A 72,089-nucleotide genomic window follows, 5' to 3' on the forward strand; every position below is an offset into this window, starting at 1 on the left:
CTAAAATCATGCTTTAAAAACTCAATTTTAATTATAATAGTGAAATCTTGTTTTTCATTTTACAATTTTAATTAAAGTTATGTTTTGAAAACACGATGTCAAAAAGTGTGCAAAAAGTGTACAATAACGAGGTATAATAATAAGATTTTCATTGTGATCATACTAGTAAATATTTCAAGGACTAGAATGCTAGCATACATAATGTAAGTTACGCAATATGTAAAAAAAGTTTTTTTTTTTTTTTTTTTTGGCTTTTCCCAATGAAAATGTTGACAGTTCTAAGATTCACCAATTAAGATGCACCAATTAGCCAACATGGCATTATCATAAAGGCAGGTAATTGTGCGTGAATATGTGTGTGTGAGTGCAAGGAGCTATAATAAGCAAAAAGATAATTGTGGAAGTCAACTCCTATGAAGTATCTCATTGCCAAACACATGCGGAATGTGACTCTCTTCCTCGTCTTCTTCCTCATCTTGGGACGGTCTTGAAAGCTGCAAAGGCTCTAAGCTGTGTGGGGATGGTGCAGTCTCTGCTACAATGTCGAAATTTGAGGTGAAGGCACTCATGCTGATGAGGTTATTGGAAGCAGAAGAGTTGTTGGAATACGCTGGTTGCAGCACTGCAATGTTTTGCCGCTGTTGTTGTTGTTGCGAGTTCTGAAGGGAATTTGCGAATGCAAACCTACTGTTTATAAAGTGGTCCTCTTCGTCTTCTTCTTCTTTTTTGTTTTTTTTTTTTTTTTTGTTTTTTTTGTTTTTTTGTTTTTGGTTTTTTTATTTATTTTTTATTTTTTTAACATTAGTTTATTAGCTTATTTGTGTGTGTATAATTTTTTGAAGGCTTAAATTTTTTAGGTACATTTGTGCTTAATCAATTTTCAGAAAAATAGCAATAAAATTTTCAATTAAAATTAATCTAAAGGCAAAGAGGGGTAGGATTGGATTAAGCTCAAATCTTATTAGAAGGCAAAAAAGTTGAACTTCTCTTTGTATAAATATGTACATGGGTACATATATTTTATGAAAACAATGGTTTACAATGATCTGTGATTTTAGAAAGTTAACAGAACTATCTAATTATAATTAAATATGATGAAATTTTGAAGATTGATAGTTTCGCTTTGACAAGAGCTTTTTCTTTTAGTTGTTTAACTTATTTGTTTAATTGCAATTTTTTAAAACTTTTTTTTCCTTGAGAGTAATCATGCTCTGACCAACTTCAGCCAATAAGCAAATAAACTTTCAACAAAAAAATTACTTCTAAACACACTGAAAAGTGAAGGTTCTGTTTGCATTTATGAAGATGATCCCTGCATTAAATTTTGCAGTTTGAAGGTTTAGCAATGAAGTTCAAAATTAGAAAAGAACCATTTGTGGCTGTCAATTCATGCAATCAGTACCCAAATTTGGGTGAAAATCTATTACATGGTTAATTTACCCAAAAAAGGGGCACAAAGAAAGGTTATTAATTAATTAATTCTTCTACATATAGAAAGAGAAAAGAAATTCATTGAATAGAGAATATATAAATAAATCTTTCCAAGAAATTAAATATGAATCACCTTTAAATTAATTAATGAGCTTAGCAAGTAGGAGTATATTTCATGGAAGCAATGAAAGAAAGAAAAATCCAACCTGCTGTTGTAAAGCAAGAACAGTGGACACACAACCATAAACTGGGTCGGACAACCTGGCCTGAGCTTCATATGATATTGTAACCACAGCATCGTGTCTTTGGTGCACTGGTATATGCAACAAAAGCTTTGATACGTTACTTGCACCAAATACCTTGTGCACAGCTGCAAACCGAGCTGCTCCTTGGTCCGAGCCAAAGTGGGGAGCAAAGATACACCCATTAATGCACTTCCTCCTCAAAAACTTGCATGCCCCACATGGAGCCATTGCTGCGACCACTGGCTCCGCCTCTACCGTTGCCATAGTACGCTTTCCCATGCCCTTACGTCGATTTCGAGATGTGCTATCACCACCTCGTGTCTCGGCCATTGGAATAAGGGTGTTGAATTACAGTGAACAAAAGACTAGTGTGGTGGGATTGGTGATTATATGAAAATTAGAGGAGTGCACGTTAGTCTCGTGAAAGGGTTGCAAGGTGAATGTGGTAACTGGCAAGCTTTTATTTTTTTAAAGAGAGACGTTATGGTTGGTAAAGAAGGAGAATGAGTGAAATGGGAAGTGTGTGTGTTTTGTGTTTGTGTGATGCCCGTGCAAAAGGAGTGATAGAAAAGGTTTAATGATTAAATATTGGTGTTAGTTTAGTTCAATGTATATAATGGTAATTTCAAGTGTGCAATAGACTGTACTAGTATTTTCCAAAATTATTATTCTATAAAACTTGAAGAAGATTGTCTTCTGGGGAGGGCACAAGATTTGTGCAGCACTTGGCGTGTGTGGGATGATTTATGAACAAGACGTGCATGGATTTCGTACCATGAGAAGATGCAAACTTTTTTCAACCTCCTACTTTTATCCTATTCCAACCAACAACCAAAAAAAAAAAATTGTATTGGGGGTAGCAGGATCAGGCTCTTCAAAATAACTTTTCAACAACAATTTGACTGAACTTGCCCAAAACTACCTTGCATCACGTTGTTCATCATTTTAGGATTTGTTTGGCACTATTGTTTAAACAACAGTTTTTGTAATTTAAACATCACAACACGTATTTTCACAACACTTTTTCATCCACATGTATTTTTATAACACTTAAACAGCGTTCATAGAAATTTCTTACCAAATGGGTCCTTAGTTTTCACAAATTACTAATGAATAGTACCTTAATAACTTTAAGTACAAAATTAGTTGCAACCTAAGGTTACAATTTCATTTTAAAAAATTAATATTACTACATATTTTGAAAATCCAACCGTTGAATTGCATGTTCTTTATGCTCTTAGTAGACATATCAAGTTTTGTGTAGATTGGATATTATTTACTATATAATCTATAAACTTATAATTTATGAATAATTTTAAACTACAAAAAACTTTGTAATTTAAACTATTTATTGATAACATAACTATTGATCTTTAATTTTCTAGAAATTTTGCAAGCATGGAGGATATAGGAAAAAAAATGTAATCCGATAATAAATTTGTCAAAATTCAGTTCCAATAAAAAGATATTAATTAAAATTGTAGTTTTAAATTACAACCAATTTTGTAACTAAATTTTATCTTAACTTTAATGAGATGTTCATCAATAAATCCTTAAGAAACAACTTTAGTTGTGAATTTTTCTGGGTTGCTAAGTTGTTCCTCGTTGCTACCTTACATTCTTATGTCGTAGACATTCCATCATGATAGGCGAGACCTCACCCGCCACCATATATGTGACCTTACCAGAGATCCATTTTTTGAGTAGATGCAGATTTAACCTAGGTTGGTTATGGGTTTTTTTTTTTTTTTTTTTTGGTTGATGTTGGTTCAATATGTGTTGGATGTGGATTTTTCTTGGTTGTTATGAATTGTGAACATTTTGTTTTTTAGTTTATGTAGGTTCGATCTAGGTTGTCCATTTTGGGTGCTTGATGTGGTTGTGTTTGATTTGGAAATGTTGAATTTAGGGCTATCCACCACCCATCCAAACTGACCAAATCTACTCGATCCGAGTAGTGTGTTGATCGACAGCAAGTCACTAGTGGTGGAAACTATGGAAACTAACAAGATCGGTTCGGTTTTTGGTTTGGCAGTTTGAGAAATTGAAGAACCCTACTCGCTCGATGATCCCAACTTCCTCTATTCCAATCTCCTCTCCACCATCAATGATGACCCTAACTTTCTTAGATCCATGTGTTACTTGGAATCAAACTTAAATATCTGGGGTGATCTCAGCCAATCCAATAAGAACTCCTCCAAATTTGAGGAGATCTCAGCCGATCCAGTGAGATCTCCTCTAGATCTTAGAAGATCTCTACTAACTCGATTGGTGGCCAACTCGACTCTATCTAACCCATTCATCCTCTTGGTCGACAATGGGTCCTCCAATTTGCCACATAACTTGGTTAGGTTGAGCCCAAAACCGACCCGGACCAACCCATGGAAAACCCTAGTTGAATTACAAAAGGAGGGTGAAAAATAATTATATTTAGGGAGATAAAAATTAATATTTAAATGAAATAAAAATAAAGTAATAAGGCTTATGTTGTTATTTGTGAATAGTAGATTAGTTAAAATAACAAAAGTGGGGTATTTAAATCAAATTTGACCCAAAAAAAAAAAAAAATACTTTGAGACTAATGTGAATGTTCTTAAGATAACAAGCATTTCAATACAATACCCTTATACATACATACACACACATATATATAAGTTAGATTTTATGCAAAAATTTAAACCTCACCAATATAAGGATGCATATAATGCCGATACATCATTTTGGTCAAAGCATAGGATAATGATGTGTCAAAACTTTTCTATTCCTTCTCATAGTACAAATCCTGTAAAATACTTTTTGTACTTCATTTTATACTTTACCAAACACAACTTGCTATGTGTGCTTATTACTTTCCTTAATAAATGACATATCACAATTAGTAGAGCATAAAGTTTCACAACAAGTGGTATTAGAGATTTGTACACTTCCTTCTCATTGTCATTACTCATTAGAACTACTAATATGTAACCCGTGCTTATACATGAAAATGGTCAATTATAGTAATACTATTGATGTTAAGCTTGGGTTATTAAACAATTTTCATGATATTTTTTTTTTGTCAAGGTTCTCCTTATTATAAACATATTTCCGTACATACTGAAATATTTTATAGTAGATTTTGTATAAAAGTTATAATACATCTTCACATTAATGGCTAGGGAACTTCCATTATCTTTTTGGTTATGTGGTAAAGAAAGTATGGAAAAGAGTGCTGGGATGTACAGTGTATGGAAAAACTACCAACCAATACAATAAGTATTATATATATTTAAAAAAACATATGTATGCATGTTAGACTTTGACACCAAGGTTGCTAGGGGTCTTGCTTCTAGCGACACCTTTATATGTACAACATATAAATATTTGAATTCCTGGAGCCAACAAGCTTCGAATGTCTTCCATTACAATTGTTATTTGTCAAGGCATAATCCTCTTTCTTATAAATATATCCTCCACCAGTCTATTGCTAAATGAGAAAATAATTTAACAGAAGCCTTGCTTTCTTGCTTTCTGCATAACCTCCCCCAAATCAGTGCATTGATATTCCTATATAGATCCATAAATTTCCTTCTTCTTCTTTTTTTTTCCTTTTTTTTTTTTTTTTTAAGCCACGGTCTCATATAAGGAGCCACGGTCTCATATAAGGAGTAGGCAAAACCAGCAAGCAGAATCCTAAATTGTTGATTTACATAACATTAACCACTAATAATGAAGAGTCCTTTGAGAGATTATATAACATATATAGAGCAAGTAGAATGACTAATTTGTCAGGTTTTTGGACTATGAAACGCAAGTATAGGCCTCGTATATAAAAAAAAAAAAATTGTGAAACAGAGAATGTGTACTACGAGCATGGAACCAATCAATAGTCCTTCACAATTGGTTAACCTGTCAAATTTTAGAAAGCAAGAAATACCATGAAGGAAAATTTTGAGTTACCAAATTTGACGTAGCGGATTAACTAAGGAGATCTACATTCCCACTGAAATCTTTATCTAAATAAGGCCATATCAACTTATATGTGACCAAAAATTTAGGGTGAGGTATATATGTCTTGATGTTGATGTACACTAAAGATAAATTTATTGAAGATGAGGCAACATCCATTAGCTACAATGTTGACTACTCAATATCATTCCTCTAATTGTTACAATCCCAGCTTGATTCATGAATCCAAAATTTTGTGATAAAAATAAAGAAAATATCAATAGGGACTTCTTGTAATCATTGTGGTTAATGGCAATCACTTAGTGAATATTGCTTTATATAAAAAAAAAATATAAAAATTAAGAACCTAAATCAGACTTATTGTAAGATAGCACCTAACATAAATGAGGTCCCCCACTGCAAGAATAGAGAGAAAGAGGGGGAGGCTATCTAGAGCTTTTTGAGGAAAAAAAATTATGATAAAAAGATAATAAATGAAAAAATAAACATTTTATTGAAAAATAATGAGTAAGCTTGCCCTATGCTTAGGCGCAGTTTGCTACCTTATCAAATTGGAAGCCTCAAGAAAGATAGGATTTCCTGCACATAAGATATAAAAGAGAGGTATGAAAACTCTACTTACATCAAAATATTAAAAAATGAAGAAGAAGAGAGGTATTGAACCTTTCTTTACATGTTGAGAAATTCAATAGCAATATACAGTTTGGCATATTGTAATTTTCACCATTTAGTGTTCACTAATAGATCACAACTGTGATGAATAGAGAAGTGCATTTCCAATTCAAGATTTTAAAAATCACCCAGTAGCAAAGAGCTTCAATAGTACATCAAATTAATGGCAAACATATTAATAATTCAGAACAGAAAAAATTACCACGTCTTGCATCTAGTATTCTCAAAAGAAACTCAGCAAATATCTTGCAAAAAGGGATTCTGCACACAAAGAAGAAACAATTAATAAAAAATTCAGCATCATGAGCCAGTAATAAATTACTTGAATATTGAATACAAATCTTATTAAAAATGAACTTTACAAATGTCAGTTGCTAACAATAGTTAACTTGCATCATCTTGGCAGAAATGGCAGTTTAAAAACTTTTCAGCATAACTTTTAACTAAGGAAATATCAACTTATAATAACCGAGAAGTTTTCTAGCTTGGTCCAAAAATCGGTCATTGTATTTAATTAGGCCATTAATATATATATATATATATATACAGGGGTGGAGTCAGAAATTTTGATTTGGGAGGGTCAAGTTGTGATGTTAATATATTAGTTAAGACAAATCTTTATACACACACATATAAAAATTAATTTACTAAGAGAATTTATCATCTTCTAAATTTTATTGAGCATATAAAAGTTATGTATTTCTTCTATTAGACATGTACAAAAATTTATCATTTTTTACATAGTTTAATTTGTTAATCCTCTTAAATTATATGATTTTAATATAATTTCTCTTTCTTTTAAGAGCACAATTGAAATGAGTCAAAATTTGGGGGGGTCAACTTCAATTTTTACATGTTACATTTTTAAAAATGTAAATAATATAAATACTATAAAATAATTTTTTAAAATTTTGGGGGGGCAAGACTGTATATATATATATGTGTGTGTGTGTGTGTGTGTGTGTGAAATTTCTTTATGTTTCTTAATTTAGAGGAATTTCGTAATAATGTAATTTTTGGTTAGGGCCATATTTGTGGCCATGGATTTTATTTTATTAGTAGGTGATTTTAGCTTCATTAATGGCACTCCCATCCAAAGGATGATTTCTATCAAACAAATTTTGGGAAAATGATACTTTATGAACTTTGGTGAATATGTGGCCAAAGAACATGCATACACCAATATTGCAAAATTGCTTGGGTTTCTAATTGCTTTTATCATATATTAAAGTAGGTTAAAATAATAATTGCATCAATAAACATATTAAAAGGGAGCAATAATCCAGTATTTTTAATTCAAGAGTGTCAAGTGTCCATATCCAAAATTTGAAATAGTAGACCCTTAATCCTAATCATAGATATACGAAGTTATGAAACTTAAATGAATTAATTAATAACAAATAAGGTGTGTTTTTTTGGAGAAGCCTCAAATAAGGTGTGTTGGAAACCCATCTTGGCTTGCAACCACATACATAACATACTTTATTAGTAGAAGCTCCATAATCCTTCTTTAGTGGATTGAAATAAGGGCCTAACAAGAAGTTAATTTAAGAGATTTTCTTACAAACAGAAAAATAAAGTTAGAAAAACTTCCAAGGTGTCTTCGACTTCTTGTTTGTTTGAAAGTTGTATGTGTCTAAATTTGTATTTGTTTGAAATTTCATGTTTAATGTTCATAGAGTTTCAAACCCTAGCTTTTTGATATGTTTTATGTTGTGTTTTCAAATTAAAATGTGTTTTTCTAACATCAAATAGTGAAGTGGGTTACGGAAACTTAACGGAATAGAACTCATATGGGTAAAGTGTTAAATTTTAAATCTTAACTAGGTAATTTAAATTTCAACCAAATCACAAATGAGTAAGTTATAGTTAACCCAAAAACACATAAATGGATTATGAGTCACCACTAGTGACGGATCTATTTAGGGTGGGGGACTCCCCACATTTCTAAAAAATCTCTTATATAATTGTATATGAGATCTTTAATGGTGAAATATATAAAGGATTAATAAAGAATAGATAATTATCGTTCTTTGCTAAATAAAAATAAAAATAAAGAATAGATAATTTATTAAATATGTTATTTGATTAGGACAAAAACTCAAATACAATATCTTAGGTGTAGTTCTTTAAATTTTCTAATTAATTTCTAGGTCCAATTAATGTATGCCCTTAGGGTATACATTAATAATCTATTTTAAGAAAATTTTTATCAAAAATTGAAAAAATTGTCAAACTTTTTAGATTGCTTTTTTAATTCCGATAAAATTTTTTGTAAAATAGATTACTAACATATGCCCTAAGGACATATGTTAATAAATTTTTATGATCCACTTGGATTGAGGAGTAAAATAGAGTAATGTAGATTTGACTCAAAATTAGCCTATTTTCAGCTAATTTTACTCTATTCCCTTTCACTCCCTTCCATCCAAACAGGCCTTTAAATTATTACACATGACTAATCTATCCACATAAGCACCATTTTAACATGGTTAGATTACAAGAGGGAAAAAAAAAATAACCACTAACCACCTCAACCCAAAGGCATTGGCAGAACCGAGAGAGAGAGAGAGAACGCTAATGTAGTTTTTTTTTTTTTTAGAGAGTTTTAATCTATAACATCCGCTTTTAATAATAAATCTATCATCAAACTAATGTACTAAAAATTTTATCAATTGAGTTAATTAGAACCTTATTGTGGATTAAATGTTAATATGAAATTATTTAATTGGAGTAGAACCCTATTGTGGATTAAATGTTAATATGAAATGATTTGATTGGAGAAATTGAGAAACTTTACCTAAGACTAAGTTAGGGTATATATGTTTTTTCCCATTTTATTATACTTTAATAGGTTTATTTTATCAATAACTGCGAAGGGGGAATTTTTTTTCCCCTCCAAAAAAAAAAAAAAAAGAAAGAAAGAAAAAGAAATGAGTAAGAAAAATACAAAAATATTAAAATATTAAAATTATAAAAAAAACATTAAAAAAAAAAAAAGGAAAAAGAAGAAGATATTATTTTATTTAGAGAAAGAAAGTAGATATTGAACTAAAGTCTTACTCTTACAACAAGGCCTCTAGTTCGTTTTCTTCATCCATTTGAATTCCCAAATCCAAATGCATAACTGAAACTAAAAGTAAAAAACAACAAGCTCTCCTTCAATTTTTTGTTTGACTGTTGTTTTGATAAATGGGAACTCTGACTACGAGCTGTAGTTTTAGTCTTTCGGCCCCCGTATGGAATAGGACGACGAGGAATTCATGTTTGTTGTGCACAGTCAGACAAACATCGTGTTCATTTAGCTTCAAGTCCAAGAGGAAGAGGACTACAAGAGTGAATTATTTCAATTTTTATAGGTTTAAGTGTTTTAGCAGCGTTCACAATGACAGTAATGACGATGAAGAAGAGAGTAGTGCTGAACCTTCGACTTCCACGGCAACCACCGCCGCACCGCCTGAAGAACCAACGGCCGCCGACAAAAAGACGCCGCCTTCTTCAAGGGTATTATTTATTTATTTATTTATTTATTTTTCTTAATAATCCTATTAGAATTTTTTTTTTTTTTTATCAAAATTAAAAAATCTAAAAAAAAAAAAGAAGTTGAACTTGTTTTGAATTTCTTTCTTTAAATTTTACTTAAAGATAGAACAAGTTTTTTTTTTTTTTTTTTTTAATAGTAAAGAGTGAATTTAATCATTTAACTATTATTTTGAAAGTATATCTTAAGCTTTGAAAAACTCATTTAGATTAGTGAGTCGAGTGGTGGCATGGCTTTCACTTGGGATTGATTGTCTTTCAATACCTCAATTCTAATGTTGGTATCAATGTTGATCATTACCACTGTCAACTTCAATGCTTTTTCGGAAACTACTTATTTTTAGTCCTTTTAGAGGCCATTAGTTTCAGTTGAGCCCCCACTGCTCGAACTCGAAGCTTGTTGGTATCAATGTCTTACAAGGTATTGTAGTGTCCAGTGATTCATATGGTGTGGGTGCTCACTTGTTCTGTGTGAATCTGTGTGTATATATATCATATAATGTGATGGGTAGTGATAAATAAAAATTTAAAAGGCACAAAATCACACCTATGCATGTATGTCTAATATATAAGATAGGACCGTGCTGATTCAAGTATGTCCATGTTTCAGCCTCCAACTATACCACCGGTTGGACCGGCATACAACAGTTTCCAAGTTGATTCTTTTAAACTGATGGATTTCCTTGGGCCTGAGAAGGTCGATCCTGCTGATGTAAAGTTGATTAAGGATAAGCTTTTTGGCTATTCTACTTTCTGGGTTACTAAAGAAGAGCCATTTGGAGACCTTGGTGAGGGCATTCTTTTCCTTGGGAATTTAAGGGGAAAGAGAGAAGAGGTGTTTGCCAAACTTCAGAGTCAGTTGGTTGAGGTCACTGGAAATAAGTACAACCTTTTTATGGTTGAGGAACCCAATTCAGAAGGACCAGACCCACGTGGTGGTCCACGTGTTAGCTTTGGTTTGCTGCGAAAGGAGGTTTCAGAACCAGGGACTACGACACTTTGGCAGTATGTGATTGCTCTCTTGTTATTCCTTCTAACCATTGGTTCCTCTGTGGAGTTAGGAATTGCATCTCAGGTATAAATGAAAACACAAGTTCACATCATAGTATTTATCTGTATATGTTAGTACACAATCCTTTTCTTATATGTTTTAGGACATCGTAATGGTTCATCAACTATCGATTTGTTTGTCATTTTGGGAATTTACCATTCATTATTACATTTTTTTTTTTTTAAATGAATCAGATCAATCGGCTTCCACCAGAGGTAGTGAAATACTTCACAGATCCAAATGCCATTGAACCACCAGATATGGAACTGCTATTTCCTTTTGTGGAGTCTGCTTTGCCCCTGGCATATGGTGTCTTGGGAGTTCTACTATTTCACGTAAACAATCATCTCTTGCTGCCTGTCTACTTTGGTTGTATAAATGCATTTCAATGGGAAAAGTTTCTATTGGTGTTATAATACATTGTGCTACATTTACATGCAGATCATAATCTACATTTTTGTTTCTAATTCTATTTTTTGAATATAGAATTCTGGAGCTTAAAAATTATCTACCACAAACTATCCTATATATAGCCACTGCCATTTTGTGAGTTAATTTGTATTAAGTGCACTCTAAAATCTATTACTTATCTGCTCTTTGCATTTGAAGATATTAACCATTTGATCATTTTTTCCAGGGGTAGGTCCAATTCTTAGGTTAAAAACTTACCAATTTTGAAAAATAAAAAGAATACCACTTGATATTATTTGTTGTTTGCCTCAACCCAACTATGCAGGTTGATAATCCTGATCTTATTAAGGTATCTTGCAAAGTCAATCCATTCCTCCTATTGGAATAATATGATTTTAGATTTTGTTAAAGCTATCCAAGTACAGCTTATGTACATTGTCTTGAAGTACTAAAATTTCCTGTCTTGCAAAGACAATCCCTTCCTCCTATTGGAACAATATGATTTTAAATTTGGTTAAAGCTATCCAAGTATGAGTTTTGTACATTGTCTTGGAATATTAAAATTCCCTAGGTCCCAAGCCAAAACCACAACCTTCGCAAACAACAGACACTGGGAAATTATTCACCCATTCAATGTGAAAGATCCATCTCAAAGCCATTTTACTTGAGTTGAGTAATTGCTAAAGAGATGACATAATACATCTTTGCTACCTCTTAACCTTGTGTTTATTGGTTCCTTAACTTCTTTTGACCTATTTCTTGATTTATATTTTTCCTCAACTGATGTTGATATTACTAAATGTCATTAAACGGTCTTCTAAATAAATGTTATCTTTTGATATATTTCTAGTGATGGGGCTAATTACATGCAGGAAGTTGGGCACTTTCTGGCTGCTTTCCCAAAGAAAGTAAAGCTAAGCATACCTTATTTTATTCCCAACATTACCCTTGGCAGCTTTGGTGCAATTACTCAGGTGAGTATATTTAATCATTTTTGTATGTTATAATTCCTTTCCTGAAATCATTAAGTGGCAGAAACTTCTTTGTGGGGGTTATAAAATTTCCTCTTGTAAGACTGGTGCAATATAATTTTTATGGTTGGGTGCTAAGCTGTGTTACTCAAATGAAATGTAAGCTGGGGTTCAACTGATAGTCCAGTGGTAATGGCATCCTTTGTGGTGCCCTATATTTGTGGTTCAAATCCCACCTCCCCTCCCCTCCCCTCCCCTCCCCAGCCCTATATTTGTGGTTCAAATCCCACCTCCCCTCCCCTCCCCTCCCCTCCCCCACTATCTCATAAAAAAATAATAATAATAAAAAGAAAAGCAAGCTTGTTCAGTTTCTTCCTTTTCTTCAGATTTGAGTAATGCCAGTATCATATTTGAATGGATGGCTCATTGTGTCCCAGCAAAGTGACTGGGCATTGAATGGTTATTCCTCTGGTCAATATGAATTCCTATATCTCCTTAGACATACCCAGCATTGGAAGGTTGTTTAACATAGAGACCAATTCCCACATTCCCACAAACACATTTAGAAGGAAGCATTGAGTAACATGGTTGAGACAAATGCTCCAGAACATTATTTCAGTCTTATTACAAGTTGATCTGTTCCTGGTTTAGAAGTTAAATGTTGTTTTCCCCATACCTTATTCAAATGTATTTATTGTAAGATAAAAAAAGAAGGCCTTAACTCCTTGAAAGAGGTAAGTCTAAGTCCTACAGATCCCTCTTTTGCTTATACTGAGTGCTCTTGCCATTTTTGCATGGAGTTGGACTTATCCAACTGCCTCATTGATGTAGGGAACCAAGATTTTATGTTTTAATTTGCGATTAATTTTGTTTTTGAATTTAAATTTTGAATCTGATTATTAATGTTGTTTCTAGGGATTTAATTAGATGTTTTCCATATTAGTATAATCCCTAAAACCTATTTAACTGGCACTCATGTAATCGTGAAAGATAGTTGAATTTGAATGAGAATATTATTATGAGTTGAGAATGTCTCCTCCTTTGTTCTCTTTGTTTGGTGGTGATGCCAAAACCAAAAAAAAAAAAATCTGTCCATCCTTAGACAACCCTCTGCCACCTTGCCGCCCTCCACACAATCGCCAGGAGGAGTCAGATCTGCACTGCTGAAGCCGTTGTTTTGCCAACCGCTAGAGCTGTCCATCTTGCTCAGCACCACCGTCACACTTCTGCTATTGATTTACTGGGATTGAAGCTTTCTTGTGTGTTGTGGATAATATTTCACACGTGACCTGTATTTGGCTTTCTAGTCATTTTAAAAAAAGGAATGAGACCAGCAACAGGGACGTTCAGCCCATTCTGACTACTTGGGCTCTTTTTTTTTTGGTAGGGCTAGGTTTGCCAAGATGAAATTGATAAGTAGAGCTAGAGATTATTGGCAAGATGTTGAGGGTAAGCCTCCCATAACTAATGGGAAAGAAATGAAGGAAATACTCATTGAGAGATAGATTCCCCCATCCTATGAACAGAGGAGAGAGAGATATGTTTCCTCCATCCTATGAGAAAATAAGAGAGAAATATGTTCCCCACCTTATCAACAAAAGAGACAAATACGAGATAACAATCTCAATCAATGGGATAGACCTACAACTGGCCATGTATCTCAATTTGAAGATGAGATTTGTATGGTCCACGAATCAAAGCCCGCCCAAGATCATGGCCCATTTAAGTCAAACCTACTCAAATTATACCAGACACTACTAAAAGGCCCGAACCAACCATCAGCTATACTGGACAATGATGAAAGGCCTGAACAGGGCATAGTTCGAACCGATCACCACAAGATATTGTCGAAGGCATGATATAATGCCTTGGGGAAATCCGCCTGCCGAACACGAATTTGGAGGCTGGCGCAAGTTCCAATGGAGTCATTTCAAGAATATTGAGTGGGTCCCACCCATCCAGTATATACAGCAAAGAGGGGCCCACCTGCCTGGGGGAAGGGACACTTCATGATGGCTAACCCACTCAAGGCTGGGTATATAAGGGGAAGGAGACTTAGGAAGGGTTGGAAAAATTTGGGGAGAGAGATATGAGCATGGTGAGGAAAAAGCCTTCTCGGGAAGAAAGAGATCCAGTTCGGATTTTCTTGGGAAAGAGGGGATCATTCATATGGCAAGGATAAAAGAGTGTAACTCCAATCTATCCACCACAGTAGCAGCATTGCCAACTTTTGGGCCTACCATTGTTGGATACTCTTGATTCACGATACAAATAAATTAGGGGATAAAGCCTGGAAGCCTCCGTCTCTTGGGCTGAACCACCACAAGATGAATGTCAAACAATTTCTAGTCCTAAGCCTAATGTGACTTTTTGTTCAAATTCTAGTCCCAAGCCCAAGGTGAATTTTTGTTCAAAATTTGGTCTTAAGCCCAAGGTGAACTTTGGTTCAAATTCGAGTCCTAAGTTCACTCCAGTGCTATCTTCCGTTGAAGTAGAACACAAATTTACAGAAGTAGAACACAAATACACTGCAGTAGAACACAAACTTGAGAATCTCATGAAATTAGTTCAAGATTACTTTGCAATGCTCAATAAACCTGAAATTGGGTTTGATACTTTAGATGCTCACCACAAGCCCTTAGTGTCAACAGAGGTTGCTTTACCTGTGTGACAAAAAGTACCTTCCAAGGAGCCTAAACAACAAGGTGAAATATCTGAACCATGTGTAGCAGACTTAATTCAACCTATTGAAGTGTCAGATACATTGCCCATTGTTGAAAAGGATGATTCCATTATCCTTGATGAAGAGAAGGTTCCACAAGGAAGTGTAACATTAGAGGGTGCACATGATGTGATGGTGACGCCTAGGGTTTGCAAGCAGATTCTAGATGGTGAAGCCTAGGATATACTCTGTTATTACTTTTGTTTCCTTTTGATTTCCTATTTTCTACTGTGTTCTGTATCACTAGTCCCTCTATAACAGCGCCGAAAAAATCATCATTGCAACTAGGTGCTTTAATTCAGATCCAATTTTAACCTTTTCTGCAAGTAGGCTCTTCTATGCTCTGCCTTCATCACTTTCTCTGCTCTCAACTCAATCTAAGATTTATGAGAAAAAATACATGAGAAATTCGACTTAATTCTTCCAAAAGTAAAGTCAATCTTTTTCCATGTGAAATTAATAAAATGGACTGTTCTAAATTCATTTTTGGATGGTAAAGGTCATCGTTTCCCATATTGAGCTTCGATTTGATTAATGCAATGCTACTTGAGGACGCTTATCTTGAGTAAACAAATTAATATTCCTTTGTAGAAATAATATGAAAATCCATATATAATCTAGCAGTTATAGCTTTGTTCCTTATATGAGGATTTTGGAGACTTCATTAACTAGCCAAGTCTTTGCTAGGACAACATCATTTTTTTAGAGATAAACGTTACATACTTCTCATCTATTAATGAAGGCGTGTAATATTTCAGAAATATCTGGACTGGTCATACTTTATGATGTATGAATCCTTATGTGGGCAATTGAAATATTTGATTTTTCTGCTTGTTGACCTGATATATGGTTTGATATACTAGATACAACATTGTGATACTGGAAAAGCTTTTTTTTTTTTTTTTCTTTTAATTGGATTCTGGTTTTCTTAGTCAAATTTATTTTCTATTTCAAGTTTTGCATTATGCTTTAATGGACCAGGATTTTGTATTTTTTTTTTTTGTTGGGGATCTTTAGTTTATATATTATGTCTTCTTTGCCAATTACTGTGCTATATATTGGTAGTGGCAATCGCCTTTAGGCGCAATGGCCTCAACCCTAATGAGAAATGTTCATTAAGACAATGGGTGGAACTTTCTACAAGTACTATCTACACTATATCTATGTGGATATTTTCTGCTTATCAATTATTATTTTGTGTAGTTCAAATCTATTCTTCCCGATCGGAGTACAGAGGTTGACATATCAATTGCTGGTCCAGTTGCTGGTGCTGCCCTGTCTTTTTCAATGTTTGCTGTTGGACTATTGCTCTCATCAAATCCAGGTGCTGCAGGAGATTTGGTGCAGGTTCCGAGCATGTTGTTTCAGGGTTCTTTGCTTCTTGGACTCATCACTAGAGCTACACTTGGTTATGCGTATGTCCTCTGCTTCCATCGCCTTATTGAACTGAAAATTTTGTTGATATGCAACTTAAGAAAAAATTAAGCTTTTTCAATGGTTATGATGCTTCTTTGGAATGATCTAATAAATGCCAAGTAATGTTTCACTTGTTATTGATGTGGTAATTCGATCATTTCATTTCCCTTGTATCTCATCTTTGTCATGAAGCTTTTCAGTGACATGTTGATATTATCAATGTGCAGAGCAATGCATGCTGCAACAGTTTCGATTCATCCTCTTGTGATTGCAGGATGGTAACATACCATTCTTGGAATATCTTATTCTGTTTATCATAACATATGATAGTTTACCATGCAAGTAACTGTTGTAGGTGTGGTTTAACAACATCAGCTTTTAATATGCTTCCAGTGGGGTGCCTTGACGGTGGAAGAGCTGTGCAGGTGGCCTTCTACTTACTTTCTGATTGCTTTAATTCATTAATTGGGAAATCTACATTTTTAAGCTTGCTATTATTCTAAGAGTCAGTATAGAGCTTGCACACATGTAGGATTATATGTTGCACATTTGTGCAGTGGTGATTGGGAGAATTTTCTCAATGTACTGATGAGTTCACAACAGAATATATCATTTGTTTGTTTTTAATTGGTGCAAGAAAATACAGTTTCATCCATACATTATATATATTGGCATCCATACATTATATATATTGGCAGACAGCTTTAAACATGTTATGGGAAACAAATGCTTTTAAGATATGAGAATGAAAAAATATTTGCTAAATGTGGTCGTGAAAATTTATTGTATGTGTTAGAATTTTGAGTTTTAATGATTAAATTTACCATATCCCAATAGTTTAAGCTTTTAAAACAATTGGTAATTTAACATGGTATTAGAGTAAGAGATTCTAAGTTTGATTCTTGTCTCCTCCACTCTACCTCCTATTTAAAATCCCACATATTGGGCCTCACCTATTAAGAGGAGTCTAGGCCAAAACGTGAGGGGGAGTGTTAGAATTGTGCGGTTAAATGATTAAATTTATCATATCCTAATACCTTAGGCTTTTGGGACAATCGGTAATTTAACAGTATGATTAGGGATTTGCATTCTTGAAGCCTCCTTCTATCAAATCTTACATTTGTCCGATCAAATAGATGAGTTAATTTGATAAAGTCCTTTGAGAACTGCACTGCTATAGAGATATCCTTTGTATGCTTTGCAGGGTTTCCCTTCATTTGGATCAAATCTGTGTGTGTTTGTGTACGTGTCTTTTTTTTCCCTAATTTTTTCTCTATATGTGAGATTGAATTAAACCTAGAATGTACTTCCATGAGCAGAGGGGCTCACCCCAGTGGTTGTTTCTATTGCCAAAGATGTGTTGGACTTACATGATTTTTATTTTCCTGATACATTATAAGTGGGGGAGGGGGATTTTGAAGCTTGGACGTCTCTATTGAAAACATCAAGAGGTGCTAGTTGACCTAAAGGTCATTGCTATGATGTTGTAGATCCTGCTAGTTTTGCCAAATTTATTCTTAAATTCCTAAATCAACATATACCCGTTGATGGAATCCTGCCTCAATCTATACATACATGTGTCAATGGAGTTTTTGAACTAATTATCTTCAACTTAAATGGTGCAAAAGAAGTTACCTCTGGCTCCTATACTTGCTTCTAATAACTAAGAAGCTGTCTGATATTCCCACCTCTATCCCATTATAAAAAAGTACCTTATCCTTTTATTTTGGGGGGTGGGAATTGGATTTTATTGTGCTTCATTTGTTGAAGAATATAAAAGTTTTTCTGTTGTCAAATTTTCATGTAGAAGGATTGATGTTATTTTCCCTTGCTTGAGTGATTTGGTTGGTTGATAATTATTATTATTTTCATCCGAAATTAGCACATAATGATAATTTGATTATGTGTTTTTTACAGGGGGCTTTTGGAAAAAATGCGCTAATTGGATTTGGTTTGACAACTTACACATTGCTTGGATTGGGAGTGGTAAGGCTCATCTTTGCTTGGCAACTTCGTTGTCATTATCACCAAGAGTCTTGTAGCTCAACTAGCACCTAGGTTCAAATACCCCGTCCCTCATAAATTTTTTTTTTTTTATAAATTTACTTTCATTATTAATCCACTACTACTTTATTACAATGTGCTTACACCATATCATAGTTCATGCATCATTACCCGTTCCTTGGGACTTCTTGTGCGATTAAATTCATGGTAAGGTCTAACATAAATGTGAGAGAAGGGAGCACTACATTACTGTACTCTGGAATTACCTAGTAATTTTCCTAATTCATATTGACATCCTGTTTTTCTCAATATTTCAGCTTGGTGGACCTTTGTCACTTCCTTGGGGACTATATGTGTTAATATGTCAGGTATTTGAAAAATAAAAGAAAACAATTGAAAAGTATGTTTTTCAAATTCTTAATCCCCCCCTCCGCCCTCCCCTTCTCCAGTGTAATTTACTGTTGATGTTATATTTTCAGAGAACTCCTGAGAAGCCATGCTTGAATGATGTGACAGAGGTTGGAACATGGAGGAAAATACTTGTTTCAGCGTGTATTTTCCTTGTTGGTTTGACACTTCTTCCTGTATGGGATGAGCTTGCAGAGGAGCTAGGTATAGGTCTTGTAACTACATTTTGATGTGTACTACGCATAGAATAAGGCCAATTTTTAAAACTAAAATCAAATTAATTATCAAGCCATAGCTATAGTGAGTCAAGCACAATGTCAATATGTTTACAGCTTTATTATAATTATTCTTTTCCCTTTGAATAAAATTTTTGTTACCTTTTTCTATTTTTCTTTGCCTGCTACCAAGGACGTTTGTCCCATGTACAATGTCAACATGTCGTCTTGTCAGGAAGCCCGGATTATTGCAACTAGAATCGTCGTCGAAAAAAAAAAAAAAAAAAAAAAAAAAAAAAAAAAAAAAAAAAAAAAAAATTGGAAGAATCGTTTTTTGTTTTGGAGGACTTTGTTGTTTTTATAAAGGATCGGTGCAACTCTAATCATACATCTAGATGTTGACAACAAATAAAAAACGAAATTTTTAAATATTTGTGTTCTAATGTTAACATTAATTAGCACGTAACTCGTGTTTACACATAGGAATGATAAATTATAGTGGTGTTATTGATGTTAGTTTAGGTTATTAAATATATAGAACATTAGTTCAACCAAGACATTCGGAGGAACTAAAATGATTTTTCCTTGCAATTTTAATGATATTGATTATGTCAATTTCTCATTATAGTTATACATATAATTTTGAAAATTATTATTGGACACTACGTATACAATATCAATTTACTATCATTGTCTCTGAAATTCTCCTAAATATAATACAAATAAAAGAATAAATTGGTTCAATAGTATCTCCTAAATTAAATAGATATAGATGCATGGAATTGTTTAACTCAACTATGGTTTGTTACATTCAAGATCTTCACATAGAAAATATTTAAGTAAAAACACTATAAAAAATATACTCATTAGTTAAAAAAAAAAAAAAAGCAAAAATCTAAACAATTTAATTTGTATGAAAAGCTAACAAAGGCAAAATTTAATTTTGATTCTAATCAAATTTTCTCTAAGGTTTGGTTTTAAAAATATATATTACTTAGATTTATTTATATTGGACTCCTCGTTTTTTACAATGAATTAACTCACTTTACACAAAAATTCTAAATTTTTAGATTAGGTGGGACATGTGGTTCAAAATTAAACTCTAATTGAAATCTAACTTTTACACTAAATTAATTCATTTGGAACAAAAAATTAAAATTTTAGATTAGATGAGACATATAGCACAAAATTATACTCTAATTGAATTTCAATTTGAAATCTAATTGGATTTTCCTTCAACTTTGTCTATTAATTTATATATATATATATATATATTAAGAGAAATGATATGTCCACAACATTTTCACAACATTTTTACAACAAATCTTAAGTGGTAAGTTGTTATTAATTGTTATTGTTGGGGCAAAAAAGTAATCTTAGTGTTGGTTCAAATTTGAACCAATTACACCTAACCACTTATAATTTGTTGTAAAAATATTGTAGACGTAGCACCTCTCATACATTAATAGGTAAAGCTGAAAAAAAATCCAATTAAGTTTTAAATTAGATTCCAATTGTTAACTAATTTTGAACCATGTGACCTATTTAAGTTTTTTTAATTTTTGTTCTAAGTGAGTTAATGAAGTACAAAAGATAAATGATCTAATATAAGTAAATCATCAAAAAAGAAAAGAAAGAAATAGTAAACTCATGTGTATATCCAAAAGAAATTAAAATAAATAAAATAAAATAAAAAAGAGAGAGAGAGAGTATAATTTGAATCCATATATATGTGTAATTGTAATTTTTTTTTTCCCATTGTACTGTGCATATGCATGGGTTATACACTAGTGTGTGTGTGTGTGTGTATATATATATATAGGCAAAGTTTAGAGAAAATCCAATTAGATTCTATAATTAAAGTTCAATTTTGCGCTATGTGAACTAAATTATTTATTTTTAAAAAGAGTTTTATTTATTAATTTTTGAGTTAAATGTAGAACCACATTATAAATATCTATTCAAGTGAGTCATTACATAAAAAAATCAAAGAGTATAGAATTAATAAACATAATTTTTTTTTAAATGGAAAATTTACATTTTCTACATAATAATATTCTTATAGGACTTTTTAAAGAGTTAAAAAAAAAAATATAATAATGACTATTAATAACATTTAAATTATATATGTAAGAATTATACAGTGTATATCTTTTAAGTATATCTATGCATATACATGGGGTTACAAGCTAGTATATATAAATAGCCTAAGCTTAGAAAAAATCCAATTAGATTTTAATTGAATTCTCAATTTTGTGCCATGTGTCCTATTTAATTTTTAATTTTATGCTAAGTGAATTATTGAGTGTAAAAATCAAAGAGTCCAATTCCAATTAGATTCTAAATTGGATTTCAATTGGAGTCTAATTTTCTGCCATATGTCCATTTGTTTTTTTAATTTTTGTAACAAATGAATTATTGGATGAAAAAATCGAAGAGTCTAAATTCAATTTAATTCTATATTATATATATAAATAATGAGAAACTCTTACATATTTTTTTAGAACTGTATGGTTTTAAAAAAGTGTAAGCTAATACTATGTATAATTTGAATCTCTTCTAAAAAAAATATATTGTGATTGTTTTTAATTGTACCCGTACATATGCATGAGACTACACACTAATTTATATATATAGACTAGGTCTTATGAGAGGTTCTGATGGGACAAGTATCAAAATTCACCATTTGGCGTGCACGTGGAAGATAGAGAGAAAGAGAAAAAGGAGTATAAAAGAAAAGGGAAGGAGCAAAAAAAGGGGATTGGAAGAAAATCTAAAGAAAAACTCTGTTATATTCAGGAACAAAACTTGTATACGAATTAGAAGATAATAAAAGAGAACAGTACACCTCAGAACTTGCCGAAGACCATTTTTCTTCAGTATAATCCTATTTTGTTTCATTCTCTAATCGTTTGATTGATTCCACTATCTGTTTGATCAATTAAAGCTCAGTTCTCCAACACATTCTCTACAAATTCATTGCTTTTGGGCTTTTTTGGGGCTGAAGCCATTTCATATAGTGGACCACAAGCTCAAAATTGGTCCTTACAACAATCATTAGGACCTGAATCTATAAGTTAAAAACTATCTCTAAAAAAAAAAAAAAACTTAATCATATCAAAGGTTAAATCTTGATTTAGCCTTAAATTTTGATCTAGTGGTCCAATTAGAACTCTTGACACATCGCTTTCATCTTTAAGACTTCAATATATGTTTTACATGGAAATTTTAGAATTATGATTTCACCATTGAGATATGAAAAAATAATTTTGCCATAAATTGAGGATAATTATGGATTGTAAAATGGGGTGTCTATAGAGTGTTGTATTGGATCATGATAAATACTTATCGTACTACTCAATATGGTACAAGATTCCCAACTTTAGTTTGTTCTTTCTACAAAGTTTTCATGAACATAATGGATGATCTCATTATAATAAAGAAGATAAGGAAATCATATTTTTCTTACTTTTTTTTTTTTTTTTAACAAATAAGGGTATTCAAATCTCTTCGACTATCTAATTATTCCCTTAGGTGTATATAGTCCCTCGTCCTGCACACACCATTATAAGGAGGGACCCCTTAGAGGTGACCCTATGATGCTAGCAAAAAGTTTTGAAGTTTCCTACTATTTTGAAGGTTCCTAATAGTTGTTAGAATAGCAAGAAAGATGCCAAACTTTATCTTGTAAGAGCATTGACATCAAGTGTGCCAAATGCTATATTTTTAGCATTTGGCACACCAAATACCAAAAACTAACTCTCAAGAGATGTGCCAAATGTCAAATCAATTTGGCATTTGCTACAATACTGTTCCAATAATATAATGGTATAGGAGATGTGTTATAACTTTTTTATTCAACTTTATTTCTCTTACCTCCACGTGTTGTCTCTCTCTCTCTCTCTCTCCCTCTCTCCCTCACTCTTCTTCAGATCACATTTGCAACACATCCCTCATCCTTAACATCAAATAGTTCCCTCTCTCTGCACCTTAGATCAAACTCAAATAAATTTCTTTCTTCACTCTTTTAGAGCGGCAGCGTTGTGGTCGGCATCAAGTGTGTTTTTTAGGTTGTGGGTCGAGGTTAATTACAGCAACGTTGTGGGTCGAGGTTTTGGGTTGGCGGCATTGTGGGTTGTGGGTAGAGGTCGGTTACGGTGATGTTATGGGTTTTGAGCTGGTGGTTGGTTGAGTTTGGTAGTCAATGGGTTGGGGTTTTGGGTCGGTTAGTTGAGGAAGTCGATGGGTCGGTTGGGTTAGGGTTTTGGGTTGGTTGTTGGTTGAGTTTAGGCTAGTGGTTGTTGAGAAGGCAACCCATAATGACGACCAATGACCCACGACACTCCTCTCTCCCTTTTAATCTTTCTTTTGTTAGAGGATGTGAGTTTTCCTTTTATTTGCAGTTTTTTGGCTTTTTAATTTGTTGGAGGATGTGGTGATTGTTTTGTTGGTGGCCGCTGGTTGTGGCTGTGGTTTGTTTGTTGCATGGTGGCCTTGCATTAAGCTGAGTTTTTTTTTAAAAAAAAAAAATATTATTTTAATGTGTTATTATTGTTGTATATATTATTTGAATGTACCAAATTGAATAATAGAGGACCTGATGCAGGGTAAATTGTAAAATGATATTCTAAAATAATAAAATAGTTTTTTGGTATGCTAAAATGACACATTTTTACAATTCTTGATGCTTATGCTCTAATCTCCTAAATTTTTTCCTCGTAAAAAAGAAAAGAAAAGAAGAGGCCAAGCCCAATTTTTGGTGAAAAAAAAAGAAAAGAATAGAAAAACCCTATAATGGTCTTATCAGTTGACCTTGCATTAAGCCGGAGTTGGATTAAAAAGAGTCATCTCTATGTATTAAGAGGATTCAAAAAGTTAGTTATGACTTCAGAAAATGTCAAAAATACCCCTAATATACCCCTAATATAATTAGACAATTTTTATTTCTAAAAAATAAAAAATAAGGTTAAAATTGTAATTCAACAAAATAAAAAAATAAAAAATAAAAACCTACTAGAGAAACTTTTTTACTAAAAATTAGCATACTCTACTTAAATATATCTTGTTTAATATATTTTTTTCTAAAAATTAGCACACACTAAACCAATCTTAGCAGTTTACTCAATTTCAAATCCTAAATTTTAATTTTTAAAAAATTCTTTCATATATAATCCAACTAATAATAAATAAATTCAAATTAAAAAATTACATTAAACTTAAAATAAAAAATGTCTCATCTCAAGTGCGGAGCACTTGTCATGAGCCTAAAATGATTATATGAATACGATGAGCCTTAGCTGAAGGGTAAATTAGTAAATTAAACATAGGCTCGAGGGTTTTCCACGCAGTTCTGTTCTGTCTCAAAAATAATTTTTTTTTTTTAAAAATAATATATATAAAAAAAAAAAAAAAAGAAATTTTTTTTTTTAAAAATAATATATAAAAAAAAAAAAAAAAAAAAGCAGTGTTTCAGTTTTCTGTCTGGTTTGGTTTGGACTTCGGCCTGGTCAGCTCTTTCTGCTTCTTCCAACGGTAAGGACAGACCAAACCTAAACGAAACAAAATCCTGAACAAGTTTTTGATACTTTGTACGATGCTTTTCTAGGATTTCTCTTGCAATCTTTCTATATTTCGATCTCTGGTTTTGTTTCTTTTTTGGCTTATGAGCATTTTTTTCAATCTAAAAGTGGTTTCTGATCGAATAACTGATTAAGTGAACAGGGTTAGAGTTATATATTAATAAAATTTCATATGCTTCTATTTTTTTTTTTTTTTTGGGGTTTTAATTTACTACGTTTTGTCAGCAACTAGATGCTTGCGTGTTATATAATTGATTGGTTTTTGCATTGTTCTGGTTAGAGTAATTTCGTTGGATAATTGCATGATTTTGGGTTTGCTATATAATGGTGATGTAAAGCTTGTGGCTTTTCTAGCAATTCTGAGATTTTGGGTTTTCTATATCAAGAGTAGGTTGTAGTTGATTGGGTCCTTAATGGCTTTTATGCTCATTTCTGGTTTTAGATACATGTCAAGGTGTAAATTTTGGTTTAATGTTTATGATGTTCTTTTGCTGGTTTGCTGTTTTTTCTTCCTGTTATTATTGCTCCATGGTCTATTTGTTTCTTCTAGTGAATGCTTGGATTCTGACAAGTTAGAATTAGGCGTCTATGTCCATTTGAGCCTCGAGAGACTTAAATCACCGCTGTTTTCTGTTTTATAGTTTGGATCGATAGAGATGGGTTGGTTTAGAGCTGGGTCTGGGGTAGCAAAGCTTGCTATTAGGAGAACTCTATCTCAAGGTGGGTCAAATGCATCACGAACACGGATATTTCCCTCACAGAATCGGTATATTCACACCACTGTATTCAGATCAAAGGCACAAGCAGCACCAGTACCTCGTCCTGTGCCCTTGTCTAGGCTAACTGACAGCTTCCTAGATGGGACAAGCAGTGTCTACCTAGAGGAGCTTCAAAGGGCTTGGGAAGCTGACCCAAATAGTGTGGATGAGTCATGGGACAATTTCTTTAGGAATTTCGTGGGTCAGGCCGCCACGTCCCCTGGAATTTCAGGCCAAACAATTCAAGAGAGTATGCGGTTGCTATTGCTTGTGAGGGCTTACCAGGTTAATGGTCACATGAAAGCCAAGTTGGATCCCTTGGGTTTGGAAGAACGAGAAATCCCAGAAGAATTGGACCCTGCACTTTATGGTTTCACAGAAGCTGATCTTGATAGAGAATTCTTTTTGGGTGTGTGGAGGATGGCTGGGTTTTTGTCTGAGAACCGACCTGTGCAGACCCTTAGATCCATATTGACCCGGCTTGAGCAGGCTTACTGTGGGAGCATTGGGTATGAGTACATGCACATCTCAGATCGTAATAAATGTAATTGGTTAAGAGACAAGATTGAAACGCCCACATCGATGCAATACAACCGGCAGCGCCGTGAGGTAATTCTTGATAGGCTTATATGGAGTACACAGTTTGAGAACTTCTTGGCTACTAAGTGGACAACGGCAAAGAGGTTTGGGCTTGAAGGTGGGGAGACTCTGATTCCAGGCATGAAGGAGATGTTTGATAGGGCAGCCGATCTTGGTGTTGAGAGTATAGTTATTGGAATGCCTCATAGGGGAAGATTGAATGTATTGGGTAATGTGGTTAGGAAGCCACTGCGTCAGATATTTAGTGAGTTTAGTGGTGGTACAAAGCCTGTGGATGAAGTTGGGCTTTATACAGGAACTGGCGATGTCAAGTATCACCTAGGAACTTCTTACGATCGACCAACTAGAGGCGGAAAGAGAATTCATTTGTCTCTGGTTGCAAATCCAAGCCACTTGGAAGCTGTGGACCCGGTTGTTGTCGGAAAAACTAGAGCAAAGCAGTATTACTCAAATGATATGGACAGGACCAAGAATATGGGTATTCTTATTCATGGAGATGGTAGCTTTGCTGGACAAGGAGTAGTATATGAGACTCTACATCTTAGTGCTCTTCCAAACTATGCTACTGGTGGCACTATACACATAGTGGTGAACAACCAAGTTGCGTTCACTACTGATCCAAGGGCAGGGAGATCTTCACAGTATTGCACTGATGTTGCCAAAGCGTTGAGTGCCCCAATTTTCCATGTGAATGGTGATGATATGGAGGCAGTAGTTCATGTTTGTGAGCTTGCAGCTGAGTGGCGCCAGACATTCCATTCAGATGTTGTGGTTGATTTAGTGTGTTATCGTCGTTTTGGGCACAATGAGATTGATGAGCCGTCCTTCACACAGCCCAAAATGTACAAGGTTAGCCCTTTCTCTACAGCTCCTTGAAGTTTTTTGTTCCTGTTTGATTAGACTTACATTCTAACTGAATTTTTTTATCTTTTTTCTCCCTCCAAGATGATCCTCACTTGTTCTTACTGCTGATGTTTCACATAGATTGCTGATTGCTGCTTATGACTTTAGTCAACCAAACTGCTTAGATGTCTAACTTGATTTGGGCTAACAGGTTATCCGGAATCATCCATCAACTCTTGAGATCTATCAAAATAAACTTCTAGAATCCGGGCAGGTGACAAAGGAAGACATTGATAAGATGCTCAATAAGGTCAATACAATACTCAATGAAGAATTCTTGGCTAGCAAAGATTATGTTCCAAAAAGAAGGGACTGGCTTTCATCTCATTGGTCTGGGTTCAAATCGCCTGAACAGCTTTCACGAATCCGGAACACTGGGTATGTTTGTGTTTCTATTTTTTGTCAAGTTGTAGAGGGTGCCCTAAAATAACATAGTATTTTTTTAAAGTGCCTAAATAATATAGGTAGTAGTGAAGAAGGATATGCTATTTAGAGAGGTGGCATATGGTATGGGTTATATATAGGATAGAATCGAGAAAAAGAATATATGTGGCCGATTCCAATTAGTTGATGAGGATTGGTAGTGAACCACAATATAATTGGGATCATGGCTTAGTTTAAGGTGGAGTTGAGTTGTCAATTTTCACTTCTATTTTTATGTTTCTGACTATAAATATATTTATGTGTTTGTGTGTGTGTGTGTGTGTGTGTGTATAAATACAAATGCATATATATATAATAAAATTTCTTTGCTGATATACAGGGTAAAGCCAGACATTTTGAAGAATGTTGGCAAGGCAATCACAACTTTTCCAGATAATTTTAAGCCTCACAGAGCCGTAAAGAAGGTCTATGACCAACGTGCACAAATGATTGAAACAGGTGAAGGCATAGACTGGGCAGTTGGGGAAGCACTTGCTTTTGCCACATTGCTTGTAGAAGGTAACCATGTTCGATTGAGCGGTCAGGATGTTGAAAGGGGTACATTTAGTCATCGCCATGCAGTAGTTCATGATCAGGAAACGGGGGAGAAGTATTGCCCTCTAGACCATGTTATCATGAACCAAAATGAGGAGATGTTTACTGTTAGCAACAGGTAATCTGTGGTAACTTTCTTCTTGTGCAAGTAATTCAAAACAATATTCTCACGACCCAAACCCAAAACCCAGATTTAGATACACTTGTCTTATATATACTAAAGTTCAAATAATGGAATAGAGCATATATAAATATCCACAAATAAGAAATCAAACCATCAAGTCTTTCTTATAAAATCCATTAGACTAAAACTTTAATAATAAATTCCCCAAATACAATCTCAAATAGTTTCACAAATACTAAGCTCACTAGCCTAAGGAAACATAATAACATAGTCAATTAACTAACATAGCTCCCAACGAAGTGCTCAATCTATGACTCCAATGATCATCCACCAAAAGAGATTCCACTGTTCTAATCTAAAAGGGTGGAGAAAGCAGGTGAGCTAAAAGACAAATAAGAGACTATTTAACATAAGGATGTCTCTCAAAACAAAATAATAGTATCATTGACAAGATATAATCTTTACAAAACATTTACATATAGTTTTAACAGTAATAGAATATATTCTATAAAACTGTCAAAAAGTAAACATTTGACTATAACTTTGAAATCATGAAGTAAGTTAAATAAAATAGTAACCACTTAGTTGGTCAAAATACCCTAAATAGGTAGAAACAATATAATATAATTATAAACAATTTTTCCACTTATAAAGCCAACAACAACAAAACAGTAGTTCAATATGGAAAACATTAGCTAGATAAGACATATACTGTTAAACACTTAGTGGGTAATTCCCATGGGAAACAATACCAATAACCTCAGAGAGGCAACACTAGCTCTAAAGAGCAAACAATAACACTTGACTCCAAAGAGCAAACGATAACACTGCACTACACCACAATAACACTACTTTGGCCAAAGACCAACACAACCCTATGTTGGCAAAGGTTGCAAACTGTCCAATTGATCATTTAAAAACATTCTTCCTTTATTACAATATTGTCAATACAAATCATATATCATATAATGAACCATTTCTCAAAATATAGTTTTGAATCATTCTTAACATATACAACTTCAAACAAACATACAAACAAGAAATAATAAAATACAGGTATGTATAAAGCATTGACAATAATTTTAGATTTTGAAACTTCACTTTTACAAATATGTATATATATATATATATACACGTCTTGAGAAACAACATGTTCTGAAGTCCACTTACCTCTAGTTGCTAAACCAAAGTTTACTTCACTTGTCTGGGATGATGTCAACTAGAACCTAATTAGGGATCAAATAACTCAATAAGGGCAAATAGGTTTTCAAATAACCTCAAAAATCATCTTATAAAACTTTTCCTTAGTCACTGTGAAGATTTCACAATATTAAATCTGATTGTGAAGATTTCGCAATATTAAATCTGACATAGCCTTCTAATAGACATCATGTCTATACTAGATTCTATTTGAATTGTAGTGTTATCTCTAATACTACAATTTGCTATACATATATATAGACCATTCAAACACCACCTGTGGATGTCTATATAGGCTTAACTTATATAGAATGGTGATACTACTTCACATATATATTAAGATCTCTTAACTGACTTTCAAAATAAATAAAATAATGTATGTCTATATACATACTTCCATGATAACCTCTTTTCCTATGAAACTATCAGTATAAGTCTAAGACTTCCATGAGACTATGAGACGAAGGCTCCAAAGTGAAAGATGTTTTTAACAATTTTCAATAAAGCATGTGTAGATAGACGTTTACCTCAGCACTTACGACTTTTCTGGCTGCCTCTAGTAGTGCCACGGTCTGCTATTCTTTTCAATGTAGAGAAGCCCTAATTCTCTACTCTTAAGCTTAAATGTTAAGCACTGACTTTTTTTCTTTTCTTTTTGGCTTGGGCTATAAGCATATAGCCCCCTGAATCTTATTTACTTGGTCCCCAAGAAGCCCACCATACTTATAAACATTACGTTTAACTCCAAATAAATAATAATGATATCTCCGTAATCAATTTATAATTGGACCATGTCTTTCAAATTAACTATCCTGTGCATTAATATATCTCTTTTATTTATTTTCTCGGTAGTGGTCATAAAATAAAATAATAACACCTTCAAGACAAATGAAATAATTCACCAATTCCACTCTAGAAACATTTAAATTAAATTTAAGTGAGGTGGGTGTTACAAATATTACCCTTTGTTTCTAACAAAATTGTTGTTTTTGTTTCAAAATTTTTTTTACTACAAGTTCTGCTGTGCATGAGCTTTATGTGTTAGGTTTTTGCCTTACCAAAATAAAAAATAACATCAAAATTATGTGAGATTTATGTGTTATTGTCAACTTTAGCATTAAGCCGTTAATTAATTCGTAGCATGAAACATTATATTGCTGTGTTTGCTTTTGTTATTATGCCTCTTGATTTGGTATTTTCCTAATTGAAAGTGAGGATTTTTTTTGCCCCCTTTTATTTATATAGGACTTTTGAAGCTTTGGCATTTGTGGTCTTAATAAACCTTTAAAGGTCCATGTCATAATTATATAATGTTGTGCTGTTTCAGTCCTTATGAAACTGTATGTTATTTTTTGATTGATAATCTGAAGGATGGTATTGGTTCATTTCATCTACACACTAATGTCTTATTTGTTAAGAATATGATAAAATTAGATTATATTATTCCTTAGGACCTTAGATAGGGTGTTTTGAACTAAAAAATCCTCTATTTTTTCATGTGCACTGGTATGCTAATATAGATTAGGACAAAGTTTTCCACCAAACCGGTTTGGAGGAATCTCATTCAACCTGTTATGTGGAGATAAGATGATCATTGGCATGTGTTTTAATCGCATGTCTTATTAAGTAACTTATCAAAAAATGTCTTATTAAGTGATTTAAACAAGTCACATGCCTACTAATAGGTCATATGATTATAAGTAAACGTGGAGGATTATTTGAATTGCCACATAGTTGGTCGGATGAAGGGAAAATCTGTGCCGTAGATTACATACATAGATTAATTCATGAGACAGCATCTACTTCTTGTTGCCCAAACTCCTTACTACAGGACAGTTATCTGTCAGTCCAAATATTAAAAGACTGTTATACTCTTCCATATAACTCTTGGTACACCGAGTAATCTTGCTTTGTGGTTTTTAACTTCTTCTAGATGAGCAACATATGTTCTTGTGTGCAGTTCTCTTTCGGAGTTTGGTGTTCTTGGGTTTGAGTTAGGTTACTCTATGGAAAATCCAAATTCATTGGTAATCTGGGAAGCTCAGTTTGGCGATTTTGCTAATGGGGCCCAAGTTATATTTGATCAGTTTTTGAGTAGTGGCGAGTCTAAGTGGCTTCGTCAAACTGGGCTTGTTGTGCTGCTTCCTCATGGTTACGATGGCCAGGGCCCTGAACATTCTAGCGCACGGTTGGAGCGTTTTCTTCAGGTACTCTGCCCAAAGTGTTGTTATTTATGTATATCAATTGAGTGTGTTCCTCTTTTTTTCTCTTTATTAAGGATTTTCCTTCATAAAATTATTGTCAATATTCTGTAGGATGCTCCTGTGCTTATATTTATTCTTAAATTTTATGGCAGATGAGTGATGACAATCCTTATGTTATTCCTGAGATGGACCCAACTCTTCGAACACAAATTCAGGAATGCAATTGGCAGGTTGTGAATGTCACAACTCCTGCCAATTACTTCCATGTCTTGCGGCGTCAAGTGAGTGCAACTAATTGGAATATGACTTACTTTTGATTTTGTGTTTGTTTGTTTGTTTTTTTTATAAATAATTTCGTATGATTTTTTGTTTCATTACCCAGATACACAGGGAATTCCGTAAGCCTCTCATTGTAATGGCACCTAAAAACTTGCTTCGTCACAAGGACTGCAAATCAAATTTGTCTGAGTTTGATGATGTCCAGGGCCACCCAGGTTTTGACAAACAGGGAACCAGATTTAAGCGCCTTATAAAGGACCAGAATGACCACTCCAATCTTGAAGAGGGTATTCGACGACTGGTTCTTTGCTCTGGAAAGGTTGTGCTTCTTACTGCTGTGGTTTTTTTTTTTTTTCATGACTATAAACAAATATTCAGCTTCTTATGGTTAAATTAGTTAGGGTATGTTTGGAGGGAGATGGGAGAGAAGTGGAGGGGAAGGTGGCTGGAACTGAAAACGTCTCAGCTGCCTTCAACTCTCCTCTCCTGTCCTTTTGCCCAATCTCCCTCCATCTGAATATAGGTTTTTTTGGATTTTTGTTTTAATCTTTTTTTTTTTTTTTAATATTTAAAATAATACAAACAAGTATTTAGCTTCTTATGGTTAATTTACTTTAGGGTATGTTTGGAATGAAGAGAGATGCCAGGAGTGTAGAGGGGAAGGTGGCAAGAATTAATAATAAGTACATTCTAGTCACTTTCCACTCCCCCTCTTCCCCTTCTTCCATCTCTCTCCATGTAAAAATAGTGTTAGGGCTTCTTATAAATCTTACCTGGGGGATTGTGATTTCAGATGGTTTGGTTTTGCCATTGGTACAATTTCCTTTTGTTCCCTGGTTGTTAGATGCTGACCCTTAACGCAAATCTGTTTGTTGCAGGTTTATTATGAGCTTGATGAGGAACGGAAAAAGGTTGATGCTAAGGATGTTGCAATATGTAGGGTGGAGCAGCTTTGCCCCTTCCCATATGACCTTATCCAACGGGAGCTTAAGCGATATCCAAGTATGCATTTTGAATTTGCATCTAGAGAAATAATCAATTAGGTTTAGTTGAATATCCCTTCAAACGCTCCCTTCTTTTCTTTTCTACTTACTGGCCATATTTTTTTTTGAGTGATTTACTACTTATATTTCCCCATAATAATGTAAAAATTGGATGTCCTTATGCAAGCAAAACTTAGATCTTACATTGGTTACCTGGCTTCTTTATTCATGTCTGTGGCAGGTACTCAGTCCAATGTCTCCCATGGATAATAGGTTTCTTTTTCATATTGGTGGCAGGCACTCTCCATAGATAAATAGTAGTGAAAAAACATTTTAAACCTCACACTCACAGTTTTGGGTTTGTCTCAAATTATCCCATACTTTCAGAAGTTTCAAATTAAACCCTACACTTTCAAAAATGTTTTTAAGCAAACCATACACTCATTTATGTGACACCGTTAATAAAAAAAAATGCTTATACAAAACATGCACAGTAGTTAATTTAACATGTATCTAATATATATGGACATTATTTCACTCTAAGTCATACAACATCACTCTATTTAATCATTTTCTATCAACATCACACATAATAGGTTTATGGTTTGAATTGATTTTTTTTTTGAAAGTATAGGGTTTAAAATGTAATTTACCCTAAAATAGTATGATATAGGCATACCTGGTCATCCAAGATGATGCTTGATCAATCTATGATCCTTACAAATCTTTTAAACCAGAGAAAAACAACGGAGTATGAACATACCAGAATATAGGTGAATTTCATTATAGGTCACATTCTAGTAGCTAGGTGGTTCCGTTGTTTCTTCATTAATTGAGTACTGTAAGTTCTGTTGACTTATTGAAGCTTGCTAATTTTTCTTGGATTCTGTTAGATGCCGAGATTGTTTGGTGCCAAGAAGAGCCAATGAACATGGGTGCATACAATTACGTTGCACCCCGCCTCTGCACTGCCATGAAAGTACAGGGGAGAGGAACTTTTGATGACATTAAGTATATTGGGCGTGCTCCATCTGCTGCTTCAGCCACTGGTTTCTATTCAATTCACGTTAAGGAACAGACTGAGCTTGTTCAGAAAGCCCTGCAGCGTGAACCAATAAACTATCCTTTTTGAAGTTTTTTTCCAAAATTTATTCCTCAAGAAAAATGACATTGAAAGATCCATACATGTTAGTCTTCCCTAGTATTTGACCTTACATTTTACTGAGTGTTGGCATTTCAATTCCCTTCAGCCTAGGAAAGAGGATTTTTCCAGATAAGTTGAAACTGCATGTATACCCGTGCTATATATAAAGAAAATTGTTTAAAAGTTGCAAAATGTTTTAACTAACATTTATTTACTGCTTGATATTTTGTTGAGAATTTGAAAGGGACATTTTAAATTATTTGTTATGAAATTTATTCCAGGTTAGGTGCTGAAGGTTGATTATGGCTGTATAGAATGTAATCCCATTTCTCTTAATATCTCTCTCTCAAATCCTTGAAAGCTGCTCTTGAATCCCAGATTGCTCCATGCAATATATTGTTGTGGTAACTTGGTATTGGTTTGATTTTGCTACCCAGTATAACTATAAAGAGTGTGCTAAGCAACTGACACCGTCGAAGTTGACAAATTGAAAGACATCAAATGATCAAACCTGCCTAGGATCAACAAAAGTATCCATTACCCTGTATCAAATAGGAAAAATAGCTCTTTACCCAGATTTGGGGAGTGACTGAAAAGGACCGAATATTACGGTAAGAACTTGGAACGGTGAAATTATAACTGAAAGGCTTTATTGTAACTCTTCCCTTTAGCTAAAAAAAATAAAAAGCCTTTCCCTTTTGTGGTGGATCATTCTCTAAATGCTCAATCCTCCGCAACTCTCACTCAATGATAAATCATTCTAGGTAGCAAAATCTGAAGATTTACAACCAATCTCATTGCCATGCCATCGATTCCTTTTGCCTATGAAATTCATATAAAAGCAGGGATACATGTCACACCAGAAAGAAATCTCAAACATCAATGCTAGAATTCTTAAAGCAACTACTAAAAGCTGTTGGTGGATAGATTGTCATAACTCAATATGGTTCCTAGAATTGATATAAGTGGCGATTCTATTTTTCACCCTCTACCGGTCCACTTCAAATCGAGGCGTACTTTCCACGAGGAAACCACTCGTTTGCGTGCGCTTGCGCCCATAGTGGTAACTCCGTTGGGAATAGAGAAGAAGTTTAACTCTGACTTGTTAGGTTATAAATAAATAAAGATTTTATTAATTGAGCTCAATCTTGTTTTATTTTGTTTTTCACACACACATGGACTTTGTACCTATGTAACATAGGTTGGAGATGAGTGGGAAAGTGGAGGCTGCATTAGGGCCAAGACTTTCCAAAGTTCATCCCACCGACTTACAATTTGTGTCATTACCTATAATGGGTTTTGAGTACGTTAAAGGTTTGTCCACCAATCTATATGAGGTCCATTTAGGCCTAAAGTTGGAATTATGGCCTATCTAGTTGTGAGTGACATACTGATATGTTCCGTTAGCTTTAAGGGGTTTACTCATGTATAGATAAGCTCAAAACTCAACCATTTAGGGTTAACGCTTGTGTGTGTGCTTTGTTTGAACTATTTGTTGGGCTAATAAGATGGGTTAATCTCTTAAAAAAAAGTCTTTTTATATTTTAAAAGAACCAAAAAAAAAAAAAAAAAAAGTAAAGTTTTCAAGTTCTTTTTTTGTTAAACAAAAATTTTCAAGAAAAAAAGTGTGAAGTTCTCAAAAAAAAAATCAAATAATTTTTTAAAAAAAATTGAGTTTTTTGTAAATAAAATTTTCAAGAAAAAGTTTATTTCAAAGTAATTTTTTTTTTTTAAGTGAGTTTTTTAGTGAGATTTTATATATATATATATATATTCCTAAAACTAGTTTTTTTTTTTTTAAGTGAGTTTTTTGTAAATAATTTTTTTCTTTCTAAAAAAAATCAAAATGAGTTTTTAAGAAAGAGTTTCTTTCAAAATAAAAAATTTGAAAAAAAATCTTTCGAGTTTTTTTATTAATAAATTTTTTTCAAAAGTTAGCCCATTCTAGTAGCCTATTTTTTGTTTGATATTTTGATTCTTTCCTTTGTTATATCTTGGGCTTAGGTCCATCCATGTCTTGTCTTGTTTTGTCTACAAGCATTATGCTTGCCTTTTTTGTGTCTTGGGCCTTAGGCCATTCTTGTCTTGTCTGGGGGCATTATGCCCATCTTTTGTTGTGTCTTAGGCCTTAGGCCCAGCCTTGTTTTCTCTAGGAGAATTAGGCCTACCTTTGTCTTGTCTAGGGGTCGTTGGCCCATCTTTGGTTGTGTCCATGCTTGGATCTTTCGTTGTTATTTGTTTTGTGGCCTTAGGTCCATGTCTTGTTGTCTTAGGGTTATTCTTTGTTTGGGCCTTAGGTCCATTCTAGCTTGTCTAAGGGCAATAGGCCCATGTCTTGTCAAGGTTTGTTGTCTCGTCAAGGTTTGTCATCTTTTAGTGTCTTCATTATTGTGTCTTCAAGTTTCTTCCTTTTGGGTCTTATCTTCTTAGGACTTGTCTAATCTTTGTGTTCTCATTCTAGAGCATGGTTAAGTGGGAATTGAGTGTATAAATTTATTGTTGGTGATCTTTGTTGAAGTTCATTTTTGTAAAACAAGAAGGAAGAACAACTCAGCAACGCAGGCAGCAAATAGAAGTGGCAAGCATATAATAAAACCATTAAGCCTAAGCGGCAGGAATAATGGGTCACAAGTCCATAAATAAATAAATGGGCCTTGAGAAAGCAAGTGGGCTCGAAAAGCCCGGAAAGAGAGAATAACGAACCCATGGGCAGCGTATAATGTGAAAAAGTAAGAATGAGTCGCGGCAGGCTCAAAGTAATGTAAGCAAAGAGAGTAAGGGATTGTTGGCAGGCCCACAACCCCAAGGATGAGTATGAAGTAATTGGGCCAGGGATGCCCAATGAAGAAAGTAAAAGTCCATGGGAACACAAAGTTAGGAAAATAGTCGAGGATGCCCAAGGGGACACAGGAGCCCCTAAGTAAGAAAGCCCATGGTCATGCAAAGCCATTTAGGGAAGAGAGTAAACGGCAGGTCTAATAGAATACCAGCAGGACCAAGTCATTACAGCAGGAATGATAGAATAGTATGACAGGAAATGATGAAAATCAAGAAAGGGGCTAAGAGAAATGTAAAACCTAGTATCAAATGAAGCCCAGCCCATAAAGGGAACAGTGAATTATAAAACGGCCCATATAAAAGAACAAAGAAGCGCGGCAGACTGTGCAAACAAAGCTCCAGATCGTGGCAAACGCATGAGCAGCAGGCAGATTTTGGATATACATGACAGGGGAAGCACGTGCAAGGCCCAGGCACCACCAGCCTTTACCCAGCCAATATAGGACGTGGTGGGTTCATGGGTCAAAGATAAGAGGTAAGGGGGGTGTGGTTTGGTGGTGGGGAGAGGGGAAAAGACTTATTCTGTGATTCCTGCCCAAGCCCTTTTGAGAGGTATGTCCTGCTGAGATGACAGACCATCCAAAGAGGCAAGGTTGAGGGAGAAACCGTTTGGTGCATGCCATGAGAGAAAGAGAAAAAGCATTTACGTCGTGGCAGGAAAGGGTGTCACGGCGGACTAACAAACGACACAAACTTGCCTTTGTCTGGCGAGGGTAAGTGGTACATAGACGAACTCCTTGGTGGTCAGTAAGAACGCCTAGACCAGACAAAGGCAGTTAAGGGGTAAAATGGTAAAATTCAGTTACGGCAGGCCCTATAAACGGACCCTTACCGTGCCCTATAGCAAGGACGGAAAAACGAGGTATTACGAAGTAAAAAGAAAACAAAAGGAAAACAAAGGAAAGAAAAAGATAAGAGAGAAAACAGAAAGAAAAAAGAAAGAAAATATAATGGGCATGCACCAGTAGGTCGGTTCCTTTCTCTCCCCTCGAAATCCCACTCTCTTGGAGACAATTAAACAATAGGGATTCCTTTGGGCACTAATCATTTAGGTCCGGTTCCCTCAAAGTCATTAATCCTCACGGCAGGATCTTTTTCTGGGAGATTAGTTTCATTAAGAGAAGACGTTCTTCCTCTTTGGTCTTTGCCTCTATGAACCTAAACTTGACTTGATATTATTTCCTCGATTAATTCTTATTGTCACTTAATCCTTCACTTCTTTTGTAAAAGCTATTGTTATTACTGTGATTGTCATAAATAGGAATTACTTGGTTATTTTTCATTAAGAAAAGGTCCCTATATTTTTGTTCTTTTGCTATTGTTTTATTTGCTTGCCGTAAATCATTTGAAACAACTCTGCCTGTCGTAAAGTACACTCCTGGCAGACGAGGCCTGGTTTGCGCACAAGCCTGCCCAAAGTCAGTTACAGTTGGGTCGGTCTCAACTCTCCTGCTCAGAATACTCGGGCCCATCACCGTAGGATGCAGCCCAGCCCAATGCACAACACAAAAAAGGCCCCTACAATCTTCATGAAATGTTTCTCATTAGGATAAATCTATTATAGGTGACCCATCATTGCTCCTAGAAAGAATCTTGCACAACCCTTTTGGTCTCGAACTTCTGATAATTGACTCATAAGAACTAATCTAACTTCTGTTGACCAAATGGTATCAAGTGACCAATATATTTTAAAGAAGATGGAAGAAATGATGAGAATGATGACTTCTCTTATCATTGAGAGGTTTCACCATCTTGAGAGTTCTCAAGGAAAGAAGAAGAAAGTAGTGCAAGAATCTTAAGATGAAAACTCTATCTTTAATGATGATTGTCGTGAGGAAAAAGAGGTTGAGATCAACAAGAAACCTAAAAAGAAATAAAAGTCAAAGAAAACCAAAGAGAGGTCACAAAAAATTGAGAAGATGAAATGTATGCTTAAGAGGTCCCAAGATATGGAGGACTACATGCTTGATATTGAGGGATTGTTTCAATTTCCCGATATCCAACTCCCCCAAAGTTCAAGATGCCGAAGAAGGATTCTTTTGATCGAACTAGAAATCCCAAGAACCATTTGAAGCAATATGTTCTTGCCACAAAACTTCTAGATCTTACAAAGGAGCAAATCATTTTATGTTTCCCTCGAACTCTTAGTGATGTAGCCCTACAATGGTATCTTTCATTGAAAAATGCTAAGATGAATGATTGAAACAAGATGATTGAAGCCTTTACACAATAATATTCATACAGTGTTCAATTGGATGTTAGCCTTAGAGACTTGGAAACTACAAAGCTGTTGAACAATGAGTTATTTTCTGATTTTCTGATGAGGTAGAGAGGAAAACCTTCCAAAATGCCTAATCGTCCAAGTGAGAAAGACCAAGTGAGGATGGTCATGAAAAATATATTGCCTAGTTATGGGCACCAACTTGCACCAATTCCATTGAAAACTTTTGTTGATTTGGATGTTAGTATACAAGTTAAGGATGCTAGCAACAGTGACCTTATTAAGAAGAGTAATGCAAAACCTCAAAAGAAGTTTGGGGTAGGAAATTCAAGTAGTAATGGTAACAATGGAGGTAAATCAAGTGAAGTTCATGCTATTAATGTTCAAAGAGAATTCACTACATTGGGACTAACTTTATCTTAAGCACTTGAAACTTTGTCAACCAAAAGATTTATTAAGCCATTGGATCTTGGAAGGTATACTCCAAACACCTTTGTTCCAAACTATAATGCAAGTACCATTAGAGCCATGGTCATTCTACTGATAAGTGCACTCGTCTCCGTCATGACATTGAAGACCTCATTCAATCTGGCAAGATCCCTAAGCCGCCCATCAATCTCCCAAACATCAAGACTAATCCTCTCCCTGACTACCATTGTGTGCCTCCTCCTACTTGGGGTTGATTGATCGAGAAGTTTAGTCTTTGTTATTGCATTCCACAAGAGTCTTTCTTTTCATGTATGTTTCAATTTAGTGTGTCTTTGTTATTTCATTTCAGTATGTCTTTGTTGTTTCAATTAAGTGAATCTTTCACTTCATGTACTCTTTTAATTCATCAATAAAATGGTTTGCAATGGTTTGAGTTTTATGATAAGTTCTCAAAATTTCCAAGTTGATTTGATTCTCAACATATGATGTTGCATGTTTGCCAAAATGAACAATGAAATTGGGATGAAGGGAGGTCATTATCCTGCTATCTTAAACACATTTCCCTTTGCTCAACTCTTTTAAGCCTTCAAAGTTGTTTTCTTTCAAAGTAACCATTGTCAAGGATTACCCTTTACACTAGGGGCAATGCATTAAATAAAGTGATGGGAAAAAAAGTAAAGTGAAGTGAATCAAAAGTAAACAAAAGAAAAGGTAGCAAAGTGAAGTGAAGTGAAGTGATAACGCCTTAAAATGTATACATGTTATATATTTATGTGGCCATTATCTCCTTATTACTATTTCTAATTTGTATAATTAAGTCATGATTTGCATTAGTCTCAATTATTTATCTTTACATAATGTCTTGAATAAGATGTCATTCATTGCATGTAATTTTCTACTTTCAGGAAATCATGTGAAAAAAATGAGTTTACAGGGGTTTCTAAGAGAATGGAGACCAAACTAGAATTAAAAAGGAGCTAAAGAACCATGCTTTAATGTCTAAGGAGATGCAGCTGGAGTGCTTGGGTCGTCTACCATGTTTGGAAGCTTCAAATAAGGAAAGAAATCAAAGAGGTAGAATCTGAAAATGAAAAATTAGATTTGAGCACTGACTAGTATTTTGGGCATATCTCTCTCCTCAAAAATCCAATTGACACAAGACTGGATGGGTTAGAACTATGACTTAAATATCTACAACTTTCCAGTTTTGAGTTTTTCGAAATTCACAATTGTTGAAGGCCGAAATTAACTCACAATTACTACTATAAATCTGGACGAAAATTGAAAATAGTAAAAGTTTTATTTTCTTTGGACACTTTTATGTTAGGGTTTTGAAGGGAGGCTGTGTAGAACAAATTTGGTAGAAAAAACCTTAAATTTGGTAGAGAAAACCTTGTATTTTCCTTTCTCTAATGGCAGCCTAAACTCTTTGCTAGGGCGAGGGGTTATGTTTCTTCTACACATATGAATAATCAATGTGATTTTTTCTAAGATTTTAGACAACAACATATTTGATTATTCAATTAGATTTCTTTTGATGTATTAGTTCTTCCATACTTTCAATAAGTTCAATCATGTTTTTCTTATTGTTTAGATAAATTTCTAATAGTTTCAAATAGAAATTAGGTTTTAAAGTGAATGGGTTTTCTTGAAAACTATTCTAACCGCATTATTAATTTAGCTCATCATGCGTTCTTGAATTGTCTCAGTTCAACCGAATTATAAGTATTTAATTGTATAAGAACAATCAATTATGAAATATATATTTTCTTAGATCACAAAGAATTTCATATCAATATAAGGAAACACCCTGATGCCCTAGTATTTACATTATTGATTTAAATTAGTTATTATTATTATTATTATTCTTGTTAACAATCACCAAGCAAATGTATTTTTTCTTCTTCACCCAAATTGTTTTTTAATTGCATTGTCTTTGAATTCACCCTGCTCCTTGTGGTTCGACCTTGGTATACCGAGAATTATATTGCTACGATTTCTTGCACTTGGGAGTGAGCAAGCATGAAGTGAAATGCAAAAAAAAAAAAAAAAAAAGAAAAAGAAAAAGAAGTGAAGTGAAATAAATACTCCCTCCGTCCCATTTTTTTTTTGTCCTCTATTCCATTTTGAGATGTCCCAAAATATTGTCCTGTTTCTAAAAATAAAAGTCATTAATTTACTAATATTCCTATTATACCCCTATTAATTTACTAATTCAATTTTTTGATAAATTTTTTTAATGGTAGTTTTGGAAACTTATACATTTTAAAAAAGTAGACAAGATAATAAATGATGTTCCCTTAAAAATTTTGACTTTTCAAACAGGACAAAAAAAATGGGACGGAGGGAGTAAATAAATAAGGTGAAAGTGAAGAAAATTCAAGAATAATGAAAAGTAATCCTTGACCAAGTTATAACTATCAAGAAAGTAATTTTGAGCATTAGCTATCCATTTCTTTATGAGCTAAGAACCAAAGCCTGCATTATAAGCCAAGTAAAAGTCCTCTCTTTGGGTATGTAGGCAACCTTGTGAGGTGCAGCCACATCACATCATGTCAATTGTGCAACTCATGTATTGAGAGTTTGAATCAACAAGAGTTTTTTTAGAATAAGTTATAACACTTACTTATTACTTACCATTTGTTTATTTCTTGTAAAAAGAAAAAAAAGCCCACTAGGTTGAAAACCCGCAAGGGCGGTCTAGGCAAAAGTTAAGGCCTAAAAAACAATGCTCACTAGGTCGAAAACCCGTAAGGATGGCCTAGGCAAAAGTTAGGGTAAAAAAAGAAGAAGAAAAAAGAGAAGAAAAGAAAAGGAAATGAATCAGTCAAGCTAGGGGCAAGGTGGATCCCACAAGAAGGATGTGTCCTTATGATTGAATGTTTTGAAAGTTATCCATGCTCATTAGGATGGTCTTGTTTTGTGTTTTCTTTTCAAAGAGTCTGTTTTACCTTGAGTTTTGTGTTTCTTCATTTCATCTTTGTCATCCTTCATTTTGTATGGTTTTCTGTGTTTGTCGCTTCATTAGAAGTTGTCATGTCTATCCTCGTCTTTGGTGTCTTCTTGTTTGTTTGCTTCCTTGTAGTTGATATTTTATGTTTTGTGTGTTTATTTGCATGTTTGTTGTCTTGTGTGGTTTTCACGTGTTTGTTTGCTTGTTTCCATCCTTATTTCATCTTAGGCCTTAGGCCCATCTCATACTCTATTTGGGCCTTAGGCCTCTCCTTGTTTTGTATCAAGCATTAGGTCCATCCTCCTTTTTTTTTTTCTTGGGCCCTAGGCCTATCTTGTTTAGCACCTTGTGTGTTTGTATGCATTGTTATGTTTGTGTGACCCATACGATGTTGTGTTCATCCTTAATGTTTTGTGTGATCATGTGACCCATATGCATCTTTGGTGTTTGATTTAAGTCCTATGAGATCATATTTTGTGTTATTAAACTTTTGCATGCATCTTCGTTGTTCACGTAAGTTGTGTGATTGTTTGTAGTATATTTTGTTATCACATGTTGCTTTGATGTTTATGTGAGTCTTGTGTGTTTATTTGGCTAAATCTTGTGTGATTGTGTGCGCTTACTTATGTGAGTCATGTTTGTTCGTGTTTTGCATCGTTGCATGTTTCTTTAATGTTTGCATGAGTCTTGTGTGTTTGTGTGAGTCATATGTGACTGTTTGTGTTTGGACATAAATGCTTGGTCAAGTGGTCCCTTTGGCGTAAATGCTTATTTTTGAGTAGCCTATTTGTGTTTGGACATAAATTTCTCGGTCGAGTGGTCCCTTTGGTGTAAATACTCATTTTTGAGTGGCTTGTTTGTGTTTGGACGTAAATTGCTCAGTCAAGTGGTCCCCTTTGTGGGTGCAATGGGGGGGAGTACGCATTGGCTGAGTGGACTGAGGTGGAGAAGAAATGGAGTTGCCACCTAGATTAGGTCTAAGAACCATAAATATAGCACCTTTCGTGGAAGGAATGATATACTACTAGAGCACATGTCCGCAGTTTTGGTATGGAGATGGAAAAGTGCAATGGCAAAGCTAGGGAGGCCATAGCCCCCCTTAAGTTTTGAAAAATCCCTAGAATTATAGTATTAAAACAATAATAATAATAGTAAGAACCCCAAGTGGATTTTTGACAAAAAATACATAGCAATTCAGTCTTAAAACCTAGCGCATTCTTTGGCTCATAAACAATTTTGCTTAAAAAAAAAAAACCAAATCATTTTTTAGTCAAATTCCTGTTCCTAATTAAATTAGGAATCCAAATTCTAATTAAATCAGGACTATAAAATCCAAATAAATAGATACATATCACAACATTAAACTTCATAGACATGGTTAAAAAAAAAAAAAAAAATTTACAAACACAACCTAAACTTCCCAACCCGGTAACCTAAAGATCTAAACTTCCCTAGCAACAAGCAGTCAAGCTACCTTCATCTTTGCCATTGCTACCTTCGCCTCTACTGTAGTGCCATCTCAATCTATCTTCACTGTGCTACTGTAGTGCCATCTCAATCTATCTTCACTGTGAACGTTTGGTATGTTTCTCACTCTCTCTATGCCTCTATCAGAGTCTCTCTATGTCAAGTGTTTGTTGTTCAGCCGTTCAAGTAAAGAAGAGTAAAGGAGTAAAGCATATTCTAGTAGCTACTAGAATATGCTTTATGTTTGTGGTGTCCAGCAAGTAGTTGAATCAAAAAAAGAAAAATGAAATAAACAAATGTTAAAAGCTTAATAGAATAGCCGAATAGGGTTTAGGTATCTGTACACACTTTAGGGTCTAGGTCTATACTACTATACTAATTACTAATAGGCTTTATGTTGGTCAATTGTCACTTGTTAGAGTTTGTGTTTCTAGGAAAGGCTTATGATAATTTGAAAATAATATTTTTTTCAATTATTTGTTTAATTGTTAGTATAAGTAATGACTTGGACAATTAAATTAAATTATTATTATATACATAAGAATTTTTTTAGTCATTTTTTATATATAAGAATATTATTATGTTTACCTTGGCCTCCCTAGAAAAAAATTCCTGACTTCACCACTGGGAAAGTTTTAGGCACCCAACCCCACTCGACCTATGGGTCAGCTTTCACTCATTGTGTTTTATAAGGAACATTTAATATTGTCATTCTAGACTTTCATACACACACACTAGCATACATCTAGCAATTAGCATGACATTTTCATCCCAAAACCCTAACATACATTTAATCATCTATCATGCAACTCATCATATCTTAAATCCTAGCATGCACCTATCATACATCCTATCACATCATATACAAGGCAACAAACAAACAAATATATATCATCCCCAAAGTAGAAACATAGGCATGGTAAGATCAAACAAACATGTTATCATATCTAAGGCCAAACATTTGCAAATATCATTCATGTTCATCAAAGTAAGATTAAGATCCTATCTCAAACAAATGCATGTTCATATGAATGCATGACTTACCTTTCTTACCTTATTGCACCATAACATCTATGCTTCAATGCATGATCATGTTATATGCATGATCATGGCAAAACAACAAAATTGGAAGATAAAACCCTAATCTAGCATGTGAAGAATAATCAACAAGCAAAACATGGAGGCAGAGACATATACATATGAAAACAAACCAAGACGGAGGCATATTGAAAAAAAAAAAAAAAAACAGAAGTAAAAAGGTTCAAATTAAGGTTTCTGGGCATAATTATGCGTGTGCATACATAGGGCCTACGTATGCAACCCAGTTGTATGCGTACGCATACTTCGAGTATGCATGCACATGCAGAAAGCATGCATACGCATGCACGCCTTAAACCCTAACCCAAAAACACAAGAACACAATAGAACAGAATACTTAAATTTAACAACCTAACATGCTTAAAAACAAAAAAAAAAAAAAAGTTATGTAAACCTAAACTAAACAAACATATTATAACATAAACAAACAAGGAAAAAAAAAAAGAATATCAAAACAGAAAGAGAAAAAGAAAAGGACTTAGAACATTATACCTCAAAATACAAAACTCCTTAGCTTGATTTTGACTGTTCCCTCAGTCAATCTATTCACAATCAAACAAAGAAGTAATTAGCAAATTTAAAACTCGAAAATCAAAGCCAGAAAAGGCCTTAATTAGAAAATATTGACTTGAAAATACTTTGTGAAAAACTCCCTCTATGATTCACTATTTCTAGTTAATCTTGTGTTTTCCCTTAAGATTTTATGTGTTTTTCAAAAGGTACCATGTATGGCTTTTTATAGTTGAAAAATAGGGGCTTGGAACGGCTCCTAGATGATGTGAGATTCGTTCCAAAGCTAAGCTTTGATGCAAGAAACTTGTCTTTCATAGTTTCTAGAAACTAACATGCGTACGCATGTCTGTGTATTCGTACGCATGCATGAAACATACGTATGCAGAGTTGGAACATGCGTGTATGTGTACACATGCCCTAAGGTTTCGTGGCCTTTCTTTTCTAAAAATAGCTTATTTAGTTCATAAAAGAATTATATTTTCCCAAAAATACTTTCATCAAGTCAATTTCAATCTAATTGGGTCTTAAACAAATCTTGGGCTTTAGAATTCCAACATTATTGGAGAACAAGGGCCCATGTTGTAAGGGGTACAAAATGCGATGTCTACACCCTTGGCATAAATGCTCATTCTTGAGTAGCCTGTTTGTATTTGAACATAAATTGCTCAGTTGATTGGTCCTATTTGGCATAAATGCTCATTCTTGAGTGGCTTGTTTAGTTTAAATGTAAATTGCTTGGTTGAGTGGTCCCTTTAATTCAGGTAGTCCTTAAAACTCGAAAACATCCCAGATTTTCTTTTATGTCTCTTACGGAACATTTCTTGTTCCCATGATTGCTTGCATGTATGTGTGTCATGATCAGGTAGAGTCCTTAATACTCGAAGGTAGAGTCCTTAAAACTTGAAAATATCCCAGATTTTCTTTTATGTCTCATGTGGTTTTTCACACTTCTTGTTGGAAGTGCAGTAATAATTTTTTTTAAGCATGTCCTATGTTTGCATTTGCTTGCATGTTCGTGTGTTTATGTGTGGTGTGTGTGGGCTCAAAGTTTGTTAACTTACAAAACATTTGTCTCTTCTGGCTTTTAACTATACTTGTAGTGTAAGCAAAGTTAAAAAATGGGCAACTATAGAAACTTCATTTTGTACCCATTGATAAATTTTAGTCCCTGGCCCTAATGATGAGCTTGACATATGTCAACCATGGGTAGTAAAGAGTTCACAATAGTTTGGAAGTAATCACAACTTGAAAGTGCTCAAATCACTTTGAAAACAATGTTGAAAATGACATTTGCTCACTTTTTTTATCGTAACTTTTTATCTAAAATGAATATTTAAGTGAAATTTATTTCATTGGAAAGTAGACATCATGGGCTTCAATTTAAGGATAAATTTTACATAATTTGGATTTATATTGAGTGAGTTATGACCGTTTGAAGTCGAGCTAACACAATAATATTAGGGTTTTTGGGAGCTTGTGTACGCATGAATCAAGGGTGCGTGCGCACCCTCAAAACTTGTGTATGCAAGCTCATCCACAGGTCATTAAAACATGATTTTTGGGTCCCCCAAACACCATTCTTTGATGGGGGGCCAGTCCCTAGACCCTTGAAATTGTCCAAAGGTCTCTAAAAAGCCCTGCAAACCCTAGTTTTAATGTATAAATATTCACTTTATGTCTCTAATCAGAACCCTAGCTAGAAAGAGTGCTTTCATCTTTTCTAAAGACCCACACATCACCTTTGCACTTTTTTTTACAGATTCAAAATCTCTATTTAGTTAGTTCTAAGGCAAAAAGTTTGTTTTCCAAACTGTTTTCTAAAACTTTTTCAATTAAAGTTTATTCTTGAGTTGTGATTCCTAAAAATTATTGTGTTTTTTTATTGTTCTTGTTCTCTCAATATAATCTTTGTGTTGTAGGCACTAAAGGGTTGGTTAAACAATCTTAAATTTGTGATTCTAAAGCAAGGCGAGTCTTTTTTCCATGATTTCCCACTTTGTTACATAGGATTCACATGATTCTTTGTTTGGTATTATCTTAAGTGTTCTTGTTATATTTGATTGATGCTTATGACCCTTTGATATGTGTTAAATCTGACTTCGAGTTTATTTAATAAGTTCTTCTTGTTTTTGGGTTGTTATTTTGGTTTTATGTGAAGATTGACATGCTTATTAATTTTAATGTAGCTTAGTATAACTGTTTGATTTGTTTCATGGCTATTTGTTTATGATAATATTTTGTGTTATTTGGTTTATGCTAGTTTACTTTTTAGCATTTCTAATATACTTATTTGATTTTTATGTTTATATATTTGAATGATTAAATTTGTAAAGATGTAACTTTTTGGATCTGTGCTAAAGGATGCTTGCGCTTCATCGAGTATGCTTGCACATGGTTTCAATGTGTACACATAGTTGAGTATGCATACGTACCCTAAATCCAAATTTGACAAAAATCTTGTTTTTATTATTTTAATCATTTTTTACATGTTATTTGATTCTGCTTGACTCTTTTTTAGGTTAATTATTTATGTTTATTTGCTTTCCATATTTTATTTGGGCTTTTTGCCATGTTTGGTTTATATGTGATTTTTTTTTCTTTTGTGTTTATTTAATTGTTATCTTTTCTTTTTTAGTAAAATATTTGTTTAATTTGGTTTTATTGTGTTTCTTTCTATGCTGTGATGCGAAATTTAGCATATTGTTTTTTATGTTAAAGATTAGGGTTCTTTCAATAATTTCTTTATTTAAATATAGTCTAGCAACACATAGTGGAGGCTGGCCCACAAGCCGAGTGTTCTTGGGTGCCTAACACCTTCCCAAGCCATACTTAAGCTTCAAACCTATAATCTGGTATGCAGACCTATGCATCTAAATGAGTGGTCCAAGAGGCCCAATATGGTTCTTAGACCTAATTTAGGTGATGACTCCATTTTTCACCCTCCACCAGGTCCACTTCAGGCCGAGGCGTACTTTCCACGAGGAAACTACTCGTTCACGGACGCTTTCACCCAAACCATTTGTCAATTATTTGCTTGTTTTTTCATGCCTCATATGTTGCTCATGCTATGTGTTGTATATCCTTTTGTCGATTGCTTTTGTCTACCCATATGTGCTTCACATGTTCACTTGCTTGTTATCTATACACTATATATCTATCTTTCAGTTGTGTCCATCTATTTTTGTGTGTTTCACGTGTCTATTTGCTTGCTTGCCTATCTCCAGTTCATGTATCTATTGGCTTGCTCATGCTCCATGCATTGACATGTTGTTACCTTGTGTTTCATGCATACTTCCCTTTGTTCCTCTACCCCCCATACATGCTATGTGTACATCTCTCATAATACTTTTTTTAGTTTTCTCTATGTCATTTCCCATATGCCTTGTACATGTCCATGCATTCACATCTTGTTTCATGCATACTTATGTACATTTCTCATTCATGCTTGTTTTAGTTTGCCATGCACTATTTCTTGTACTCCTTGTATATGTCCATGTATTCACATGTTGTTTCATGCATACCTCTGTTTGTCTCTTTGTTACCCATGCATTCATCATATTTAATAGGGAATATTTTTAGCAGCCAGAAAATTTTTCTAACATCCTAGCGTCTTCGGTCACCAAAAGCATCATGAGCTTACCAAAAGATTCTTTGATCACTAAAAGCATCATCAGTCATAAAGGGAGTGTGGCACCATACGACATACTATGCCCTGACGGTCGTCACGTATCAATGGTTCGTCACGTACCTAGGGGTCGTTAAGGACCTAGGGGTCTTCAAGTATTTTCCTTGACACCAAGTGACACACTCTGCCCTAATTGTTGTCACGTATCAATAGGTCGTTAAGTACCTAGAGGTTATCAGGGACCTAGGGGTTGTCAAGTACCTTCCTTAACACTAGGCGACATACTCTGCCCTAACAGACATCACGTATTAATGGGTCGTCAGAGGCCAATGGGTCTCAGGTACCTAAGGGTCGTCAAGGACCTAGGGGTTGCCAGGAACCTTCCTTGACACCAGGCAATACAATCTACCATGACAGTCGTCATGTATCAATGGGTCATCAGGTACCTGCCCTGACACCGTGCAATACGTCTCGACTTGATGGTCATCACATATCAAGAGGTCGTCAGGGACCTAGGGGTCGTTAGGTACCTTCCCTGACACCATGCGACACACTCTGCCCTAATGGTCCTCACATATCAATGGGTCATCAGGTACCTTCCCTGACACCACGAGACACATTTTGCCTTAACGGTTGTCACGTATCAAGGGGTTGTCAGGTACCTTCATTGACACCATGCGACACACTCCGCTTTGACAGTCGTCACTTATCAATGGGTCATCAGAGACCAAGGGGTCGTCAGGGTATGTGCCTCTTATGGTTGGACCTGCCAAATATACACCCGTCGGGATAAACTTCTCATTTGACTCCCTTGAAGTCTCTAGGGATCAGTGTTCCATGTATGGTTGCATATGTACTCGATGGATGGTCATGTCTTATCCCCTGTATTCATATTGACAAACGGATGGTCATACCGACAATTTAGTAATTGTGTCCCATAAACCTTTACGTATTCTCCACTCATGCATCCCTATACAGAAAGAACTTGCATGCCACTTCCAAAGACCCTACTCCACGCTCGTGTCTTCCCTATGTGGGAAGAAAAGCCCAAGATCTCGAGGCTTTAACTCCAAATCTTCTCTATAAGAAAAAAGCCTACATTTAAAGGATCTTGGTTAACTCTACACCACTATATAAGCATTGGGCATCCTCTTCCTTAAGGTACATGCAACTTCCTAGCTCTTACACTTTTGAGTTATTAGAGATTCTTCTATCATTAACTTAACCTTTGGAGGGTTTTTTGGCCGGCACCCCACTAATGCTTTCTATAGGTTCTTCATCTTCTTTGATCTTCAGGTACCTCATTCAACGCGAGTGTGGACGATCAACTCACTAACGATTTTATGCATAATCAATATTGTTGATTCACCTTATGCATATGTGAGTTGTTTGATCTCATTGATTGATCAACCCACACCATAGTGCTCTTTGCTAATTTTATTGATGTTGCTCTCTCTATCTCATACTTTTTGTCTTCACATACATTTGCATCTTTACATACATGCTCATTAACATCTTACCTTTTCTTACCATTGCACCTAATCACACCTGTTTACATGCCTAATGCATCCAGAATCGGTCACATGCCTTTCTTTCTTTAGAAAGGCCACTTGCATCATGTGTCCACCATCAGTCCATCTTTGCATAGCATATATATGCCATCTAGCTCAGTTTTCTTGCACGCTTCGTACTTGTGTCTCTTTGCATCTTGTTTGCGCATTTGTGTGCTCCATGCATCATACCATAATCCTAGTCAACTCTCGCACACTTCCTATCATGTGGACCCACTGAGCCATTAACTTTTTAGAAAGATGCTTGTCTCTTTAGGCTTACACCTTCACCATTTTTGCCAATTTTGCTATAGAGTAAATCAAACTCAAATACATTGCTTTCTCCTAATCTTAAGGAACCCCCTTACCCCCTCCCTACACCACCCCCCCCCCCCTTGGCAATCATATAAGTACGTTTGGGTGCTTACCCCCCAAGGATCTATGACACGGTCCGCACACTTTTTCAAAAGTAGACGATTGACCATCAGTCTCTAAGTCTATGACTTTGAGACCACCCTTTTTGGGGAAGCAGTCATCAAATGCTAACGAGCGATAAGCCTATGTCATAAGTTAGATCTTCCCATTGTATGCTTTTGTTTGAAGAGGTGTGCATGGGTAGGGCTTGGATATCGACTGCAACACCTGGATCGTTTCTATAGTCTTCTGGCATCACCGTGCATAGCAACGCCAAAAGAAGGGCAAATATAAACACCTAATTTTGTTCCAACTTATATCCAAGCCCCTTGGTTCCAATGACAAGAAATCAAATTGCTACCAAAATCATCAGCATTGTGTGGAGCCTAGTGATTTAATAGTTAATAAAGCCCAAAATGTGATCCAAAAAACCAAGTTCGAAGCCAAAATCCTTATTTTTAAGCCCAATTTCCAGAAGGCTTACAAAAAGTTGTATCGAGCGTGGACACACCTTTTGTAAGCTGATTTTGAAAAGGCTTACAAAGAGTGCGTACGCATGCTTATGGATGCGCATGCACTTAATTAAATGTGTACGCACTCTTTTGGTCCAAAGAAAAAATGTTTTTTTTTCCCCCTTTTTGGTGGGATTTTTGATCAATTGATTTGGCCTGTTGATTGATTAAAATGTCCCACCATAAACCCTAGCCATCCACCAAGCTTATAAATTATGAGCTTTTAATTGAGTTTTCTAACACTTTGGTTATAGATTTTTGCTTATTTTATAATGTATTGTTTATATAAGTGTAACGTTTTTTTTTTTCTTAGCTTTATTTTAAATAATTTAAGTTTTTTTTTTAATTTTTATATAAAATAGAAATTTTACTCTAATCTAATTTAAGTATATATGTGTAAAGTTCCCTTCTAGAGACTTGAATCCTGACTCATACCCTTAAAACCCCACAAGCACTTATACTTGTAGAGTGACCATTACATTAAAGAAGCATTTAAATTTTTGAAAACTATTACATACTCTTGGTTTGATGGTCACTTCACAAGTATAAATGCTTGTAGGGTGCGAAGGGTAAGGGTCAGAGTTCAAGTCTACAGGAAGGAGTTTCACATACATATACTGATAGTTAGAATAGAATTTCTATCTTGTAAAAATATATATATATATATATTTGAAAATAAAGTATTTTGTTTTCTTTTTATTTTTTTGGGTCTCGAGTCAAATTAGGTAAATAAATATTAAGAGTTAACGACGATAAATATATAAGGTGCGGTGCAGTGCAGAGAGAAAAATGAATGAAAATTTGAGTTGGAGAAAAAAAGAAAATCAGTGAGAAAAAGAAAAGAAAAGAAAAGAAGATGCGTGGTGGTGGTGAGATGATGATGTCGTCTTCGTCTTCGTCATCGTCTCGATCAAGGTCGGTGACGGAAACGGTGAACGGGTCACACAACTTCACAATAAGAGGGTACTCGTTGGCGAAGGGGATCGGAGTTGGAAAGCACATAGCGAGCGAGAATTTCACGGTTGGAGGTTACCAATGGGCCATCTATTTCTACCCTGATGGGAAGAACCCCGAAGACAACTCCACCTATGTCTCTGTCTTCATCGCTCTCGCCAGTGAAGGCACCGACGTCCGTGCTCTCTTTGAACTTACCCTCCTCGACCAGACTGGCTCTGCCAAGCACAAGGTCCATAGCCACTTCGATCGCGCCCTCGAGAGTGGGCCCTACACCCTCAAGTACCGTGGCAGCATGTGGTATCTCTCTCTCTCCATCATTTCTTTCTATTATCAAATTCCAACATACCCTTTTATTTATGTTGTTTTGTGTGGAACTGGAATTGTATTTCTATATGATCTGAAAGGATGATTAGTATGCAAGTACATAAAATAATGGGTTGGATGACACTAATAGGTGCTTAATCAACCATATCGTGTAACCCTCTGGAAAAGCATAATTAATTACAAGTGGTTGGGGGCAAATTTTAATTGTCTAGGTTCATCAGATTCGAGGTTGGTATTCGCTGTTGGCAGTTGTATTTGAATTGCACAATCTATAGTCTCTTCTTCTATGTGGTCTACAAGGATGGAAATATTCACAGGGATAATATGACCTTAATTAATTAGAGAGCTGCACATGACTGGAGTTGTAGCGTACTAACGGCTTCCCTCCTTTTCATCTACTTTATCAAGTTAAGAGGTGTGGGAGAAGACCACATCTATTGGATGCTACCAAGAAGTAGTATGCTTGAGGTAGAGTTTCACACCGCAGAAATGTTCACACCTTTGGTAGCCTTATATATATATATATATATATATTTGGAGGGTCAAAATGCCTGATAAAAGTGGCATTTTTCACTTGGATAGCTGCAATAGGAAAAATTCTTATGATGGATTGATTACCTACGGATGAGGAATGTAACTATAGTGGAGTGGTGTTGCATGTGCAAGAAAAATGGGGAATTCATAAATCACTTGCTTCTTCATTGTGACATTGCTTGAGATTTGTGGTCAATGGTGTTGTGCTTATTTGGGATCTATTGGGTTATGCCTTAGAGGGAAGTGGATTTATTTTCCTTCTAGAAGGGAAATTTTGGAAGACAACGAAGGAGCAAGGTGAGCACAACTCGAATCATGAATAAGTCAAGTACAAAGAAGGCAATTAGATTGATCTTGTTTCCAACAAAAAAATAAATTAGAAAAGGATTTTGATCCTTGAATTTTTTTTTTGATAAGTGATTTTCATTCTTGAATTGAAAGCTATTCAGGCCATTGATTTTGTGATTCCTACTAAATTTTGACGAGTATCAAAATAAAGACATTCCATTGTCATCCTTGCAGTTTCCTATAACCCAAAAAAAAAAGAATGGTATTAGCTCAAGATATGAACTATTCCGATGGTGAAAGTACAAGATACTCTGACATTACAAAACTTGAGGTCAAATTTTCTCCAATTAAGAGAGAGTGATGTATCTGTAGAAAGATTGATTTGTTGTTAGTTTGCAAGTTTGTAGATTCCAAGATTTATATTGTGACTCAAGCAAAATCAGAAAGCCCTCGTCTAACATTTCTAATTTAGTTTCCTTGTGCTTACTATGGTCTCTTTGGAAGGAACGCAGTAGGCAGACTTTTGAGGGTTTAGATAGTTTTGGAGATCAGTTGCTTGCTTTCTTTAGTGGATCTCTATTCGACTGGTCTCGGACTTGGGGACTCCGATCTAGTGATTCTCTCCCTTCTTTCCTTTGTTCTCTCCTCTTTTGTAATTAGTTTTCTTCATTGTTTTCTTTTCTATTTTGTTTTTCCTTTGTAATTTTTGGTTTACTTTGTGCTCTTAATGCATAAAGTACTCTTTTGAATATTGGGTCAAGTGTTATATGCTTTTGAAAGTCAAAGTTATTGGGAGTCTAAGGGTTAGATTCTTTTTAATATGTATTTTTATTTCATAAGTTGTGGTTAGTTTTATAATCGAGGGGGGGGGGGGTGAGGGAGATCATTTGTAAGTTTTTGTAATTTTTTGGTTATTGATTTAAATCTAGAAATTTCTAGGAGTTTCTATGCATCTTATGTTTGTGTTATTTAAGACATTCCGAGACTTGACAGAAATGACTTGGTAGCTTCTATTAATTTCCTTTTCTGCTAAGCAAATGTGATGAAGCCATGGAAGATTAATTTGCTATTACTTTGCAAATTTGCTTATTCAAGAATTATTTTATTGGGTCCTTGTCTGAAGTCCAATTGAAGTGAAATCATGTCATTTTAATAGACTAAGTATAAGTCTTTTAGTGTTAAAATATTTTTTAATTTGGCTTTATAGTTATTAGTTATGGTCAATTTTATATTCAGGGGCAAATCTGTAATTTCTGCAATTCCTGTGAATTAAGGGTATTTGGTAATTTAGTTGAGTCTAGGATCTTCTAGGGTATTCTAAGTGTCTTAGGTTTATTTTCTTTGGGTCCAAGTTAAATATTTATTAGGTTTGGTTTACTAGTTAAACTAGGAGTTCTAGTACTAGTAGGAATCCTATTACTACTAGCTAGAACAAGTAAGAGTCTTTTATATATAATGTGCCCAATGTATTCAAAAGGAGGTAAAATGAGTTGATTAATATATTAAGTGTATTGAGCAATAGTCATGTTGGCCTTTGTTGGTTTTTTCTCCTTCTCTCTTCTCTTTCTTTTCTTCATCTTCTTTTTCTAAAGGTACTGTTAGACAAATTCTCTAATTTTTCTTTCATCAAAATGAATTCTTCTTTCAAGTGCCTGCCTTACTTCATAGCTTCATCTGTTAGATCCGGCATTCTTGAGGAGCAGCAACAAAGTCATATAAAAAGAAAGCTTCTAATGTTTTTCTCTAACTCTTGTTGCAAACTTGCAATATGGTGGTCTTGTGCTTGGGAGAAATTCTTATCATTAGAATATCACATATTTTTGTGTATTATCGTTTCATGTGGACCATCAACCCCCAATAATAATAATGAACTTAATATTTTTAAATCTGAAAATGGGGAATATTTCCAACATTCATCACCTCATGCATTGTGGAACATGAAATACAGGATAAAGGTTTTAGCATATGCTAATCTGCATTTGCCTTTCCTGAATCCTGACCCAGCATAAATCTGTTGGAAATGCTTTAATAGTTTGTCCACTGCTTCAGACCAGTAGCTCTATTTTTTTTTTCTTTTCCATGTTGTATTTTGCAATCAATTATTATCGTTTTCTTGCCAAGAGCCTTGTATAGCTCAGCTAGCACCTCCTGGTGTTTCCAATGGAGACATCTAAGGTTCAAATCTCCCCTCTCCCATTATAAATTATTGAAAAAATCACTTTATTATCTTCTTCTTTTATCATAGTGTTTCCGCTATTCTAGTTATTTTACCTTTTCTTTCTTTGGTTTTTAGGGGCTACAAGCGATTTTTCAGACGGAATATGCTTGAATCATCAGTTTTCCTTAAGGATGATTGCTTGAAAATTAATTGTACTGTTGGTGTTGTGGTTTCTGCGGTGGATTGTTCAAGACTACACTCAATTCATGTCCCTGAGTCTGATATTGGAGCACATTTTGGTATGCTATTGGAGAATAAGGAATGTTCTGATGTTACTTTTAATGTGTCTGGGGAAAAGTTTCATGCTCACAAGCTGGTACTGGCTGCTCGCTCTCCTGTATTTGAAACTGAATTTTTCAATGGAATGGATGAAGATGATCAAGAAATAGTCGTTACAGATATGGAACCCAATGTTTTTAAGGTAGCCTTTCCCAAAAAACATTTTTCCCCTCCTTCCTGTTTGGATATAATGCAGCATGGTTTGAATTATTCTGGCTTTTGTGTCAGTAGAGCCTACTATATATTTGTATGTGTTGGTAATAATTTCTTGCATGTTTGTTGAGCAGGCTTTGCTTCACTACATATATAGGGATACTCTTGTTGAAGATGAGGATTTCTTGGCGTTAAGTTCATCTTGCATGCCATCTTTATCTGACACATTTGCTGCGAAATTGTTAGCTGCAGCAGAAAAATATGGTTTGCCTAGACTTAGATTGATGTGCGAGTCTGTACTCTGTAGGGATATATCTGTAGATTCTGTTGCCAATATTTTGGCCCTGGCTGACAGTTATCATGCTTCAGATTTAAAATCAGTTTGCCTAAAATTTGCTGCTGAAAACCTTGTCGGTATGTTCTTCCTGCCTGATATATTTTTTTTTTCTTCACTTAGGTTTCTAATTTATGTCAAACTATTTCGACTTTGCTGTTATGTGCTAAGCAAAGTACAATGTTATTGTTCATATGGGTTTCCTACTCGTTTCCCTCATAGTCTGCATTTAGGAAGTGCAGATTTTTCAACATAACAACCATATCATTATCTTAAATGTGTGGGTACAGATAGACCAAAGAAAGGCTGTAAATAGGAAATTGGTCTTTATCACATAAGTTTGGGGTAAATTTTGAGTATTTTAAAGGAAAAATGGGATTTAAATGTGAAATTCAGGGACATCTGTATAACTTTAAAACTTGAGGTACTTAAGAGTTAACATGTACATGTATTACAAAATTAAGAAAATATTAATTTTCCTAACTTCTGTGAATGTCAAACATGGATCATAAATCATGTCGCTTTATTTTTCTTGTTATTTTTATCTTCCAAATTAGTATACTAGTTCTATATATTTTATGGCATTTGGCATTTCATATTTATATCTTTATAAAATATTGATGTAACAAATATTAATAATATTTATTTCTATATTACAAATGCAATTCACGTGTTACTGTTATATCATATCCTAGATCTTCAAGAATCGACATATTACCTAGGGTTGTCCACGGGTCAGTTTTGGACTCAACCCAAAACTGACCCTCTCATGTCGGGTGGTGGAAGGAGAGACCTGCTGCCTACTGCTAGTAACCATGGGTTTAGTTGGATTGGGCTAGGTTAGACGGTGGTTGGATTCATCAGGTGTTTTCCGGTCTGAAGGAGAAGAACGAACCCAGACACGGAGAGATTAAGCCCTGAGAAATCAAACCCAAAGAACAAACCTAAACAACACATAACTACAAACAAAACAGCACAAACAAGATCACAAACCCTCGATCTATGAGTTTGAAACGAAGAGAGAGAGAGAGAGGGAGGTGAGACTAAGTGTTTGTTCTGCATTGGAGTATAAGCCATCTTTTTGCGATTTAGCTCTTATGTATAGATTTTTAGAACCTCACTTGTTTTTTACTTTTTCTTTGTTTTTCAAAATACAAGTATACTTTAGCATACTTTCAGCAAAAAGCTAAATAAGTTGTTACCAAATGGATTCTAGAAATCAAACCAGAGAGAGAGAGAGAGAGAGAGAGAGAGAGAGAGAGAGAGAAATTCCACTCAGTCTGCAATGGATATGAGTTGGTGACCTTGTGACAAAGGCGAGTAGGCAACCTGTGATGGTGGTAGAATGACAGATCTGAAGACCCAAGACTCGCAATCCGAGGATTTGAAGACCCAAGATCTGACGAAAGGCCAAGTTGAGGAATTGAAGCTTAAAAGAGAAAATTCTAACTTGCAACCTGTTTCGGATGGGTCGGGTCCATTAGTTTTCAAACCCCCAAAACCCGCCACTTGAACCGATATCGTCGGTTGCTGGCATCAGCAACCTGCAGCCAACCAAACCACCACTCAGATTGGACGGTTTTTGGGTCGGCTGGTGTTGGATCTTGGCAGTTTGGTCAGGCGGTGCTCTAATACTGCTTTGTTTTCATAATATATGTGCTTGTGACCTGTATTCGTATTGGCATTTTAAAGGCTTTCATGTGGTATTAATATGTTTAGTTGCTTTTTCTTGTCGTTTGATCTAGATGGGCATGGCATCTATGTCATTCCAATATTGTTCAATTACTTGGGAACCATGCTTTCTCAAGTTATTCATGCAACACCATAATTGGGAATAATGATAGTTCATTTTTTTTCTTGCTCTGGTTACTTATCCACAGCATAAGCAACCTTGCCCTTTTGCCCTTGAAGTTATATGTTCTTGTTAGTTGTTACAATTGCTTGGGCTTTACTGGAAGTGGTTATGAGTGTCACAATCATTTAATCTAGTTATTCAAATTCCAAAAACTAGTCAAGCTTGGCACATGAGTGAACATAATGATGTCATAAATTCATGATTAAACAACTGCAGCACGTCCTGTTTATAAAATCTTTTGCTCTTCAGGCGGTGCTGAAGTTATTGAAAACATGGGAATCGAGAATGGAGCCTAAGGTTTTCATTAATTTTATAAGCTTTGTTGTCTATTTTTCCCCGTGTTCTTGCTTGTCATATCCTTATCCTTTAATTTCCCTGTTTGACACAGCCGTTATGCGCTCCGATGGTTTTGAGTATCTCAAGGAGAACTGCCCACTGCTGCAATCTGAAATCCTTAAGACAGTGGCAGGGTGTGAAGAGGAATTCAGTGGAGGGGGGAAGAGTCATAGTGTTTGGGCTCAGTTTTCTGATGGCGGTGACACAAATGATAGGAGTGTTAGGCAACAGACCTGGGAAAATGGAGGGGAACGAAGTCAAAGTTTGTGGGTCCAGCTTTCTGATGGTGGTAATGCTAGTGTTAGGAGTCCTAGACAAGAAGGCTAATAAGGTAAACATGTTTGTAGCCGCTGCTGGTATGAATTGGAAAAGGGGGGAGAAATTTAAGAACGTTAAATGAGAAAGGAGCATTGCCTCCGTTGTAACATGTCTATTGCTTTTGCCTTTTTCTTCTTTCCCTGCTGTATGTGAAATCAATGTTTGTTTGTTGGGAATGTACCGAGGGTTATAGTATAGGTTGCATTAACAGATGCATTACCATGAACTTGTAATTGTCAGCGCTGGTTGTAGACTTGTAGCTATAAGAATGTAGAACATTTTGCTGATAAACCAGTATTAACACTTTGTTGTAGAAGCTAGCCCTGTATTTAATGTGCTGCATAACCTATTGCTTGCTTTTCTGGCTGTTGAAAAACTAATGACGTTTTCCAAGTTACTAAGGTACGATATTTTGCTAAGCGTGTGTTGTATGATATTCCAAATGTAACAAAACAATGTAGTCTCAGGGTTTAATTGGATCACAATGTCTTAATTGATTTATCCCAAGGATTAAGGAGATGATGCCTGGTTTTTGGTAATGAAGGTAAGAGTGCTACCTATGCGGGTAGCATTTTATGTATTTTTATGGGAATTTTACTCGCATATACGTTTACACTTATCGATCAAAATCTAGGGAAGGATTAAGGGGAACAGGTATTTGTATCATGAATCTAATTATAGAGGAGCAAAACTTGAAAGATTTTAGGTAAGCCTGTTAGAAAACAAATTAATAGATTTATCTAGATTTTGATAAACTATTTATTTTGGTTAGTCTTTTATGCATAGTTATTAAACCTAGACCGACATAGCCAGTTGGACCGGTAACTCGGTGACCCAACATTTAGACCAGTCTGTGTGTTTAAATGGACCGTTTATGCATATGACCCAGTCAAACCTGGCGAGTTTGTGGTGACTTGGTAACCCGGAAGAGTTTATATAACACAGTTGGGTTTCTAAAATTTGTAAAATTACATCTATAGGTCAACTTTATTGACTTTTTGTTGTTTAATGCTTTATAATATGGTAATTCAAAGGGGAGAAAATTTAAAGAATTAAAAAAAAAAAATGCACTTCTTTGTCTGTCTCCTACTTCCAAGACTCACATCTTATCAAAAGACTACTATGTTATTGTGAAACCTTGATTTTGAATTATAATTTCAAATTTAATTTAAGCATATGTCTATTTTTTGAAGTTACACATTTATGTTATGATTTCTCTAACTTATTTTCATATATATTTATTGTTTTATATGACCCTGCAATTCGACTAGTGACCCACTAGTTGAACCGGCGACCCAGTGACCCAACTCATAGATTGGGTCAATGTCCGGACTAGGTTTAATAATTATGCTTTTATATCTTCCGATAGGTATAGTTGTATAGATTCTAAGTTCTGTTATACATATGTGGTTATTTTTAAAAAAATAATTATAATAACATGCAATTAGGGAGACACAGGTGGAGAGAGTCGAAATTTGTTGGGACAAGGGGTCCGGTGTTATATGGGCAAATTTGGTTCATCAAAAGCGGTCTTTTCAGTCTTATCTCAAATGGTTAACGGCATCTGTAGGTCCTATACCTGCCATTCCAAAAAATTGGTGTTTATAATTCTCAAAAAAAAAAAAAACTTTTCTCTTTTTTTTTTTACTTATTTATTTTTTTTTTTTAATTTAATAATTAGGGTAGTGAAAAAAAAAACTTTTCTCTTTTTTTTTTTACTTATTTATTTTTTTTTTTTAATTTAATAATTAGGGTAGTGTAATTTGAAAACTAAACGTTTATATTGGAAAAACTAGTTATGTTATAAGTCTCTTGAGTAATTAGTTTTGTTTTTCACTGACTTATAATCTGTGTATTGAAAGGTACTTACTACTTATCATTTGTATTCAAATAAATAGCACAAAAGAGGGAATTAAATGATTGTGTCCTACGAGAAATTTTAAATTTTTTGACATCCAATGATGGGCAAATATTTCTTTGAAATGATAAAGTTTGATGACTGCTGATGTTTAATGGTTTATCACATTTTTCAATAAGTCATTAAAATTAATTAATTATGAAAAAAAAAAAAAAACCCCTTTTTAGTATATGGTATTGTTAATAAAACGTTCAAAATTTAAGAAAGAAGAGTGATGTGGGGATTTTATATAGTGTTATTGATGGATTTTTTAGTAAAATTTTAATCCAAACACTCGTCATTCTTATTGCAAATGTTAATTGTAAAGTATATATTTGGTTATTCGTCATAGTTAATTTAAATATATTTAAATTTTGGCAAAAAAGTAAATATATTTAAATTGAATATTTTGGATTATATGCATAAAAATATATAATTATTTATCCAATAATTAGAATTATGAAAGATAATTTCTCAAGCATAATTACTTTAAGGGTCTCAATTTCAACCGCAAATTTGGTGGTGTTTTAATCCCGACCCTTCATTTAATTTTAATGAGATAACAGTTATTGAAATAGTTAAAAAAAAAAAGAAAAAAAAGAAAAAAAAGAAAAGAAAACAGTGTTTGCTTCTCTCGTAGCTCTGGTGTTCTTCTCCTCATTCTCTCTAGTGTTCTTTCTTGGTAAAATTTGCCAAATAGCACATTTTAAGAAAAATTTTAGGAGAATAGCACACAAGCGAAGTTATTTAGTTATGTAGCATATTTTTGGAACTTAAGTTTCAAAAATGTGCTACATAACTAAATAACTTCGTTTGGGTGCTATTCTCCTAAAAATTTTATAAAATTATGCTATAGAGCAAATTTTGTCTTTCTGGCGTTGTTCCAGCCTTCCATTTCTCTCATCGTTCTCTCTAGTGAGTATTACTCAAAATAATTTTGATATTTTTAAAGGTAAGGCTCAAAATGATAAAAGTGTTGATGAAGCGTAAGTTCGTCAGTCAAGTAAATTCGTCAGTAGAGTAAGTTCGCCCAAACTAATGAAGCGTAAGTTCGTCAGTAGAACAAGTTCGTCAGTAGAATAAGTTCGTCAGTAGAGTTATACTGATGAAGCGTAAGCTCGTCAGTCAAGTTGGTCAGATGGAAGCAATCCTCAGCCTGTATGAACGTACTCTCAGAGGTGGTCACCGGTGTGGTGCCTGCCACAATGCCTCCGATGCCAAAGTCAGTATAAGAAGCTCTCTTGGGAATAAACAATATAATTGAACAAAATGAAAGAGATCTCTTAGTGTTTGTGTGTGTATGTACCTTGCACTTGGCAATGTGGAGGCTTTATATATGCGGTTACAGCTCCTAGCCGTTGGGGCAATTAAGGTGGTTTTAATGCTCTTCTTAGTAACGTTTCATGCCTTATAATGTGGCTTCAATGTGCTCCAACGGCTCACACAGCTGGATCTGTAACTGCCCTATGTATTAATTGGTTGTATTGAATGGATCCCTCGTCAGTGACGTGGGCATTGGTTTTGTTCGTCCAAGTATGCCCCTCGTCTGTATTGTTGAGGTCGTCTTGGCGAATGAGTTCGTCAGTCCCGTCAGTGGGTATTAATTTGCTCGTTCAGGGATGTCTTCGTTGGACTCATGGTCGTCGTCTTCAGTAAATGAGTTCGTCAATCCCGTCAGGTGTCATTGTATTGCTTCCCATTTTTCTTTGTTTGTTTTTTGGGGAAACACATTTGTTAGAATATATATATATCCAAATCTCTCATTGTTCTCTCTAGTGAATATTACTCAAAATAATTTTCATAATTTTAAAGGTAAGGCTCAAAATGATAAAACTGTCATTGTTTTGCTTCCCCTTTTTCTTTGTTTGTCTTTTGGGGCAACACATTTGTTAGAATATATATATATATATATATGATTTCAAATGACTTGTGTTGATTTTCTTGTGGGTGGGGAGGACTCCTTAATCTTCTCCATTATTTTTGAATTTGATTCTATTTGTTCTATTGAAGTAGCATGCACGAGTATGTGGGTTTATGTTGTTTTATTGGAATAGATCCTGCAAATAGTTTTAAAGTCTATGTTTTTGTAAATTAAATCAATAATATGATTTTGTTTTTCTATGCCAATAGAATTGGCTTTATTGTTTCAATTATGGCTGGTTAGTGCTTAAAGATTGATTTTTTTTTTTTTTTTTGGGCATTTGGATTTAAAAAATTGCATCAAGTTTATGAGTTTTAGGGGTGTGTCAGTGTGAATAGTGATTACTTTTAAAGTAACAAATTAATCGCAATTCAGTTTTATTTTTGCTAGCTTTATGGAAAAGATTCACCTAGGTCGTTTTACTCAATGTTTTAATTAACTGTATATTCTAAGGGATATTTGGCATTTAGCCTAATTTTGCAAACAATTTTGTTAGTTGACAAGAAAACTAAACATATTTGGTAAATAACATCTCGAGATTGCGATCAACGAGTGAACTCAAGTGCTAAAGACTCAAGTTCCACATAAATCACATGGAAGAAGAAGAAACAGAAGAAGCATCTACCAAACAAATCCCATTCCTTGATAGACCCTCACCCCCTATCTTTGCATGCAGCAGATCTCAGATCCACGTTCACCACAATCGCTCTGGCCAATCCCACTCCGCCCTCCCCAAACAGACCTGAATCCTTCCCAACTTTGACTACAACTTAAGGTTTCATTATTTTAAGGAACTCGAGTCTTAGAGACTCAAGTTCTTTAATTGATCTTGAGTTTCACAGACTCAAGAGGCTACACAAAACTTGTCAACTAACAACATTGTTTGCAAGATCAGGCTAAATGCCAAAAATCCCTGTATATTCTAGCTAAACATGTAGCTACATGATTGAAGTTAAAATTTTGGGATAATTACAGATTATCCACCTGTGGTTTAGCCCGAATTTAACTTAGCCACTCGTGATTTCATTTTTGACACTTTACCCACCTGAGATTACTTCTGTTTAGTCTCTGTTACTCATCTCTGTTAAAAAAGAGGGGTAAATAAGTCTTTTTACACCCATTTTATATCTCTTTCCTCCCAAAAAAAAAAAAATGGTATTAGTTTCTCACAATTCACAAAATGAAGAACATCACAAACTGGCACCATAGATATTGTTGGTCGAAATTGTCTATAATACAATCTAGGGACCTCTAGCAAGCAGGTGTCAATATTGCAATCCTTTGGCTAGTTTTGCAGTCATCTCCTACTCCTCTGTTTTTTACTTTCCCTTCATGCTTGTTGAACGGTGGAATCTTTTCGCTAGAGGTCTTGCCCTTGTTTTTCGGTCAAATCCTCTCACACTAATAAACCCTCTGATAAAGCAAGTCCAAATTTCATCTATTGATAAACCTCTAAGTATTGTTGTTGCTGAAGTTGCAAAGTATGCAGTTTGCCTTTCTAGATGCCATATCAATTCGCTAGGAACATTTATTGAGTTTTGGCTTGATTCATCATCAGCAAATACCTCATTAACTTGAAAGTATGTTTCATTCAATGGAAAGCTCCCTCTCATTGCCGTTTGATAAGGTATCAAAATTGTTCTGCGAATTGTGTTGGAGTTTCGTTCTCGAGACGAATTTGAACATGCTTTGCTTGGTTTTTTTATTTTTTTTATTTTTTTTATTTTTTTTATTTTTATTTTATTTTGGTATGGGTTGCACAGTGGTTTGTGCGTTTGGATTTGAGTTTTTGGTTGGGTTTTGACGGGACTGACGAACTCATTTACTGAAGACGACGATCATGAGTCCAACGAAGACATCCTTGAACGAGCTAATTAATACCCACTGACGGGACTGACGAACTCATTCGCCAAGACGACCTCAACAATACAGACGAGGGCATACTTGGACGAACAAAACCAATGCCCACGTCACTGACGAGGGTAAAGCCATCCATTCAATACAGCCAATTAATACATAGGGCAGTTATAGATCCAGCTGTGTGAGCCGTTGGAGCACATTGAAGCCACATTATGAGGCACGAAACGTTACTAAGAAGAGCATTAAAACCACCTTAATTGCCCCAACAGCTAGGAGCTATAACCGCATATATAAAGCCTCCACATTGCCAAGTGCAAGGTACATACACACACACACACACACTAAGAGATCTCTTTCATTCTGTTCAATTACATTATTTATTCCAAAGAAAGCTTCTTATACTGACTTTGGCATCGGAGGCATTGTGGCAGGCACCACACCGGTGACCACCTCTGAGAGTATGTTCATACAGGATGAGGATTGCTTCCATCTGACCAACTTGACTGACGAGCTTACGCTTCATCAGTATAACTCTACTGACGAACTTATTCTACTGACGAACTTACGCTTCATCAGTTTGGGCGAACTTACTCTACTGACGAACTTACGCTTCATCAGTTTGGCGCTGTCTGTGGGAATGACGTTTTCGTGTTCAATCTGGAAAAAGTAGTTTCCGATCAACTATTTCTCTCAGATGGAGTCCAATCATGATTCCGCAGCCCTAGCACAACAAGTTCAGGCTCTTGCAGCCACCGTTGAAGAACTGATCAGACAAAATCAGGAAATGAAGCTATGGCTTCAGCAGGAGGAGAATCGGTCTAAGGGGAATCAGGATGACGAGGGAGATAGCCATAGAAGAAGTGACCATCGAAGGCCTACTACTCCAACCGAGCAAAACTCAGACTTGCTCCAGGAGATGAGGAGGGAGATGGACGAACTTAGGAATGCCATCAAGGAAAAAACAGAACGGAGTGTGGATCGAATGGTCAGGGCAACGGATTCGCCGTTCATTACAGCAGTCCTTGACTGTCCAGTGCCGTCGAAATTTCAGCTACCTCAACTTGAACCCTTTGATGGGCTAAAGGACCCTCAGGATCACCTTAACACCTTCAAAATGACACTAGGACTCCAGCAGCCCCCAAGCGAAATATTATGTCGTTCCTTCCTAACCACTCTCAAGGGAGCTGCAAGGGAATGGTTCACAAAGTTGCCAACATCTTCCATTGACACCTTCGAGCAGTTGAGCAACGCCTTTCTGCGTCACTTCATTGGAGGACAACGTCCAAAGAGGACCGCGGATCATTTACTCACTATCAAACAAGGAGAGAAAGAAACCTTGAGGTCCTATGTGAAACGCTTCACTCGAAAAACCCTAGAGGTGGGCGAAGCTGACGATAAGGTGCAGTTGACGACCTTCAAAGCGGGACTGCGATCTAGGGATTTCGTTTCTTCACTCGCAAAAAATCCTCCAAAAACAATGGCGGAGATGCTCCTGAAAGCATAGAAGTACATGAACGCAGAAGAAGCACTGGTTGCCATAAGGGACGTGGAAAAACCAGGGAACAAGGAAAGAAAGGAGGACGAATGTAGAGGACAGAAAAGGGACCACTCAGATCGTCGGTTCAGTGACGAAGGTAAGTCTAAATGGGGTTTCTCCCGTCGGGGTTCTCGCTGTGGTTCCGTAAGCCCACATGGGAAGGACCTTACCGAGTCACCCACTACTCCAGACAAGGTAGCTATCACCTGGAAACCCTAGACGAACAGAGGCTCTCGAGGCCATGGAACATCGAGCACTTGAAGAAATACCACCAACAGATGTAACAGAAAATGTATTTGTCATTGAAATTAATAAATGAACTATTTAGCTAATGTCTCCATAACAAGCAGGTCTGAGCAGCTACAAGTCTAAAAAATGGCTAAGTAACAAGATTCCGCCTCGACGAATGTAAATTACTGACGATGACAAGATCCTTAAAAAGGGTGTAAGTCACAAAAGCGGATAAGTAACAAGATTCCGCCTCGACGGATCTAAGTTACTGACGATGACAAGATCCCTAAAAGGGTGTAAATCGCAAAAGCAGATAAGTAACAAGATTCCGCCTCAACGGATGTAAGTTACTGACGATGACAAGATCCCTAAAAGGGTGTGAGTCACAAAAGCAGATAAGTAACAAGATTCCGCCTCGACGGATGTAAGTTACTGACGATGACAAGATCCCTAAAATGGTGTAAGTCGCAAAAGCGAATAAGTAACAAGATTCCACCTCAACGGATGTAAGTTACTGACGATGACAAGATCCCTAAAAGGGTGTGAGTCACAAAAGCAGATAAGTAACAAGATTCCGCCTCGACGGATGTAAGTTACTGACGATGACAAGATCCCTAAAATGGTGTAAATCGCAAAAGCAGATAAGTAACAAGATTCCGCCTCAACGGATGTAAGTTACTGACGATGACAAGATCCCTAAAAGGGTGTGAGTCACAAAAGCAGATAAGTAACAAGATTCCGCCTCGACGGATGTAAGTTACTGACGATGACAAGATCCCTAAAAGGGTGTAAGTCACAAAAGCGGATAAGTAACAAGATTCTGCCTCGATGGATGTAAGTTACTGACGATGACAAGATCCCTAAAAGGGTGTAAGTCACAAAAGTTGATAAGTAACAAGATTCCGCCTCGACGGATGTAAGTTACTGACGATGACAAGAGCCCTAAAAGGGTGTAAGTCACAAAAGTTGATAAGTAACAAGATTCCGCCTCGACGGATGTAAGTTACTGACGATGACAAGATCCCTAAAAGGGTGTAAGTCACAAAAGCTAAAAATGGCTAAGCCAAAAATGACTTAATAGGGTGTAAGTCACAAAAGGTACTGACGAAGTTATAGACAAAAGGTACTGACGAAGAGAAGGGAAGAAGTTCATAAATAAAGGCTCAAAAAACTGAAAACTAGCGGGAAACCCAATGTTCATATGAATTGGAGTTATTTACAGCCCAAAAGCTTCCACATTCTACGGTCGTCATTACAAGTCACGACGACCACAGAATTGGGGGGCAACTGACGGGACTGACGAACTCATTTACTGAAGATGACGACCATGAGTCCAACGAAGACATCCCTGAACGAGCAAATTAATACCCATTGACGGGACTGGCGAACTCATTCACCAAGACGACCTCAACAATACAGACGAGGGCATACTTGGGCGAACAAAACCAATGCCCACGTCACTGACGAGGGTAGAGCCATCCATTCAATACAGCCAATTAATACATAGGGCAGTTACAGATCCAGCTGTGTGAGTCGTTGGATACATTGAAGCCACATTATGAGGCACAAAACATTACTAAGAAGAGCATTAAAACCACCTTAGTTGCCCCAACGGCTAGGAGCTGTAACTGCATATATAAAGCCTCCACATTGCCAAGTGCAAGGTACATACACACACAAACACTAAGAGATTTCTTTCATTCTGTTCAATTACATTGTTTATTCCCAAGAGAGCTTCTAATACTGACTTTGGCATCGGAGGCATTGTGGCAGGCACCACACCGGTGACCACCTCTGAGAGTACGTTCATACAGGCTGAGGATTGCTTCCATTTGACCAACTTGACTGATGAGCTTACGCTTCATCAATATAACTCTACTGACGAACTTACTCTACTGATGAACTTACTTGACTGACGAACTTACGCTTCATCAGGTTTAGATCTCATTGTTGCTGGCATTGGGTATGTTGTGGTGGATCTGCTAGGTTTGTGTGTTTAAACATGCAAGACATCAAATTGGAAAAGAAAAAGCATATTCATTGAGTGAAGAATCAATCAAATCAAACTCCACACAACACTTTCACTGGGAGTGTGTTTTGGGAGAGAGAGGAGTGTTTGATCTGTTTTGGGTTTTGTTTTTGATAAAAAATGTGTTAGAGTAGCGTTTGAAAGGGAGGTGGGTTACAGAGTAGTAATAGAGGGAAGCAAAGGTGGGTAAAATGTCAAAAATGAAACCACGGGTGGGTAAGTTAAATTCGGGTTAAACCACAAGTGGGTAATCTGTAATTATCTCTTAAATTTTTTATTGACTTAGTTGAGCAAGATAAGGTATGTCAGAGTTAGTTATTATTTATTTTTCCTCTGATATAACAGATTGCATAAAATTGCCTAGTGATCACTATCACTAGCTAATAATGCACAAAAAGGTTCTAAAATTTTAGATTTTAGATCTTATGGTTATGGAGGATTTGATGAAGGATTCGAAATTTTTATACACAAAGAGGTTCTGAAATTCAGATTTTTATTTCATGTGGGATAATTCAATTTTTCATTTATTTTGGTAACAGGATGGTCAATAATATTTGATTTGTGGATGGAGTAGGGGCTATGAAGAGAAAAGGTCTAAGGTGCATGGGGATGGGTTGTGGAACCTATTAACTTATGAACCATCTTTGCTACCAAAGAATGTTTCATAGATTGACTTTCAAAACTTTGATGGTAGGGATGGTAGCGTAAAATATGTACTTGGTACACCCATGTGTCTTAGAAAGACCATCATACTAATTTTTGGTTATATGCGCTTCAAAACCTTTTTTTGGGTAATCAACATTCATGTGTAGTGTAGTTTGATTTTATTTCCAAATAAAGTGGTGGAAGTATGTGTACTCAAGTCCTGCCTTATCTACTTTTTGGTCAGTCATAAAATAACTAATCTTGAGATTGTTTTTGAATGTGTATGCCTTTAATCATCTGTAAACAAGATAGAGACATGATTGCTCGAAGCCAAATCTTAGCATTATTATTAATGCTTATTATTTCCCTATCTCATGTTCTTCTGATCAGTATTGATGAGTCCATAAAAATTATTAAGGTCGTCCACCTTAATGGACGGTCATTACGTCATTAGTAGGCCATCAAAGATAGATGAGTAACCACCCAACACATTCAATATTGATCATCAAAAGCCTTAAACCCTCCCATCAAGACAAAGAACATTACAATTATAGTAATAATCACCCTCATTTATGTCCAACAGCTACCTAAGTCACCTATAAAATGGACAATTTGTCCTTTTACTAAGGTATGTCAAAAACTACTACAAAACACCATCTATATATGAAATATATGGGATGATACTAACTTAAGCATCGGAGGCTCCTTCACTGGGCACAACCCGGTGGTCTCTTCAATCTATTTCTCTTTTATCTTACAGATCCTACAAGATTTTCTAATGCTCTGGATTGAACGAGTGACCCAACTAATGATTTTAGCATCATCAGTTTGGCGCCGTCTATGGGAATGTGATTAGTCATCTAGCTCTTCCTACAACAAAGGGTTCACTCAGTTCAATGGAGAATCATGAATATAAAATTAAGGACCAATCTAAAAGTACCCCACGGGATAGTACCCTGTGATCATCTCTTCATTCTACCCATGCTTATTCCATTTAATCTACGATTAGGCTAAGATGAGGGACATAAAGAGGCATCATGAAGACACCTTTGTCTTCAAAGCATGACTTGTCAACCAAACAAGTAGACGATGATGTGAGAGCTAAGACGCAATGTCTCAAATCCTTGGCCTTTAAATTTAGGGTCCACATCGCTAAAACAGAGAAACATAACATCCATTTAGGTCTAAAGGTGGAGGCAATCAAGTGGGTGGCTCATTGTGAGGCGTGGACTAAACAAAAGACAACCACAAAATTCAAGCGACCTCAACAGGCTTCAAGGGTATGACCTAGCTCTTGGGTCTTAAGGTCAAATTTATGCATTTCCGTTCTAGCTCCGTTCTAGCTCTCCAAATATTTGCAAGTTGCAACAGTGTTTATATGACTGTTTTGGAATATGGCTTCTTTTTTATTTCATGCTAAACTACTTTCAAAATATTGGATTGCCTCACTCTAAAAATTTTCTAAATTAAAATGCTTTCCTCATAGGCTTTAGATTTAGAATAAGCCTGGTTGTCTGTTGTCCTACCAAGCTTACAGACCCCAATTTTGGGTATTAAAGAGGTGAGGTCAAATTGCATTTGAAAACACAAGTTTTTGGCATAAAAACAAATATCATTATGGCCACGTTAAAAGACCATTTATTGTCTACAAAATTTAAGAAAAATAAAAAGAAGAAAATGGTTAAGGAAAGCCAGCTGCCATGTATATAATTTTAATTGTATACTCATTATTGCATTAGGCAATGTAATTTCTGGAAAGTATACTAGAAAGTTGCTTAATAAAGAATGGTACCAATTAAGGAGAGTGCCTATTAAGGAAGTCAACTATGAAAATGGTAGAAAATACAAAACAAATCAAATTCTTTTGAAATATTTACCATAATTGTTGTTACGGAGAAGAATTATGTGTATGAGTGTATTCCATATGGAATCAAATCAAAATTTATGTCCCATAAATGTTGTTACGCCAAAGGTGGTGGGTAGCAAACCACGACCATTTATCCAATTTTATTTGTCCCAATCTGAACAACCACATAATTAAAACACAGTTAAGCCCCCACTAGAAGTTCAAATGATTTTTAGTCTAGACTTAAACCATTCTAAGCTTACTGTTCACAAGGCCAATCATAGGCAAATCACAAATTAGTTTTGCTCTTACACCATAAGTCAAATAACGCATTTTATTTATCTCACACAAAAACTCCACATGGTTCACATCTGTAAAGGAATAGGCTAACACGTTGGGATTCAAAGCCTTTTAAACACTTCATCAAGTGCAATTTATTTGCGTGGGAATAGGCCTATTTTTTACTGTCAATCTTAAATGATTTTAAGATAGTCCTTCTTATTATTCCATCAAAAACCTAGAAACTTAAAAGCAAAGTTTCTAGAAAAATCGTCAATTTTATATTTGCCTTATAGGCTTAAAAATAAGAGAAGCTGCTTTTTGACTTTCCAAAATTTAAAGATCCCAATTTTGGGTACTTAAAAGCATGAAACTAGATATTTTGGGGCTTGAAGTCCTTAATTGCTGGTTTTAAATGGAGCACGACATGCCTAAATTCTAGATTTTAGCATAAGCACAAGTACAACTAATTAATTACATGTGCAAAACATTGTTTTCTTTTGATCAATATCTCATATGTTATAGTTCGTACATATATATATATATATATATATATCTCATATGTTATACACTAATGTATGCAAGTAGTGGAAGAAATATTTCTTAGTAGCTCTCTTTTTAGGAGAAATCCCATGAGCATATGATTGATTATGAATTCACAAATAATAATCATGACCCACTATTCCAAACTTTTCTAAATGATATTGGCTGCTTTAATTTTGAGAAGGAAGAGTAATGTAAACACTCTAAGACGCATTAACATATATTGTCCTTAAGTTAGAAATTTTTTTATACATTTGTGGTTAATATTATTTGTGAATTTCTTTATTGAGATCGTTGCT

General features: G+C 35.0%; 4 protein-coding genes across 6 annotated transcripts; 3 read left to right on the top strand and 1 right to left on the bottom strand.

Moving 5' to 3' along the window:
* Nucleotides 1–314: 314 nt before the first annotated feature.
* On the bottom strand, nt 315–2,006 carry LOC112040411 (LOB domain-containing protein 20). The gene is given in 3 exon segments (XM_065772629.1): nt 315–706; nt 1,273–1,312; nt 1,638–2,006. Coding segments are annotated over 3 exon segments (711 nt in total). The 3' UTR covers nt 315–404.
* A 7,333-nt stretch (nt 2,007–9,339) lies between these two features.
* LOC112040591 (probable zinc metalloprotease EGY1, chloroplastic) lies at nt 9,340–19,205 on the top strand. Of its 2 annotated transcripts, XM_024073481.2 has the most exons (10): nt 9,341–9,800; nt 10,447–10,911; nt 11,082–11,222; nt 12,171–12,272; nt 16,195–16,406; nt 16,635–16,685; nt 16,763–16,832; nt 18,325–18,393; nt 18,729–18,779; nt 18,891–19,205. In XM_024073481.2, exons 1-10 carry the CDS (start codon nt 9,489–9,491, stop codon nt 19,047–19,049), a joined length of 1,632 nt encoding a protein of 543 aa, XP_023929249.1. In that variant the 5' UTR covers nt 9,341–9,488; the 3' UTR covers nt 19,050–19,205. The 2 variants fall into 2 exon arrangements, with proteins under 2 accessions (XP_065627960.1, XP_023929249.1); XM_065771888.1 differs by lacking the exon at nt 16,635–16,685 and having other exon boundaries at nt 9,340–9,800.
* Nucleotides 19,206–24,462: 5,257 nt separating this feature from the next.
* LOC112040538 (uncharacterized) lies at nt 24,463–33,978 on the top strand. Its single transcript, XM_024073426.2, has 9 exons — nt 24,463–24,566; nt 25,255–26,820; nt 27,026–27,252; nt 27,638–27,970; nt 31,137–31,383; nt 31,533–31,661; nt 31,763–31,978; nt 32,538–32,661; nt 33,536–33,978. Exons 2-9 carry the CDS (start codon nt 25,270–25,272, stop codon nt 33,772–33,774), a joined length of 3,066 nt encoding a protein of 1,021 aa, XP_023929194.1. The 5' UTR covers nt 24,463–24,566; nt 25,255–25,269; the 3' UTR covers nt 33,775–33,978.
* An 18,193-nt stretch (nt 33,979–52,171) lies between these two features.
* Nucleotides 52,172–59,318, top strand: LOC112040832 (BTB/POZ and MATH domain-containing protein 4). 2 transcript variants are annotated; one of them, XM_024073771.2, is made up of 5 exons: nt 52,172–52,660; nt 55,803–56,148; nt 56,294–56,573; nt 58,598–58,645; nt 58,737–58,850. In XM_024073771.2, the coding sequence occupies exons 1-4, from the start codon at nt 52,263–52,265 to the stop codon at nt 58,642–58,644; spliced, it is 1,071 nt and encodes a 356-aa protein (XP_023929539.1). In that variant the 5' UTR covers nt 52,172–52,262; the 3' UTR covers nt 58,645; nt 58,737–58,850. The 2 variants fall into 2 exon arrangements, with proteins under 2 accessions (XP_023929539.1, XP_023929530.1); XM_024073762.2 differs by lacking the exon at nt 58,598–58,645 and having other exon boundaries at nt 52,175–52,660; nt 58,737–59,318.
* Nucleotides 59,319–72,089: the final 12,771 nt, after the last annotated feature.

The sequence above is a fragment of the Quercus suber genome, unplaced genomic scaffold (genome assembly GCF_002906115.3).
Source record: "Quercus suber isolate HL8 unplaced genomic scaffold, Cork oak 2.0 scaffold_5, whole genome shotgun sequence".
Taxonomy (NCBI): Eukaryota; Viridiplantae; Streptophyta; class Magnoliopsida; order Fagales; family Fagaceae; genus Quercus; species Quercus suber.

Bases quoted from the DNA above. Each gene is read 5' to 3' on its own strand.
- LOC112040832 (XM_024073762.2), top strand. From the start codon at position 52,263: ATGCGTGGTGGTGGTGAGATGATGATGTCGTCTTCGTCTTCGTCATCG. The intron at 52,661-55,802 runs GTATCTCTCTCT...TTTGGTTTTTAG, and splicing joins AAGTACCGTGGCAGCATGTG to GGGCTACAAGCGATTTTTCA. The intron at 56,149-56,293 runs GTAGCCTTTCCC...TTTGTTGAGCAG, and splicing joins TGGAACCCAATGTTTTTAAG to GCTTTGCTTCACTACATATA.
- LOC112040591 (XM_024073481.2), top strand. From the start codon at position 9,489: ATGGGAACTCTGACTACGAGCTGTAGTTTTAGTCTTTCGGCCCCCGTA. The intron at 11,223-12,170 runs GTAAACAATCAT...AATTACATGCAG, and splicing joins TGGGAGTTCTACTATTTCAC to GAAGTTGGGCACTTTCTGGC. The intron at 16,833-18,324 runs GTGGCCTTCTAC...TGTTTTTTACAG, and splicing joins ACGGTGGAAGAGCTGTGCAG to GGGGCTTTTGGAAAAAATGC.
- LOC112040538 (XM_024073426.2), top strand. From the start codon at position 25,270: ATGGGTTGGTTTAGAGCTGGGTCTGGGGTAGCAAAGCTTGCTATTAGG. The intron at 27,253-27,637 runs GTATGTTTGTGT...GCTGATATACAG, and splicing joins TCACGAATCCGGAACACTGG to GGTAAAGCCAGACATTTTGA. The intron at 31,384-31,532 runs GTACTCTGCCCA...ATTTTATGGCAG, and splicing joins GGTTGGAGCGTTTTCTTCAG to ATGAGTGATGACAATCCTTA.